Genomic DNA, 72,089 nt, shown 5'->3' with positions numbered 1-72,089 from the left:
GGAAAACAAAGCGCGCGAAGAGATGTGGGTGTTTGCCGCAGGGTGGAGAAGCACCTCCATCCAAATTGCTTGCGCTGTTCCTTGTTGACTGTTGACCTGCGGCTGACTCAGTGTTCAAATGTCTGTACGTTGGACGTGAACCACACGGTAAAAACACTTCCTGTAACAACTGAGCAATAAAACATTTTGTGAAGTGAACGCGCGGTGACACGGTGTACAGGTGGGGTAATATATCTCTGGCTTCATCGTAAAAAAAAACCCCACATTATCACTATTTGTTTGGCCCTTTACTGGCAACTCTCTGTGCGATAACTGTGCAGGTGTTTTATCAACCCGAGGGGACAAGACGTTTTGTTCTGCTTACACTGTAAACAGCAGCGGCGGATTTGCACGATTGCGTAATGCGCCTTTGAATTCCGGCGTTGCATTCCAACCGCGGCGTGGCCTGTGGTGCGTGTGAAAAAGGCGGCCGGAACGTCCCGGATAACGGTGGAGGCGAAACACGGAAGCGTCCGGCTTAAGGCCTTCTAAATAGGCGACACGCGAAGGACACGCGAAGGACACGCGAAGGACGCGCTCCGTCGTTCGTCGGGACCTTTCGGGATCCCGGGGCGTCGTACATCACTCGCGCCCGCGCACGGATTTCCCAGGATCCATTTAGGCTGGGCGGGGATGACGTCGCAGTGAACTCGGAGGGAGTTATATCTGCAGAGTCACGGCACAGGGACACCGTGCAGCATGATAAGGCTATTACACACAGCCTTGGCCTCCCGAAATGAGAGAGAGAGAGAGAGAGAGAGAGAGGGAGGGAGGGAGGGAGAGAGAGAGAGAGAGCAAGGGTGTTAAGATGGGTTGATTCAGAGAAAGAGAGAACATCCCAGCTGGAGCACAGTGTCCTGCTGAAGGGCTGACTCACCCTTTGCATGTGGGAAAATGTCCACGGAGATGATGCAACCAAAGCACAGCAGCCAAGTTACACGCAGGCACACGCACACACACACACACACACACACACACACACACACACACACACACACACACACACACACACACACACACACACTGTTTTGGACGAAAGACATTTTGTTGCTCTGGTACAGTGCTACCTTGTTTTTGATTTTGATTGTTGTTGTTTGCCGAGAGGAGCGCGACACCCGGTTTCGCGAAAGTGTGAGAGAAAAGGGCGCTCACGGGCGGCCGTCACGCCCGCTTCACACCGAATACGACAAACGACGAGGACAATCCGGTCCGCTCGTTTGGAAAAGGTACGCCGCGCCGTGGGGCGTGATTTCCGAGTCCGATTGAGGCTCCGGGGCGCGTTCAGAAGTTACGCCGGCCGATTTATTTATTCATTTATTTTTTTATTGGAACTGGTCTTAAAACAAAGTTAATAAGTCACAAAAATAGTGGTCAGAAAAGTCAGAAAATAATGACGTCGTTAACATTAACCTTGGATTACCATGTTCACCGTCACATTAGGCTTTCGTTTCCATACATGCACCGTTGCACTTGAAACTGTAATGGGCTATTAAGACGGTTCAGACTTATAATTTGAAGATGGATATTTTACTTATTTCCAATGGAATCATTAAACAGGCGGTATCGCTCTGCTGCCCACGGGTGAAGAGGCGAGTTCTGTCTTCCAGTTGCAATTCCTCCAACACACGACAACACGCGGCATCAAATATGGAAAAGGAGAGAATAACCCAGGCCCTCGTTCGGAGCTCTGGAGTCCTCTCATGCGGCCTTTTGCATGACTGTAAAAGAGCGAGAGACAATCACTGTCAATTGCACTGAAATTACAGTTTTACAAAAAACATACGTCGCTGCCTAATCCCATAAACGGGAGTCGCCGGGAGTCGCCATGTGAACCATAATGAAATTACAATCTGGAAAAAAAAAAGTTAAATGCAGATCAGCTGATAAGCTTGATCCTACATCGGCACACTGGCCAAACACAGGACACTGTGGCTGAACAATAACTTTCCTCATTCAACAATTTTTTTAAATTGTTCAATAAAAAGATCTTAAATTCACATTTACACAAGTATTACTTAGTGTTTGCTGATGATGTACTGTGAGTACAAGCCTCCTTCTCACTGTCCCCCAGACTTCCCCATGATGTCACTCAGCGAACAGTTCATCCGACACACACACACACACACATACAGACACACACGCACACACTGACACACACACACACACACACACACACACACACACACACACACACACACACACACACACACACACACGCACACGCACACACAAATTCTTCATTTGGTCAGTCCCTGCGGCCCCCCTCGCAAAAAAATACCACCACTTACATAATCCTTTCAGAAATGCGCATTTCATTGATTCACGCCGGTCGGGCAGAGACCAGACCCTGCGGGCCGCTCTGTGTGTGTTTGTCTTTTTGCCGACAATGTGAAGTCACCGTCTCATGGTCGGTTTTGACTCGGCCGGTGGATGGAAAAAAAGAGCGTCGCCTCCTCCCCTGGGAGCAGGGCCGTCAAAGAACCAACGACGTCTGGACAACTGAATCTCAGGGTCTCCCAAAACGGAAGGAGAAAAAGAGGGAGCGCCGAGGAAAGCGGTGGGGGCACAAGTGGTGAGATTTTTCTGAATGGAAGGATACGGTGTATTTCCACGGGCCCTTGTGGGTGGATTAATGCGCCTAATCTCCAACGGCCGATCCTCCGTCTTATACAAGTATAATTGATCGGAGTGACCTCGCTGCCATAAGCCAAATAAGATGCTGCAAAGTCTCTTTTCCGCTCACGTCAAAACCCCTTCAAAAACCACGTTTACTGGTTAGTCAGGCCGCGTGAAATGCTCTTGAGGGACGGGGCTGTAAATCGGGGCGCTCTCGGCGAGCCAGCCCCGGACCGTTTTGTGTCGACGTATCACACGGACGCCGTTCGAGACAAGACACAGACTTTTGTCGAGATGAATCACGGGACATGGTTTTTTTTAATTGGGTTATTCACAGAGATCGAATCAGGAAGCGTCCAGGGGAGAGCGCGGTCTGATAGCCGGACGCACACCGTACTTAGAGGACGCGGACGAAAAGAAAATGTGATTCGAGCAGGAACAGCTGTGTCATATTAGACAGGAAACAGCACAGTCTGAAAGTACACAGTGCCACACGGAAATATTGTCTCACATATACGCACATATCTTATTGTTTTTACGCAATGTTCAATCCCATCTGCCGGGGAAGAACTTCCATCCCAACCCCCAAACTGTGAACGAATGGTTCCTGAAAAATATTTAAGGACTGACAAAGGCTAAGAAAGTCCCGTATGAACAGGTGCTGTCCAGCCAGGCACTATAAAGGTAAACAGAAATTGATTTTGGTGGACTGGTGAGGGTGAAATCAGTGAAAGTTTACAGACTAAATACAATGGAACCCAGAGGTAAAGCTCAAACCCCATTGGTTCACAGAACTAAAGGCCTCAGCACCACCCAGTAAACAGAGCGTCATAGAGGCATGTTAGAATGGTTAGAATGCATAACTCCAGTGGTATTTTCAGCAAAACAAAATTCCAAAAACATGTTTTGGGGACCTCGGAGACCTGTATTAACTTGTCAAAAACGTATTTAAATTATTTCAATGACATGAATGTGAACTGTACCTGTTGTGAAGTTCACCCGGAAACAGTATTACATTCATTCTGGCATCGCTCACCTGAGAGGATCGGTTTATGTTTCTTATGGCAAATAATATTTTTACGTAAATGCCAATCTATAAAAAAAATACACCTTCATTTTTACTTGTACCTGAATATTACTACTAAACTGTATTACCCTAGATGGTTGTGTATTGTTATTTTTCCGCCCCTAATAAACAAAACACAACACAACACAACACAACACAATACAATACAATACAATACAACACAATACAATACAATACAATACAATACAATACAATACAATACAACACAACACAACACAACACAATACAATACCATACAACACAACACAACATAATACAACACAACACAACACAATACAATACAATACAACACAACACAACACAACATAATACAACACAACACAACACAACACAACACAATACAACATAATACAACATAATACAACATAATACACACAACACAATACAACATAATACAACATAATACAACACAACACAATACAATACAATACAATACAATACAACACAACACAACACAACATAATACAACACAACACAACACAACACAACATAATACAACATAATACAACATAATACACACAACACAACACAACACAACACAACACAACACAATACAACATAATACAACATAATACATACAACACAACACAACACAATACAAAACAACACAACACAACACAACACAACACAACACAAAACAACACAACACAACACAACATAATACAACACAACACAACACAACACAACACAATACAAAAAAACACAACACAACACAAAACAAAACAACACAACACAACACAACACAATACAACACAATACAACATAATACAACATAATACAACACAACACAACACAACACAACACAACACAACACAAAACAAAACTAAACAACACAACACAACACAACACAACACAACACAACACAACACAAAACAAAACAAAACAAAACAAAACAAAACAAAACTAAACTAAACAAAAGGGTAACACTTACTTACGCGTAAAAGCGGTCGGCAGTGCCTTACTGCCCCCTGGTGGTCGATACGCTGTACGGCAATGACTACGTCATTTCCGGACAACGGCACTGAAAATATACTGACATCCGGTGCGCCTCTAGCGCGTCGTGGCTCCGGACGGAGTGGTGAGCGTAGCATCCAATGCCATCCAACCTCACTTATTTACATTGAATATGTTTGAACAACCGCGGGCGGCAGTGGTGTAAATTTTCTCTTTGGAAAACGAGTAATTTCTCGATGCCGTTCCGGTACTCCATCTAAATGGGTAATGATGGGTATAATTCCGTCTTCGTTTACCACTCGTCCGTCACACGTGGAAAACGCCCGTTCTCGGGGTGGGAAGGTAAGCGCTTCACCGCTTCACCGCTTGTCTTTGTTTGTTTCATAGTTTTGTTGTTACCGGTTTATATTCATTTTCTTTATGGTGAGACGGTGCACGTGTTGAGCACGGGCAACGGAGAATGCCTTAAACGCCAGCGTCGGGTTCAAAACGACCTCCTTGTCGGCTCTGTACTCGGTTTATCAGCCCGTGGGCTCCAAAGAAGCCGTATTTGGGCCAGACTTTTGGGCGCAGGCCGTTTCCAGCGAGGCTCAGCCTGCGGTGGCTCTGACCTTTCCTACCGTGTCTGCTAGAGAGAGCTGAGGGCGTTTGAGGCCTTGCTGTGTCCTGTGCCATGCAGCCGGGTTATAGGTAACCCTCAGACAAACAGTCCCTCTTTAATCAGAATGGGCTCTATTCGCCGAGTATGTTCACATACGAACAAGGAATTTGACTCATTTTCATTACTCTCAATGTACATACATGGGCTAGACATCCAGCTGAAACAGGCAATATAAACATTCAACTACTATTCATACATACGCACATACACACGTTAAAAAAAAAATGCACTAAATGATCTGTGTCAAACTTGGCCATCTCTAGTCCAATGCCTCATAAAGACCATAACCTTATACCTAAGCATCAACCATTTGTGAGGATTGTCTAAAACACCAGTAGGTCGTAACATTGAATTATGACCAGGATGTATTCTGTCAAACGTACGACAGCGTTAAAGTGAAGCGTTTTCCTTTCCCCAGAACCCTGGATGAGGAGGTTCCGCACCCTGACAGATCTCCTGACTGACTTGTTTTTCCAGCCCTGAGGAGGAAACCAACCATGTCCAGCACCATGTAAGTTCAAAACAATACTGAATATTGTATCAAATACCCAATGTTTAACATTTGCTCCCATACGGTGGCGCTACATCATCAATGTGTCTTACCAAGCTTTTATGGACAGGACATGCGTGCCTGCGTGTGTGTCAATTGTATTTATTTATTTTAAATTACACTAACATGTTCTTCAATGCCGGACGGCTCCTTGTTGAAAAGGTCGTCCTAGTGTGTTTAAACATGGTGACGTATGGATGCACCGTATCCGTATTGGTGCAGGCCGTTTCCAGCGAGGCTCAGCCTGCGGTGGCTCTGACCTTTCCTACCGTGTCTGCTAGAGAGAGCTGAGGGCGTTTGAGGCCTTGCTGTGTCCTGTCCCATGCAGCCGGGTTATAGGTAACCCTCAGACAAACAGTCCCTCTTTAATCAGAATGGGCTCTATTCGCCGAGTATGTTCACATACGAACAAGGAATTTGACTCATTTTCATTACTCTCAATGTACATACATGGGCTAGACATCCAGCTGAAACAGGCAATATAAACATTCAACTACTATTCATACATACGCACATACACACGTTAAAAAAAAAAAATGCACTAAATGATCTGTGTCAAACTTGGCCATCTCTAGTCCAATGCCTCATAAAGACCATAACCTTATACCTAAGCATCAACCATTTGTGAGGATTGTCTAAAACACCAGTAGGTCGTAACATTGAATTATGACCAGGATGTATTCTGTCAAACGTACGACAGCGTTAAAGTGAAGCGTTTTCCTTTCCCCAGAACCCTGGATGAGGAGGTTCCGCACCCTGACAGATCTCCTGACTGACTTGTTTTTCCAGCCCTGAGGAGGAAACCAACCATGTCCAGCACCATGTAAGTTCAAAACAATACTGAATATTGTATCAAATACCCAATGTTTAACATTTGCTCCCATACGGTGGTGCTACATCATCAATGTGTCTTACCAAGCTTTTATGGACAGGACATGCGTGCCTGTGCGTGTGTGTCAATTGTATTTATTTATTTTAAACTACACTAACATGTTCTTCAATGCCGGACGGCTCCTTGTTGAAAAGGTCGTCCTAGTGTGTTTAAACATGGTGACGTGTGGATGCACCGTATCCGTATTGGTGCAGGCCGTTTCCAGCGAGGCTCAGCCTGCGGTGGCTCTGACCTTTCCTACCGTGTCTGCTAGAGAGAGCTGAGGGCGTTTGAGGCCTTGCTGTGTCTGTCCCATGCAGCCGGGTTATAGGTAACCCTCAGACAAACAGTCCCTCTTTAATCAGAATGGGCTCTATTCGCCGAGTATGTTCACATACGAACAAGGAATTTGACTCATTTTCATTACTCTCAATGTACATACATGGGCTAGACATCCAGCTGAAACAAAGGCAAGATAAACAATACATAGGTACATACACACATAAAAAAAACTGCACTAATTTATCTGTCAAACTTGGCCATCTCTAGTCCAATGCCTCATAAAGACCTTAACCTTATACCTAAGCATCAACCATTTGTGAGGATTGTCTAAAACACCAGTAGGTCGTAACATTGAATTATGACCAGGGTGTATTCTGTCAAACATACGACAGCGTTAAAGTGAAGCGTTTTCCTTTCCCCAGAACCCTGGATGAGGAGGTTCCGCACCCTGACGGCGTTCCTGACTGACTTGTCTTTCCAGCCCTGAGGAGGAAACCAACCATGTCCAGCACCATGTAAGTTCAAAACAATACTGAATACTGTATCAAATACCCAGTGTTCAACATTTTGCTCCCACACGGTGGTGCTACATCATCAATGTGTCTTACCAAGCTTTTATGGACAGGACATGCGTGCGTGTGTGTCAATTGTATTTATTTATTTTAAACTACACTACCATGTTCTTCAATGGCGGACGGCTCCTTGTTGAAAAGGTCGTCCTAGTGTGTTTAAACATGGTGACGTATGGATGCACCGTATCCGTATTGGTGCAGGCCGTTTCCAGCGAGGCTCAGCCTGCGGTGGCTCTGACCTTTCCTACCGTGTCTGCTAGAGAGAGCTGAGGGCGTTTGAGGCCTTGCTGTGTCTGTCCCATGCAGCCGGGTTATAGGTAACCCTCAGACAAACAGTCCCTCTTTAATCAGAATGGGCTCTATTCGCCGAGTATGTTCACATACGAACAAGGAATTTGACTCATTTTCATTACTCTCAATGTACATACATGGGCTAGACATCCAGCTGAAACAGGCAATATAAACATTCAACTACTATTCATACATACGCACATACACGTTAAAAAAAAAATGCACTAAATGATCTGTGTCAAACTTGGCCATCTCTAGTCCAATGCCTCATAAAGACCTTAACCTTATACCTAAGCATCAACCATTTGTGAGGATTGTCTAAAGCACCTGTAGGTCATAACATTGAATTATGACCAGGATGTATTCTGTCAAACATACGACCGCATTAAGGTGAAGCGTTTTCCTTTCCCCAGAACCCTGGATGAGGAGGTTCCGCACCCTGACAGCGCTCCTGACTGACTTGTTTTTCCAGCCCTGAGGAGGAAACCAACCATGTCCAGCACCATGTAAGTTCAAAACAATACTGAATAATGTATCAAATACCCAGTGTTTAACATTTTGCTCCCACACGGTGGCGCTACATCATCAATGTGTCTTAGCAAGCTTTTATGGACAGGACTTGCATGCGTCTGTGTCAATTCTATTTATTTTAAACAACACTACCATGTCCTTCAATGCTGGACAGCTCCTTGTTGAAAAGGTCGTCCTAGTGTGTTTAAACATGGTGACGTATGGATGCACCGTATCCGTATTGGTGCAGGCCGTTTCCAGCGAGGCTCAGCCTGCGGTGGCTCTGACCTTTCCTACAGTGTCTGCTAGAGAGAGCTGAGGGTGTTTGAGGCCTTGCTGTGTTTGTCAAATGCAGCCGGGTTATAGGTAACCCTCAGACAAACAGTCCCTCTTTAATCAGAATGGGCTTTATTCGCTGAGTATGTTCAGATACAAACAAGGAATTTACTCTGTTTTTTTCATTACTCCCAATGTACATACTGTAATTTCCGGACTATTAAGCGCACCTGAATATAAGCCGCACCCACTGAATTTAAAAAAAACAATTATTTTGAACATACATAAGCCGCACATGTCTATGCGCTGCAGGTGCCTGCCGGTACATTGAAACAAATGAACTTTACACAGGCTTTAACGAAACACGGCTTGTAACAAAAATAAATTGGCTTTAACGAAACACAGCTTGTAACAAAAATAAAAAATGAGCAGCAAACAGTAGCCTACCAAGAAAGTCATTGGTCACTATCTTCCTCCTCCTGCGCACTGAAACCACTGACGTCATCTCCTTCGGTGTCGGAGTTGAATAGCCTCAGAATTGCTTCATCCGATGTTGGGTTGTTTTCACTGTCGCTCTCGTCACTTTCATCCGGAGGCAAATTCCCTGCTGAGCTCATCCAGCAGTCCAGCCTTTCCAAACCCGTTGATGATAGTGGATTTTTTGACAATGCTCCACGCTGTCAGGACCCACTGGCAGACCCCACGATGGTCCACCTCTAAAATCCTCAAACTTCATTGTGGTGGCGATTGTTTTGGCTTTCAGTCGGATCTGCACAGTTGAAACACCTCGGCCGTCTGCTTTCTGTGTGTTGACCTAGTCTTCGAGCTCATTTTCTAGTTCGGGCCATCTTCTTTTCTTCCCTCTGAAAGCTTTTGTTGTCTTTTTGCGCAGAGTCAGTTCCTCACGCTGCTGTTTCCAACGTCGTATCATCGACTCATTAAGGCCAAGCTACCGTGCAGCAGCTCTATTTCCTTCTCCCTCAGCCAGATCGATCGCCTTCAACTTGAAAGCTGCATCATATGCATTTCTTTGTGTCTTTGCCATGATGAGGGTGACAAAATGACTACCGTAAATGATGGGAAGTTTGAGCGCGGTCCATTTAATCTAAACAGTAAACTAAACAGTTACATTGTTTCACCTTAACCCGTTCGGCAATTTCATTGGTCTAATGAAAGCTTCATGCAGCCAAAAAACTGAGCACAGTCACATAATGTGTTTTTTGCTCAGTTTTTTAGCGGCATGAAGGTTGTGAAAGTGGGGGAAAATCCATAAAATAGCCGCGTCATTGTTTAAGCCGCGAGGATCAAAGCGTGGGGGGGAAAAGTAGCCGCTTATAGTCCGGAAATTACGGTACATGGACTAGACATCCAGCCGAAACAAAGGCAAGATAAACATTTAACTACTATTCATACGTACGTACATACACACATTAAAAAAAAATGCACTGAATTATCCGTGTCAAACTTGGCCATCGCTAATCCAATGCCTCATAACGACCTTAACCTTATACCTAAGCATCAACCATTTGTGAGGATTGTCTAAAACACCAGTAGGTCGTAACATTGAATTTTGACCAGGATGTATTCTGTCAAACATACAACAGCATTAAAGTGAAGCGTTTTCCTTTCCCCAGAACCCTGGATGAGGAGGTTCCGCACCCTGACAGCGCTCCTGACTGACTTGTTTTTCCAGCCCTGAGGAAGAAACCAACCATGTCCAGCACCATGTAAGTTCAAAACAATACTGAATATTGTATCAAATACCCAATGTTTAACATTTTGCTCCCACACAGTGGCGCTACAGCATCAATGTGTCTTACCAAGCTTTCATGGACAGGACTTGCATGCGTGTGTGTCAATTGTATTTATTTATTTTAAACAACACTACCATGTTCTTCAATGCCGGACGGCTCCTTGTTGAAAAGGTCGTCCTAGTGTGTTTAAACATGGTGACTATGGATGCACCGTATCCGTATTGGTGCAGGCCGTTTCCAGCGAGGCTCAGCCTGCGGTGGCTCTGACCTTTCCTACCGTGTCTGCTAGAGAGAGCTGAGGGCGTTTGAGGCCTTGCTGTGTCTGTCACATGCAGCCGGGTTATAGGTAACCCTCAGACAAAGGTTTGAAGAAAACAATGTGTTCACATGTTTAAGTGCAAAATGATGATGATTTTGTTTTGATTTCAGATTCTGAGGACGGTGCTGCCACTATGCGGTGTAGTAGCACGGTGGTGTGTTGCTCGACTGCTGCTATAAGCAGAAACGTCCCATCAGAAGTCTGAATCCATGAGGTAAGATTGGGTTGCACTGTGTAATAATAGAAGTAGTAAAAAAAAAATTCATAGCACTTTTCGAAACAAAGTGAAGTGTTTCAGTCAAAATCTAGCAGAGAGATCACTATAAGAGCAACAAACTGAAGTTAGAGTAAATTACTTTAAAAAATAAAATTGTGATGCAAGATTGTTAAAGCTATTTATATAGGACTTAATTGTAGAACGGAAGTTTGTATTTTGTGTTGCACAGACAAATTGAAACAATTAAACTGTTTAGGCAGTGAAGATGCCACTAGATTGGACCTCAACGTTAGAAAATGCTTGGCTGCAAAAGGCCGTTTCAACTGACTTTTTCTTGGGTCTGGCTTAGTTTCATTTGAACCATGGACTCATTTTATTCCTGTATTTTTCCTCTTCAGGTGTCTGTTTTGCTTGGAGAAATGGGGAAGGCCTGTGAATAATTTCCACGGTCTGCGCTTACAAAGTTGCGTTGGTGCCAAACCACTGCTCACCCTGTGGGTGAACTGCATTCTACCCCGATGCAAAGCACAAAGTTGTGATTTCCCATCAGCACTGTTGCTGTTTCTAAGCAAAAAGAAGATGATTCATCATCATGCTTAAGCTGCATGCAGAAGAAATGTGACTTCTGCGTTTTTCGCATCCTTGCTGTCCTTCCTCCAGGAGCAGTAGTGCTGACCAATAAATCGTACTTTTGTCATGATCGCGAGACAAACATGCCTGACAAGCACGTAGCGAAAGACTACCTGAAACGTGACGAATAAGAAATCATTTTGTTAACGAGCACCTGCATTCGCATTCAGCAGCGTCCTCTTAATTATTTTCAACTAAAAGGTTTATTTAAAGACTAGGTGTGTACCGATGTGATATCTATCTGCTGACGAATGTCCCCCGCCCTGCTGCAGCATAGCGTGACTTACTGTAAAGAGAAGCCACGTGGTCACCAGGACAACGGCATGGAGTGAGCACGGCGTGTCTGCGGTGTAGAATTTTTGTATAGCACAGTGTGATGTAATATGCATTTCTATTTAAGTTGTTTTCCCCCAGAATTTTTTCTTTCGCAATGCTTCTTGTTGAGTTCAGAAGAAAACGTTTTAACGGAGCAGGGGAAGTGCTACTTCGTTTTTTTTTTTTATATCTATGTCTTACTTCAATGAATGTTGTTTAATTTTTTGGGTTTCGTTTGCAATTTGTTCAATAAAAGCATGTTCAAAACCATTTTCGTTAATTAATTCAGTGGCCGTAGGCTATTCGATGTTTGGGGTCTGTCAGCCGTGTACCTGTTGAACCAGAAAGACAGGATCTGGAGAGCTAATGCACACTTCATTATTGTTGATCATTGCAATATTGAACAAAGTGACCGTGGATTTTCCTCGTCGTGCAGGCCTCGTGGGCACACCGTTTCTCATCGGCGCCCAATTTTTTATTTATTTTTTGTCAATTTTTTTGACGTTGGATGAGCATCAGGAGAACATGGGAACTCCACATAGAAAGGCCTCTCATCGGGAGATAACCCACCCAAACGCAGCGCCGCAGGCGGGAACCGAACCCGGCACCACCTCGCTGTGAGGCAGCGGTGCAAGCGCTGTGCCGCAAAACTACCTCAACCCCTTCTCAATAAAAAATAAAATCTTCAACACTGACGTGTAATCGTTGCTGAAGACTCCCCGTGCGGGAACGGTCGCTTTGCAACATTTAAACTGATAAGGGAGAGGACTCTACGGATGCCCGAAAGGTGTTTCGTTTTATTTTCTACAGACTCCCACGTGGGAAGAATGGAGCTGATGGTGAGAATCTGCCGTCACCGTGAGACGCCACTGCCTCCACATCCCAGAGTTCAGGAGTGAACGCTACCGAGCCGCGAAGAGGGTCCCGGGGCCTCGGACCGAACGAGGTGTGTCGGTGCGATCCGCGCCCCCCCCCCCCCCCCCCCCCGGGGGCTGTCTGTCGTGCGCCGTACGCCCAAAATATTAAAACAAATATTTCCAAAACTTAAAACATTGTTGACCCAAAGTGACATTTTATTTATATTATTATTTTTTTTTAATAATTGATGCTTCTATGTGATCCGACCGACATTTTTTTTTTTTTTTTTTCTAACGTTCACTTTCGTTTTCCGCTTCTTCCTGGACCGAGCGCCGCCGCCGACGGCACGACCGCGAACTATGTCACAGGACAAAAAAGGGAGCGGAGTCGAAGTTTGGGGAATCCCGTCGCACATCCCCGACGATCGGATGGCGGATAAACTAGAAATCCACTTCCTGAGACCTCGGAACGGGGGCGGGGAGGTGCGGAGGGTTCTCTACCCGCTGTCCCACGAACCCGGACGGGCCCTGGTGCTGTTCCAGGAGCCCGACGGTGGGTCACGTTCATGTCTCCACCTGTCCGCCTCGGGGTGACCCCAGCGGCGCGGTGGCACTTTGGTGGCCGGTTGCTCTGTGTGTACGAACCGCTGTGTTGTGCTGTGTTCCCAGTCGCTGCTCGTGTGTTGCAACAGCGCCCCCACTTGTTGGAGGTGGATGACGGACGATTCCTCCTGAAGGTGAAGGCTGCAGACCGGCCCGAGGTACTGGAGCGGTGTTCATTCATTCATTCATTTAATCCTTCGGTCATCCATTCTTTTATTCATTCTTCCATTCCTTCATTCATCCATTCATTCCTTCATCCATTTATTCATCCATTAATTGCGTCATTCATTCATTCATCCACCCATTCCTTCATCCATGCATTCCCTCGCTCATACATTCTGTAGAACAGGGATCTCAACACTTCTTCTGCGCCACGCATGAGTGGATTCCCTAATAATACGTCCTCTAAAAATACATATGTAGTTCTAATAAAAACCTTTACTTTATTCTGTTTCATATTCTGAAAACATTAAGTATAATTGTGTTGATTAGACTCCATCCCTGCAGTGGTTAGAGATTTCAAACTCGGCGTGTGTGTGTGTGTGTGTGTGTGTATGTACCGTCTTACCTGGTTGATGCCTGCGCAGCTCGAGGTTGATATGTTTGATATGATTGATATGTTTTCCTCCTTTGGTCTTTTTGTAAATGAAGACATTGTATTCCGATACGACCCCCGCGTTAGATGCGGTCCTCCTTACTTGGCAGGATTTACGAAAAAACACAAAAAAAACATGAATCCACGCAAACTCCGTCACCACGTCGAGTCCACCCGACTGGGGACGAATGATGCGTTCACGTACTAGGACAGAGTCGGAAAACTAGACCCCCGTGAAATTAGAATTACTCACAGAAAGACGTCAGCGTTTTTCGGATTTCATGGAAACGTAACACTATCGGAAATTTAGGTCCACAGAAAGGTGTCATTGCTTAAATTACCTAAGTTTGAGTAAGCCTCCATGAATACGTCATTATTGCCCCACACGACACCAAACGTCAACTTCCGTCACTGATAGATAGATAGATAGATACATTGTGATTGTGTAAAATAGATTTTCAGGACAGAATGAACTATATATGATAAACATGCTGCAGGCCACATTATATTTGTCTCCTGGCAGCGTGCTGAAGTGTCCTTGAGCAAGACGAGTCAAGTCTCCTTGAACTGGTGTGTGCCTTGCACGGCTGCCGTCGTCATCAGTGTATGAATGTGTTTATGAATGGGTGAATGTGAGGTATGCACTTCGAGTCATATGACTAGAAAAGCATTCTATACACGGGAATGCACCACGTTTAGCAATTTTAAGTTATTTTTATTATTTTAATTTTTTTGCATTTCTTTCACGTTACTTGTCTTATCTCTCTGATTGTGTAGAACAATGCACCGACCAATACCAAGATGTATTCCTCGTCCATGTCCAATGTTCTTCCAGTCAGTCAGGGCGGTACTCGCTCAACGTGTCCCTTTCTGTCCTTTTATTTTCCGACGATAAGGTTGACCTACCAGTGGAGTTCCTCCTGGACGTGAGCGTGTTCCCTGACGTGGCGGCATTGCAGCGGCTCCTCGACTCTCACGGCTTCGAGGTCACCGAGCGGCACGCCCGTCAGGTGCGCGTCAAGGGCTCCTTCATGATGCTGAGGGCTCTCAAGGCCCAGGCGGAGCGGCTGTTGGAGACACAGACCCTGAACCGGAGCGCCCTCCCCTCCTCCCCTCCCATTCTCAAAGACCACGAGGCCGCATTCGGGGCCATTTCCAAGAGTTACAGCGGCGATGGCGGTACAGTGCAATCTAAAATGAGCCCCGGCACACCGAGGGACTCGCCCTCGCATGCGCCTCGTTCTCCTCCCACCAGCCCCTCCTACGGAGCGCCAGGTTCTCAGAACAGCCGAGTCCGCGGAGCATCTCCAGTACGAGAACGGCGGCCCTCGTCGAGGGAACCAGTTGGGTCCTTTGGGCTGGACACGGAGGTTCCGGATTATTCCCAGCGCCCCAGGAAAAGTGACGACGCCGTCGTCCCGGAGGGCCGCAAGGGGAAACCGCCCGCGGCTGCCGTGCGGTCCGGCACGTTGTCCGGGAGGATGGCAAACGCCGGCCTGCGCAACCACATCCCGAATAAAGAGAGCACCGAAAATATTCTCCTCGCCGACCTTGATCACGAGAGTCAGCTGAGCCTCGCCATGCGAGTGCTGGAGCTCAAAGGGGCCGATCCGTTGGTCCTCATCCACCAGGTGAGCGACACGGTTTACCTCCTGGGACCACCGGCGAACACCCGCGCCTTGAAGCAGAGGCTTTTGGGGAAGGCCGCAGAGCAGCCGCCTCAGGCGCGGCCGGGCAGGGCCCAGGAAAGGGTCCCGGGCCGCCGGAGCAGCTCCCTGCCCAGGATCCGACCGCACGCGCCCAGAGAGGGAAGAGAAGTCGAGCGCCTCCGTGGTTCTCCCGCGGTGCACGGGGCCGGAGAAGGGGAGCGCAGGGCTCAGCGAGTCGACGGTCCTTCATCCACCACCTGAGGACGAGGACAGAGAAAACCACCCAGCACTAGAAAGGATGGATTTAATTTCTGTCATTTCTTCTGTTCCTGCGTGTCAATATTTCCCCGTTCTTTACTCCAATAAATTATTTGGTTTGGTTTGCCTGATAAACGTGCTATATATAATACATTTTTATTTTGGTGGATTTTGAATCAACTCGCAGGCGGTCGTCGCCGTACGGCCACATTCTTTCATCGGTGTGTACGCGAGTACGTGGTTTCCTCGAGACGCACACGGAGACGCATCCTAATGGCGGGGGCGGACAGAGGTACTTAGAGCTGTCCACTTGCGATCGGATCACCCAAGACGCGTAAACAGGGCCAAAGACATGAGACCGGTCATGAGATCATCGAGTTCCTGCTCAGGAAGGGTGTTCAAGTTGTGACAGATTTTGTTTTATTTGGAAAGAGGAAGTTATGTTCAGTGATTAGATATGTTCAGAATAATAAATAACCTTGGAAGTCAATACCTGATGCAGTGAGAGCCGCAAAGTCCACGTTGGACTCAGCACATGTTTTAAAAAGGGTTAGGAGCACTCGTATGTTCAGACACGTCGCAGAGAAGATGTCGTAAAAGTGAGATTGATCTAAAATGCACGACTACGGCTTTGGCTTCCATGACTTTAAACCTCGAGTTGAGTCCACAACGTCATGCAGAGGAATGCCTGATCCCGAGTCCAGACAGGAAGTGCAGCACCACGTCGATCCTTCCCAGGAGATAAGGGCATTTTAAATGGCCCAACCTTCGCATGGCTCATTTGCCCTGAGTTTGGCAGTTTGCCGACCCTGCCTCCCGCCATCGATTGGCCGAGCGGGATCTGAAATCTTCGGGAGGGGAGACGTGCGCTGGGGAAGACGTAGCCGGGAAGTAAAGACCGGGGCAATGAGTCTCTTAGTTAGATGGGAGGCTCCGCCTTCTTTCAGCGCCGCGGCAGGAACAAGAGAAACAAGGAAGATGAAGTGGCGGTGTATCTTGTAATGATATGTGTGCAATGGCACACACCACAAACACACACACACACACACACGCGCAGACGCGCGCACACACATGCATAGACGGACTGACAGGTGCAGCCTATGCAGACCACAGCTCTCGCTGCCACTTGACTACGCACACCCTAAGACTCCACAAAAGGCAAAGTTACACCACACCCACAGCACTCATACTCACACACACACACACACACACACCGCCTCAACTAGCGGGCCCCGGAATCTCTCACACTTCTCGTTCTTCTGCCTCGAGCTGCTTTCGTCGTTCCAAATCTGCCTGTACCTTGCGTTTGTGTGTGTGTGTGTGTGTGCGCGCGTGCTTGCGTGCGTGTGGACATTTCTGCGGATGCGCGCCGGCGTCGTTCTGTGAGAATGGCGGAGCTGGAAGGCCTGGAGTTTGGGAAGTCGGACTTTGTTCTCCTGGACGACGTGAGCATGGAGCAGTTCATGGAGAACCTCAAGTTGAGGTAAGGGGGTGAGACAGCAACGGATCCATCAGAAAGCGCCTCCATGTTCTCTGGGTAAAGGTGGAATCCTGGAGAGGGACGGTAGGGCGTTTGGGGACACACACACACACACACACACACACACACACACACACACACACCTGTCCTTCATAAATAAAATGTTCACGGGTGGAAAAGGAGTTGGATTTACTGCTGCTTACGGCTGGCACGGCTCTTTTCGCCTCCGCCGCGAGGCTGAAACGTACGACTGATGCACCCACCGCCCGGCCAGGAATAAGTGAACCAGGAAGGGAGCCTTTGTGCTCGACTGCGAGCGTAAGAGTGTGAGTCCAAGGATGTGAAGCGGAGCATCACACGTAGTTCAGTACATCGGGGACGTTACGCCATCAGCTCCCCCTTTTTCCGACGGTTGTTCCCACGGGCGACTTTGTGTTTTCACGATTCCTGACGGTTTCGGCCTCGCGGCGCAGCGAGGGGAGTCGGACTCAGAAGTGGAAGACGGCGCCGAGCGGGGAAGAAGCGGGAGGGGGGTCGCTTCTGCTTTGACTTCCCGCCCTCGGCGTCATGGTTTCGCTTTGAATTTCGTGCGCTGATCGTGGGGGTAGATGCTTGGGCGTCGCCGGTACAAGATTTAGCAAATTGAGACAGATCATCAGAGTGCCGGTTACGGATCGGTTATCAGTGTCTTCTCGCTGTTCCTTCCGTTTCTTTTCTGTGTGTTCTCCAGGATGTGTGGCAGCGGGTCTTCAGTGAATGGTGTGACCACTTGGTACTATTTCGGGCCTGGTGTGTGTGTGTGTGTCGGTGTGTGTGTATGTGTGTGTGTGTGTGTACGCGCATGCAAAACGAGTGCAGAGATGTGGCATTTCCACAGTATCTCTCATTGCCAGATGTTCCTTTTCCTCCTACGTTCTCACTTCCTCCAAGTCACTTTGTGATCACTTTGCACGGGTGATAAACTCTGGAAAAAAAACAAAAAATGAACCAACATTGAACAAGCAAAGTTAAACATATTTCTACATTTAGAAATGTTCTATCTTTAGAGTGCCTTTGAGACAGACCTGCCCAGCAAACGGCACGAAACCATTAACAATAACTTTCCTGTGGCATTTTTCCACATAACTGACGAGGTTGATGACATGTAAATACATTGCTTTTATGTAGTGTGTGTGTGTGTGTGTTATCCCACAAAGCCTCATCAGACGTGTCTGCTGTCAAAGTTTAGACAGGAAGATATTTCAGTTTGCACAATACCATCAAAAAAAAACCCCTAAACTTATCATCTCTACCAGTGATTCTCGTCCTTTTTCGAATAAACTTGATTCGATTTTTATCAATCAATCAATTTGGTACGCATCGGGGCCACGGACCCTGATATAACTTTCATTAGGGAGTTAACTGGAACATGATGACCAACAATTGTATAATTTCAATAATATTAATGAATACATTCAACTGCTATATTGATCATTTTTTTGGGTAACCCCGGATACCTCTCGAAGGACCCCTGGGAGGTCCCCGGGCCCCAAGTTGAGAACCACTGATATATATCATTCAAAATTCCTTCGAGCGCTTTCCCCACAGGTGTCAAATGTGTCAAATGTTGTTTCTCATTTTAACTGGTTTTCGCCAAACTTGAATTCAACCCAAACGTAAAAAAAAAAAAACACCCGAGCAACCACAAAATTGCACTTCCTGCTTTCGCTCGAGACTTGTGTCACTTCCTGTCCTACTCGGCGTGCGAGAGGGCGCGCTGGAAAAAGACACGAGGCGCTTTGACTTTAAAAAGCTAATTTCCCCTTCTGACAACCTACTTTATCACATTTCACACTTTGCTCACTGCTACATTTTGCCAGTCATCAGCAGAGACATCGAGCTGTGTTTTCCAAAGTAAAAATATTGAGTCGGTAAAAAAAGCAAAATCCAGAGCGGGCTTGTTCAAGGTCAACCAATTTATTGACAAAACTTCGTAAAAAAAAAAAAAAAAATTTTGTGACAATAATATAAAACTCCCGTTCATATACTGTACTTATACCAATTTAAAGACAATGTCCATTCTTTTACGGCGTAGCGTAGGGTTTGCATGCAGTAAACGCTACTTAGAGGATGATTCTACAGGATACATCACTTCAGAGGTCAACTTTTTTGGGTTTTATTTACATTACATTTTCGATCCTCACCTTTCTTTTTTTTTGGCATTCAATTCTTTGTTCGGTCCATAATAATCGGCGAAGACTTGATGGAGCACAGAGCGTTCAGAGCGTCCAAAAGGCCCGCCAATGAGAACATTTATTAAAGACAAACAAATGAAAAATGAATACAACATATACTGTATATACAAGTTCAAGTTCAAGTTCAAGAGATTATTTGTCACATACATACACATACGGTCGTACATATATGCAGTGAAATGTCATGCCACTCGGTGATTACGCACAAGCTCTATAAGCTCGAAAAATACTCAAATGTGTGTAATCGACACAGTACATGTAATTGCTACTCCCTTTGCTCCCATTGCACACTGGATTTCCCTGCGTCTGAATGTCTTTGAAAAATGTTGTTTTACTTGACGTCACAAGCAGCACAGCCTACCGCGTGTGCACACCCGGAAAAAAAAAAACAACCCAAAAAAACAAAACAAATAAACCCACGCCCTCTGCTCTCGTCCCCGGGCAGGTTCGAGAAGGGTCGTATCTACACCTTCATCGGGGAGGTGGTGGTCTCCGTCAACCCCTACACCCACATGGACATCTACGGGAAAGACGCCATCGACGCGTACCGGGGTCGGGAGCTCTACGAGAACCCGCCGCACCTCTACGCCGTGGCCGACGCCGCATACAAGGCCATGAAGAGGCGGGCCAAGGACACCTGCATCGTCATATCAGGTCCGACCGCCGCCTCCGTCCTCATCTTACCTCCAGCTCGTCGCCTCTGTCTCCTCGCTTGTCTTGATAAACAGGGTGTAAAGGCTCCCCTTGGCCTCTCAGCTGCCGCGGATATTGTACTACACCGGGTATTCTCGACCGTCTTCTCCCGTGATCAACTTCTGAAATATTGCCGTGAAACTTCCCGAGCTGACCGCTGGTCGATAAACAGAGTGTGTTTTAAAGAGCAGAACTGTTTCTGCGGTTTGGATTTCATCTGACACCACTTGAAAGAGCGATGAATGAACAATGACATAATTGGAGTTCCTTCTGTCAGAATTCAATATTTCAGAATATATCTTTTTTACTTAATAGGGTAAGGGTTACAGTACATATATAGCAACCGGTATATACACCGATCAGCCACAACATTAAAACACTGACAGGTGAAGTGAATAACATTGATCATCTGGTTCCAATGTCACTGTCAAGGGGTGGGATGTATTAGGCAGCAAGTGAACAGTCAGTTCTTGAAGTTGATGTGTTGGAAGCAGGAAAAATGGTCAAGCGTAAGGATCTGAGCCACTTTGACAAGGACCAAATTATGATGACTAGACGACTGGGTCAGAACATCTCCAAAACGACAGGTCTTGTGGGATGTTCCAGGTGTGCAGTGGTTAGTACCTACCAAAAGTGGGCCAAGGAAGGTCAACCGGTGAACTGGCGACAGGGTCATGGGCGCCCAAGGCTCATTGAGGCACGTAGGGAGTGAAGTCTAACCCGTCTGGTCTGATCCAAAAGAAGAACTACTGAAGCACAAATTGGTGAAAAAGTTGATGCTGCTGTGATAGGAAGGTGTCAGAACACACAGTGCATCACAGCTTGCTGTGTATGGGGCTGTGTAGCTGCAGAGCGGTCAGAGTGTCCATGTTGACCCCTGTCCACCACTGAAAGCTCCTACAATGGACACGTGAGCATCAGAGGTGGTGGCCTGGTCTGATGAATCACATTTTCTTCCACATCATGTGGATGGGGGGGGTTAGGGTCCGATCCGATGGAGCATCTGTGGGATGTGCTGGAACAACAAGCCCGATCCATGGGAGCCCCACCTCACAACTTCCAGGACTTAAAGGATCTGCTGCTAACGTCTTGGTGCCAGATACCACAGGACACCTTCAGAGCTCTTGTGGAGTCCATGCCTCCACGGGTCACAGCTGTTTTGGCGGCACGAGGGGCAGCTACACAATATGAATGGTTATTAGTGGTGGCTTTAATGTTGTGGCCGATCGGTGTACTTGTTGTACAGGTTGTCTGAGGTTGTATGTGGAGTATTCCTCCTATAGGCAACAACCTTCATAAATCTTCACAGAATGAGCTGGAGTTTGTGTTATAAAGCTTTTTTTTTTTTTTTAGCATGGTTACTACTTAGTAGACATGGTTACTACTTAGTAGACATGGTTACTGCTTAGTAGACTTTTCATCAGCAAAGCCTTTATTCGGAACAAATGACATTGGTTAAGTCTGTGTTTTTTTCCTTCCTTTTGTAACGTTATGTTAACATTAAAGAGGTGATTTCTTAAAGCATCTTAGTTTCCTTACTTCTCTGCTCTGGTTTGGTTTTGTCTCTTCAGGGGAGAGCGGGGCGGGGAAGACGGAGGCCAGCAAGTACATCATGCAGTACATCGCGGCCATCACCAACCCCAGCCAGAGGGCGGAGGTGGAGAGGTGAGCGGTGACGGAGGGGATGACGGTCTTTCATTCCGTTCTACAGACAGGTTTTTCATTTTGTGAGACACACGAAGGGAGGGGCAGCAAACGCATCCGCTCTGGGTCTGTCGGCGGTCTTCAGTGCACTTTCAACACTTCCCGGGCACTTCCCCTCTACTTTCCTGTCGTCCGTAGAAAGGTTTTTTTTAATCCTTGGAGGGACGACGTGACTTCATTCCATGCCATTTTTCGCAGATTAACAGATGTTGATTCTCCCGTCGATCTGTTTTCACGTCTCTCCCTCTACACCGACTACACCCGCCACAATTATTCCACCGACCTCCTCCATGCAATCCCTCCGTGCAATCCCAGATGTGCAATGTGTCAGGATATGTGCAATTCACTTACTACTCTGGTTACTATTGATGGTGACTAATAGGACTAATAAAGGTTTATCTTATCTTATCTCTTATCCTATCACCCTCCCCACCCCTCCCACCCCCGAACCGATTAGCGTGAAGAATGTGCTGCTCAAGTCCAACTGCGTGCTGGAGGCTTTCGGCAACGCCAAGACCAACCGCAACGACAACTCCAGCCGCTTCGGGAAGTACATGGACATCAACTTCAACTTCAACGGGGACCCCACGGGGGGCCACATCAACAACTACCTGCTGGAGAAGGTACCACCACGCTGCCAGGAACGCAGGGCAACCCCTGTTTTTTTGGGGGGGCGGGGTAAAAAATGGGGGGTTACCTACCCTCATCATGTACTAGTACGCACATTTTAAGGGATTGATATGACAGGAAGGGTCTGGGCCAGGTTTTCCCAGGGCAAACTCAGGACCAAACTTGTAACACAGCAGGTTCCACAACACACCAGGTTGCACAGTAATGTTAGTTGCAAATGTGTTTTTTCCTCCATTCTGTCGTTATAGAAAATTACACATGTAAATTTTTTTTATAGTACAACGTTTTTAATATGTTCTTCTTATGAGTACAATGTTCCGATGTTCTTAAACTACATTGTAAACAATGAAATTCTGAATACAAAAAAAGTTTAAGAAAAAAAACAAAAATCCTATGTAGAAGGTGTCAAACCTGGAGTAAGTACCCGCAGGGCGGATCTGGACAGAACCCCTGTGATGGAGTTAAATCACCGCATGTGTCGTCCAACTTTAGAAAATGACTCCCGTTTTAATTCTGATGCTGTAGAACTGGATGGATTCACACAAGTACTCAAAATAACTCCGCTTCAGTTGTGGCTCATTTCATGCTGACATGAATAATTAAGCACTTGTCCAAAAAAAACCCCAAAAAACAAAAATAAATATATCGGAGTGCCTGAAGTCGTTGCATGAATAGACGTGTGTGTGAACTCCTGTGGGTGTTAATGAATTACTCACACTTTGGGGGTGAGGCAGCTGTATTGAGCTCTCCTCCCAGTCTGGACATCACAGCCGGCTCTGGGAACGATGTGTGAACGATGGTGCTGAGCAGAAAATATCTCCCTGTCTCCACTCCGTCTTTAGGACATTTGGTTGTGTTTCCTCGTGGACGTCTTAAAGCTGCGTGTGAAGACTGTTTCTGCGGTGAAATACTTTCCTCTATGGCTCAACGACCTGATGCTCTTTTTTTATGCCAGAATCAATTTTCATAAAAATAAACTAGATATGAAGACACATGAAAAATAGAAAAATCTCTATAATATCTCTATCTCTATAACGTACAGTATGCTCAATTTTAACCCACTTTAACAAATTAAAAATTATGTAAAAAATCTCAAGAACTAAGTCTTTTAACTAAATGGACATACATGAATAAATAAAATACATATTTTTACAAAGTACACTATAAATGCATGTCTCAATATTTTTTTTTGCTCTCCTTTAAAAAACATGTTTGTCCTTTACCCTAGTATTGTATTTGGCCTTGAAACCATACATGACACTGTACAAAACCACATGTTAATGCATAGTATACCAGCATTAAATATAGTATTACTATTATAGAAAGTAGTTAAACATGTTGACATTTGTATGGTAATTGAGGTAAAAAATATACAGAGGACATACAAGGCACCGTCAACATGCGATTTTATCCAGTTTAAATAACGTGTTTTAAATAAGCGCTAAATAACGTGATCTGTTTTCCCTTTCCAGTCCAGGGTGGTTCAGCAGCATGAGGGCGAGAGGAACTTCCATTCATTCTATCAGGTCATTTGCATTTTGCACTTATTCATTTAGCATTTGGACGTTTTTGTCCAAAGAGACTTACATGAGATGCAATATGATAAGTACTCATATGTTGTCAGTGCATTATGTCAATACAAAAACGTGAAACGGATTGAGTCAGCGTCAACAATACTAATAAGTCATGGCTAAGAGAGGATCAGGTATTCGGGTGTTCCTGAAAGATCAGGGTCTTCAGGTGTTTCTCGAAGGTTGTGTCCGCGGAACGTAAGGAGCTGTGGAGCCTCCCTCCACCACTTGGGCACCACGCTTGAAGAGAGTCTGGGTGGAGAACTCCTTCCACGCAGCGGAGGCTCCGCGTATATCCAGACCTCAGAGTAGCGGGTTGGGGGCGTATGGCCTGATGCGTGATGCAGCGTGTTTGGGTGCAGATCCAGTGGCTGCTCTGAAGGCCAGCACCAAGGATTTGAACTTGACGCGGACAGCTACGGGGAGCTGGCGGAGAAAAGATGAAGAGAGGCGTGACACGTGCAGGCTTTGGCTGCTTGAAAACCAGGCGCGCTGCTGCATTCTGAATCATCCGCAGTGGCTTGACGGCGCGCGCTGGTAGAGCAGCCGGTAGAGCGTTGCAGTCGTCCGGTCGTGAGAGAGTATTAGCAAGACACTTAACCCCCTAACTGCTCCCCGGGCAGCTCACTGCTCCTAGACATGTCAGATACTAGGATGGGTAAATGCAGAGAAATTGCAAATTTCCCCATTGTGGGACTGATAAGGGTGTATACTGTATATATATATAAAAAAAAATACATACAGAATCTTTCAAAGGTAATATTGCATTTCATCACAATATATGCGACATATTGTGATTTCTGCTTTCAAATTCAAAATCCTACATTATAGAATGATATTAAACATATATACTGTAATGTAATGATACCAGACTGATCTACCTGTGGTTAATGCACAGCTGCAGCAGTGCCTGTTCTTACCAACTGACAGTATACATATACTGTATATATATATATATTTTTTTTTATATATATTTTTTTCTTTTTTTATAGTTGTTGCGTGGAGGCTCCAATGAAATGTTGGAGTCGTTTCACCTGGGGAACGATCCCGCTCTGTACGTCTACACTAAAGAGGGAGCTGAGACGAGCGTGAGTCATTTCAACTTTCCTCCACACTCCTAAACCCCACGGCGCACCCTGGCATTTTTATACGCAATCATTGATTTCAGTGAAATAAAACATCCTCCTTTGGTTCAGACGTCCGACAGCGATCGCTCCAAGCACAAAGCGGTGCTGAGCGCCCTGCGAGTCATCGGCTTCTCCGACCAGGAGGTTGAGTCCATCTATAGGATCCTGGCGGCCATTCTTCTTCTGGTAGGGACGGTTACTGCAACGACAAGCTTCCCATCATTTGTAACGGTTCACAGCGCGACGTCGCCGAACATTTTACTGTTGAGAAAACGTACCACTCTGCTGCAGCTTCTCACTGCGTTTACAGTGGAAGAAACATTGAACCATAAAGCATTGAAGAGACGTTAAATCTCCTCCCCCTACACAGCAGGGTCACCACATTAAGGTATCAAGGTCACCATGTTAATCTCAATATCAGAACACAATACATCAATTATAAGTTTTGAGTTTTTACAACAGTCCCTACTGAGTCTGGCAGGCCTGACAAACAGGCATCTCAGTTTTATCAGAGTTAAAAGGCAAGAAGAAAGCAGATGAGATCCATACCGTTACGAGCGACGAGTAGTCAGAAGGTGGGTTGTCCAGGGGCAGCGGCGCGCTGTCATTCCTGACGTGTCGTTTGATGAGGCCGGGCCGATCCCTCAGGGAAACCTCCAGTTTGAGGACGACGGCGAGAGCGTCCGGGTGGTGGGGCAGGAAGCCGTGGAGCACATCGCGGAGCTGACGACCGCCGAGCCGGGGGACGTCAGCAAGAGCCTGCTGTTCCGCACGGTGGCCACCGGGGGCGGCGAGGTCATCGAGAAGGGTCACAGCGAGCAGGACGCCTGCTTCGGGAGGGACGCCTTCGCCAAGGTGCGGCTGCTCCTCCTCGCCGGACATTGGCGGGGGTCCCAGCCCCACCCGTGTGGGCGGAGACCCTGTTGTCATTGCTCCGTTTATTCTTCTTCCCATTCTTCTTCAGCAATTTTGAATCTGCCTTTTGGGGGCCTTCAGGCACTCGTGCATGGGCGTCACCTTGTGTCGATTAAGCATTTGAGTATTTTTGGAATTTTTAGAGCTTATTGTGCGTAATCACCGGGCGTCATAACATTTCACTGCATATATGTATGACCGTATGTATATGTATGTGACAAATAATCTCTTCAACATGAACTTGAACAAAATGGCTCGCGATCGCCCGCTAGGAGATTTTAAAAAATGTAAAAAAAACACCCCAAAAACCTATTCATTTATTTTCACGAAAATTCGGTACACATCTGTTACATCACGAGACTAAAAAACACCATATTGGGGCCATGACCAAAACCCAGCAGGTAGTCGGCCATATGTAATTAAAGGCGCCATTTCAGTCACTTTTTGGTCATTTTTATGCTTTGCACTTTCTCCAAATCCTCCTCGGCGATTTATCGGATCGACTTCAAACTTGGCGAGTGTCTACAGGACTCCTTCACGGTTAAAAAGCGGTAAAAGATTGAGTTTTCGTTTTTCGGCAAAGCGTTGAATTACATGTTTCGAAGAAATGTCAGTGTTTAACATGATATTTTTGTCGCCTTTTGGTCATTTTCACGCTCCGTACTTTCGCGGACTCCTCCTCCTCGGCGATTTATCCGATCGACTTCAAACTTGCGTCCCACCGGCACCTGCACGTCGAGGACCCGCCCGTCGCCGCTCGCAGCTTTAATGTTAATTATATCTCTGTTTTCACGCGACAGGCTCTCTACGAACGACTTTTCGGCTGGATTGTGCAACGCATCAACGGCGTCATCGAGGTGAAAGACTACGACCCGGTGCTCCATGGGAAGAACACGGTCATCGGCGTGCTGGACATCTACGGCTTTGAGATCTTCGACAAAAACAGGTGAGCCGCTCCCGCTCTCAGTCATCGCGGGACTCGGGGAAGCCACGGTTTTCGGTCGGCGTGGACGGTGTTTCTCACTGAGCTGTCTGACGTCCTGTGTCGGGGGGCAGTTTCGAACAGTTCTGCATCAACTACTGCAACGAGAAGCTGCAGCAGCTCTTCATCGAGCTGATCCTCTGTCAGGAGCAGGACGAGTACCAGAGAGAGGGCATCGCCTGGCAGCATGTGAGGATCCGCAAACACGCAACACACGGGACCCCCTGTTCCCTAAATAGACCCTACTCGACACGTAAACGAACACGTCCGTCGGAGCGCTCGAGCAAACCGCTGTCACACGCGTTCACCGACGCCGCGTGACCGCATGTTGCGTTTCCCCCCTCCCTCGCTCCCAGATCGACTACTTCAACAACCAGATCATCGTGGACCTGGTGGACCAGCCCCACCGAGGCATCATCTCCGTCCTGGACGAGGCCTGCCTGAGTGCGGGCAGGGTCACCGACACCGTCTGCCTGGAGAGCCTGGACTCCAAGCTGGCCCAGCACCCCCATTACACCTCCAGAAAGGTCCCGGCACCCGCCGTCGCTCCGTCACGTATCTCAATGTCTTTTTTAAAATCCTAGCGAAGGCCTCACCGTCTTGTGACAGCATTTAGTGATCACACCAGTCACAGGTCAGGGTGGATGATTAATTGGTAATTAATGTATATCCAATTAAACCTTCAGCCAGAAATTACCATTTGACAAAATGGTTCTTTCTTTCAGTAAATATTATTTTACTCAGCGCTCAGTACTTTCTACGCATGCTTTTATTACCATATTTTTTTATTTCTTTGTTCATTGTCCTACAATGTTGTGGCTGGCTCTATGTACACGGTATAATCATTTATTTCATAAGCAGAAATCGCTGCTTCCATGCTGTTCTGTTGTGCAAATGGCACAAAAACAAAACTTGTTTTTGTCTAAGCCACCCCCTTTGGACCGTAGAATATGAAAGAATCTGAGTTCAACTTTCTGAGTGTATTGCTTTGGATCGCTCGTGTTCACTAGTGTTGCAGCCCCCCCCCCCCCCCCCCCCCCGTGGCCAGTGGAGGGCGCTAGTGTGTTTTCATCCGCCATCATCTAAGTTTTGATGGACGCTTAAGATACAGTGGCTTTATTGTCCTCGCAGTGACACGTGACTTGCACTTTCGCTCATCTCGTCCTGTAAAAGATGTCGGTCACAAGCCGCAGATGTAGGTCAAGTTGATTACATCTCCCCAGTGTCCTAGGGACTCAAAAGGTTGTTTGTCTCCAGCTCAGCCCCACAGACAAGAGCATGGAGTTTCAGAAACACTTCCGCATACGTCACTACGCCGGAGATGTCACGTGAGTCACCTCAACGTTTACCTTTTTTTTTTTTTTTTTTTTTTTTAATCATTGTTTTGAATGTCATTGTCATCTCTATTATCAGACTCAGTGCTCATTTTAATGTATTTTTTATTGTATTTTTATTCTTTATAATCACTGAACAAAATCCCATTGAGATCAAGGATCTCTCAGACTAGTGTGCAGTTTGTAGTGTATTTATTATATTTGATTATTTATGTATTTATTTTAAAAATATATGTTCCTTTATCGTTCTTTATTTAACCAGTAAAGTCAAATTAAGGATAATAAGCTCTCTTTCAAGGGAGGCCAATAGGCAGCGGAAACAAAATCAAAAACGGTGGCTTTACACAACGACACAAAACAAAAAAAACCCAAAATGCGGGGACAAGTTTCCAGCACTCAATAAGTAAACGAATGAAACACAGCGGCATCCTCGTGACTTAGCCCCCCATTGGGGATTGCACAAACATTTAACTGAATCAATTCAGTAAGTTTCCATTGATGTATGACAGCGCACAAGTGATTTGTAATCCTATTATGAAAGGTCAATCTGAGACATTTGCTGTGGCTTTTGACCAGCTGACATCGGGAATGGAGGCTCCGGCTCCGTCCATTGTCGCAGATCTCTCCGATGCCCCCACGGGACTCGGGTTAATCTTCGACGAGGAAAAAGACCCTATAAATACCCCAGAGCTGAAGTTTGTCGTCTGTAGTTTCTCATTAGCCGTCAAAATATGTTTAGCTCGGGAGTGTCTGGGGGAAAAACAAAGCACGCTCGCACCAAAGATCACACGTCTGTCATCCCCCACACACACACGCACACACACACACACACACACGGCGCGCTTGTGTACTGACAATCCGACGGAACCTTGGAGTCCGAAAATCCGAAATCTGAAAGGCATTCGTTGAATAGACTCGTGTTCTCTGTGGAGTTTTGAAAACAAGGCGTAGTTCTGCAGTGCGTTGGCGTCGAACACGGTGAGGTTGTCAGTGACCAGAGGTTGAAGCATTTCTATTGGTGTTTGCCAGTTCATGGTAAATTAAAATGCATCTGGTGAACGGGTTCTAATATATGGACAGAAAACTATTGAGTGGGTCACACGCAAACACCTCTAGTTGTCACACACTCTGTATTACATCTCTGGTTGTACAACACTCACACTGGCCACGTGTGCTGCCCTTAATCTAGAGTGTGTCAGTGTGTGTGTTGGTGTGTGGGTGGGTGGGTTTGTGGGTATGTGTGTCTCTGTGTGGGTGTGTGGGTCTCTGTGTGTGTGTGTGTGTGTGTGTGTGTGTGTGTGTGTGTGTATTTGTGTGTGCGTGAAGGGGATGGTGTTGGGCTGGGGAGGGGGCATTACAGTATCAAGGGGAGCTAGAGGAGGAGAGATGAGGGACGGTGCGGCACCAGGGGCCAGCCCCTCCACTCTGTCGGCACACGGTGCGGCCCCCGTATGACAGCGGGAGCGGCAGCGATGAAGCGGAGGTGGGGCAGGGCTTCACACGTGGCCTCCGATTCGGGGAAGTCCAGGCCCTTACGATGCCGGACACGCCCTCAAAGAGTCTGCAATGTCTCATCTGCAGTCGGATCATCTTTGACCCTCAAGAAGGATCACTTTTACCGGAGTGTATTACCTACCTTGATGTTTTCATGAACTTCTAAGACTAAGATTAAGACACACCCGAATGTTTTATAGCAAGGCCCTCCTTGGAAGAACAAGCTCTTGCTGAGAGCCCCCCTCCCAAAAAAATTAAAAATAAAATAAAAGTTGTATATAAATTATCTGCCGATAATAAACTTTCATGTGGTTTAAGGTTAAACTTAAACTTCAAAAAAGTGTACTCCACTAAACTAATAATGGTGGGTACATATCTATTAAAGTTTTTATGTTTATGTATATCTTATTAAAGTTTAAAAAAATATATAATATATTTTCACAGAATATAATTACCCTCTATAACTGATACTCTGAATCACAATATCTTTAATATATTTTGTGAAGAAAATGTATGTAAAAACAAAAAAACCCCAAAAACAAATAACTATTGCTGCAGACCCCCTGCAATTTCTTCGAGGACCCCTAGGGGGCTACGGACTGTAGGTTGGGACCCCCTGATCTGAGATACAAAGAGTACCTTTGTATACTATTTTATCGATATTATGTCCTGGCATTGGGGGAACGACTCCGTAAAACAAATAGGATTATCCCGGTTTCTTTTATCTCCAGTCCGTCGATCTGGAGCACCTGGGTGGCATCGGCGCCGCGGCGTCCACAGTGATGTGTGGCGGTGGGGGCTCGTGCCGCTGGTGCGGTGCAGCGGTTGCCATGACAGATGGCTGTCCGCTGTCACCGAGGTCACGCTCGTCCCCACATCACGGACACCTCCACCCCCTCCATCCTACCTGGTCCCGCCCTGTCCCATCTAGCGTCCCGTCCCGTCCTCTCCCTCTCCATCCGATTCTGTCCGTACTCTGTCTAAATATACCCCGCCACCGCCCCCGCCCCCGCCACCGCCACCGCCCCCGCCCCCACTCCACAATCTTCCATGCTCATACGCTTTGACCCACTTTGCTCCTGTGTTCCTTTCTCTTTCTCTCTCTCTCTCTCTCTCTCTCTCTCTCCCTCTCTCTCTTCCCCTCTCTCTCTCTCTCTCTCTCCCTCCCTTCCTTCGCTACCTTTTATCTCTCAGCCCCCCGTTCTCCTTCTCTCGCACACCTGCCTCCCGTTCCCATCTGGCTCCCAAATCCCCGCGGTATCGCCGCCTGCACACGCTGCACTTTTACCGTCCGCGCCCGTTTGTATGACCTACTGCGAGGCGCGCCGAAGCCTCCCGTATGCACAACCTTGTACCGGGAGAAGCGGCCGCCGCAGACTCCACTTTTCACCTGGCGCGGCACGTCTCTGTGCCTTGGCGGCCGGCCTTGTTGCCTAAATGTGCCTTCCTCGAAATCGCTTTTCTGCGCCACGCGTCCCCCTTCCGTGTGTGTTTTTTTTTTTCTGTCTGTCTGCCTGTCTGTCTATCTATTTATCCCTCCCCTTGCTCTCGTTCTTTCGTTCAAGCTCAGGCTGGCTTTCTCGGGTGAGGTTCCCGAGAAATGTGGTCGGGTGGTGTTGGCACCGCTGGGCTGGGGGGGGGGGGGGGTGCACATCTGTCTGAGACAGCTTCCTCCGCTTAGCCTCCAGATGTGACATCTGAGGACACAGTCGCAGAAGGCACGTGACCGGCTGTTTGTTTGCAGGCGCCTTGTGTTTTTGTGTATTTAAAGAAATGTGTGTGTGTTTGTGTGTGTGTGTGTGTGTGTGTGTGTGTTTTGGAGCTATGTGTGAGAAATGCTAATGTGGGCATCGTTCTTCTGCATAATTGTATGTGTTATATAAAAAGGATGCGCTTCCACGGGTTTGTGCGTGTGTTTGTGTGCAGGAGAGGGAGGAGAGCAGAGCGAGCGAGAAGGGGGGGGGGGGGTCTCGCTTTGAGAGGGCGAGAGCGACGGCTATGGGGGGTGTGAAAAAGGGGGAGAGTTAAATTCAAAAGGGAAGGTTTATCTGAGGCAACGCTCATTCAAGAGCGTCTCTCCTGCAGGCTCGCACCTCATCAGGCCCCCTTCCAGCCCATCGGGTCCAATATCTTACATAACCCTGCACTGCACAGTTTTTAGCGCCCCACCAGCTCCCAGTTTGAGGTATATTAAAATTTTGATATTCAGCTAAATCAGTGTTGTCGTTATCTGTTTCATTTGTATGGGTTGTATAGTGTCATCACAAAATAAGACAATGGCCCATCATGATGTGCAATTTTGCAGTCGGTTTCTTTAAAGTGGCACTTAACGATAATTGCCTCCCGCCCCTTTTGTTTTCCTTCGCACGTGTGCCCCGGGAGATTTGTCCATGTGCCTAATTTGTAAATACTAAGCAGCGTGACCATAACTCTAATCCCCCCGCCGGAGGACTGTTTCACTTTGTTGCTCGTGTGGAAGGCAAGTATTTGGGCGGAGGTGCGGCGGTGGTGAGGAGCGACCCGCTGTGGCGACCTGGTAACCCATTGGAACCGAATGACGACCCAGTGGCGACAGACACACTGTGTTCCTTATAATCCCGGGGGCCAGGGACTTTATTTTAACTTTGTTTGGTCACAACACCCACCCTTTCCTTACCGCACTCTGTCACATGGGCTCATTTCCCGTCTGTCCCTCTCCGTCTATTTCAGATATTCTGTCGAGGGGTTCTTGGACAAGAACAAGGACCTGCTTTTCCAAGATTTCAAGCGTCTCATGTATAACAGGTGCCAAGTACACTCCTCCCCGTTTATTATTCCGACGCGATGAGGTTCACGACGGTGAACCCAGGCAGAAAGTGTGTGGGGCGTCAAAACGTGGGTCTCCGTGACGCCCCTCTGACGAAAGACCCCCTGACTCGCTGGCCTATATTTTCCGCTATTAATCTGTGTCGTCTCCCGTTCCCTCGCTCACCCCTGCTTCACCCCGTTCTCTCCCTCCCTTCACCCCTCTCTCTCCCCCTCCCTCTCATGTAGCGCCAACCCGGTCCTAAAGGAGATGTGGCCAGATGGCCAGCTGAGCATCACGGAAGTCACCAAGCGTCCCCTGACCGCCGCCACCCTCTTTAAAAACTCCATCGTGGCCCTGGTGGATAAACTGGCCTGCAAGGTCGGTGGCGGTCGCTCGCCGGCGAACTTGCTGGTTTCTTTCATCTTTCGTTCCCTGGGCCAACAAACTCCAAACTATGGTCCGCAGCCCACATGGAATGGTGGAAGTAGTGAAAATAAATGGTCAATTTGCAATATGTAGTTGATTTTAGTTTGAAGAAATAATACAATGTTGAATATAAACAGAACAGAAAACCGTGGTAGTCCTAGGTATGGGTTCAGGGTCTTTCGAGTCTTTTTGGCAGTGGGGCGCCAAAAACTGAGGTTTTTTTTGAATAATTATAAACAGAAAGGCTGTCTGGCCAACATGGGAACATAATATCACGGCGCATTAATCAGCGTCCTGTTTCTGCTCGGTCGCAATCTGGTCCGCAGGCTCCCAGCGTCCCCCACCGCGCGACCCCCCCCCCCCCCCCCCCCCGCAAGACACAACAACACATAAGAGGATTCCAGCAGGGTCCGACCAATCGGTGCAAATGGGGCTGATTAGGCGGAACAGCTGTGCCAGGGTGGGAAGGACAAGCCAGCGCCGTCACCTGCAGCCTGTGGCCTGACCACGCCCTCTTGTCTGCCGCAAAACCTTTTCGCTCGTTTTGCTCGATTGTTGGGTCTCAAAATGTGATGGCGTACGAGTATGTGGGTCGTGGCAGAAACAATTTTGGAACCTATGACCCATTTTCAGTCATGATCTATTACAGGTACTCCTCACTTAACGACCGAGTTCCGTTCCTAGGACCAGGTCGTTAAGTGAATTGGTCGATAAGCGAGGACCCGTGTTATTTCACGGTAAGGGGGCGTGTATATAGCATATATAGTATATATAGTGTATATAGTGTTATTTCACGGTAAGGGGGCGTGTATATAGCATATATAGTATATATAGTGTATATAGTGTTATTTCACGGTAAGGGGGCGTGGCCATTGCGAACGCTTGTGTAGTGAATACTGACAGACTGCGGGAACTAGACTGAGACTGAGAACGGTGTTGAGATGAGATGTAAATACAGTGTATATAGTGTATAAAGAGTGATGCGTGATGAGATGCTTGATGCTGAGACGCGCCGCACGCCGCGGTATTGTACGCAGCGCACAAGATAGACTGGTCAGTGAGCTGGTCGTAAGTCCGAACGATTGTTAAGCAAGTAGGTCGTTAAGTGAGAAGTACCTGTATTTAAAAATATGGTGCTCGTGAAAAAAAAAAAAAAAAAAAAGCACAACAAAACAATGAAAAACATTTGTGTGGTTTGGTTTAAGCAGCCACACCTGCCTTGGGTCTATGTAACGGGGCCCGGGAGCAGGGTGGCTGTACGCCTGTTGCTCGTCAGAGTAACCAACGGGCAACAGGTAAATTACCCATCCCCACACACACTGGGGGAGCCTCTGTCATGACATGTGTCCATCTGCTCCCGGCTTGTTCCATCTTTCCGCCATCTCCAATCAACTGGTGTGTTTGCAACATCTCTGCCTGTGTCTCTGTGTCAGAGGGCCCTGAAAACATCACTCGGATGTTGCACACGCTGGCATGTGGCAGGCGGAACTGGCACAATTGGGGAACTAAAAGTTGAGTCGTCACATTTTGTTGTCTTTGTTTACCCCCTTCAAACGTTGCAATTAATGCATAAACCCTTGTTGCTTGGCAACAACCGTCAAATCAAGGATACTGCAGGCACTGTTTTTATTTACTTTTTTTGTCTGACAGTGTCACTGCTCAGCGTTGACCTAGATCCAGACTCTTTTTGAGTTTTTGCGTTCGCCGTCCGGAAGACACTGCTCCTCCTGCTTCTCTAATGGCTCTCTGAGTCACAGCCTATTCTGAGAGGACTGGCGGGTCCCTGTGATCACTCTTTTGTGAGGCCAAGGTCGCCATGACGATGGCCCATAGCTGCGGATGATGACTGATGCTCAGTGAGGGTATGCGGTTCGGTCCAGCAGATGCATGCAAAGCGTACAGATGTGCACTTTTTTTTTTTTTTTGCATCGGAGGGAGCTTTGTAGGTTGCTAATCCTGTCTGGCTTTGTTTGGAGCCGGAGATGATGCACTCACCTCCCCTGATCTCGTCTCGCCGACTGAGCTCTGACATTTCCTGCTGTTATTTTGGGACGGGTTGGCTGTCAAGCTGTTGCATCGCTCTGATGTGGCTAAGGCGAAGTGAAGGGAGAGTCCCCTGGCGACGGTCCTTTGGTTCTTTTTTTGCGAGGCTGTTGTTGTTTCCAGGTCACAATGAAGGACACTTCACTTCCCCTACACGTCTCGTAGCACCTGTGCTCCGTCCGACCTCCTCGCCTGACCGACTCCCTCTTTCGAAAGGATCTGTTGAGCTGCAAAGTCAATGTGTTTGTACACTTCAGAGGTCAAGTCCAGTTTTTCCTTTTTGGCTCAGTTATATAGTCTTTACAGGCTGTTCTCTATACTACTGCATACTGCCAAAAATATCCAGCTCAACAAGCCAGTTCATGAAAAAACCCACTGTTCAGCAACACGTCTTTTAACACGGCCTTGAATTAGCCCAAGGAGAAGGGATGATTTATACGTAGCGCGTTCTGAATGTTTCTCTATGATCGGGGTGTTAAATGTGAGAAGGGCGTGTGACGATGACGCTTTCCCCAGCGCGACGACGGCAGCCAAGGACGGCGTCGGGGAGTTGGAGTGTTTCACCCCCTGCATCTGTCAGGGACAGTGAGTGCGTGGCTCTGAGAGAACAGCAGCCTCTGTTTTTTCATGGCACCCCCCCCCCGGTGAACCTTTCAGCCTCAAGGGAACCGGCAGCAGATACACACAACAACACTGAGGCTTCATCCTGCGAAGAGCTTGAAAGCAGCACTGTCACTTTCGGTGTTTGGGGTTTTGCACCCCTACAGTTTCTGAGCGCAATTGCTCTTCTACGCCACTGTCACAAGACTCGGTCCACGTCTGACAATTATTTATTTTACCGGACAAATTTGAACCTTATCGGTCACGCTTCAATAACAGACTATGTTATAAATGCAGATATAATGTACGCCTAGTTTACAGTACCCCCCTTGCACGGACTTCGCCGCTTCAGCGATGTTTGGCTCCGGTGATTACCACGCCCCCCGCCGCTCGCTGCTCCCAGCCGCTGTTGAGCAATGATCCGATTCTTTTGAACGCCTCAAAATACTTTTTTTTCCCCCCAAGTTTTACAGTTTTATTTTGTTTAAGTGGCCGTCTCCTCTTCTTTTTTTATTCCCAATCACACTGGAACCATGACACACCCCTTTTCCTGCATCCTCATGACGTCGAACGTGACTCACCGGAAGAAAACTGCATTTCTGCTGGCGATGGGAAAGGTGTCAATCGCCCATTTTAGCAGGGCTTAAAAAACCCTGGTCAACCTGCTCATTTTGGAGTGAAAACGGTCTAAGAGGCTCTGGAGGCGATACTCACGGCTCCGCAGCTCTGCAGCGTCGATCAGACCTATCTTTTCTCCAAGCAAAGCAAACAGAAACTTTAGGCACAGTCCGTGTGCCGGCGGTTGGGAACCTCTGCACTACAGGACATTCCGTCGATGCTGTTCGGATGAACTTGTATTGAACTTCAGCGCTCATCACATGTGAACGATGGCCGTTAACGTTAGCCAAAACATCTCTAATCAATTATTTATTCATAAAAAAAATACACAATTCAATGGCAATTTCAGCATTCGAATAGTGTCCATTTTTTGATATTTGATATTTTGTTCCTGCAGCCCAGAGCTGAATGGCAGCTGTGCAGTGATTGGCCAACTCCAACTGCCAGTTCCTATTCGCGCCTTGCTCTTTGCAGGGTAATCATTTGCTGAGTTGAATTTTCGAGCCAAACTATTCAATTAGCAAAATAATTGAATGGTCTGCCTCGGCGGGTTCATGGTCCAGCTCAAGCTATGGAATGGATTTTGGATCGGCACGTGGATTACATTGTCAGTCATATATCCGATGAGTGAATGACGTCAGTACCGGCAACCGATATGATATTGTAACAGATCGGTCCCATCTCTGAAAAATATAAGAAAGGGTTATTTATTAAAAAAGTAATCTCTTAAAACAAACAAAAAGCTAATGGCAGCTCAGTCTCTTTGTGTTAATAGATATGAATCCTTCATTGTTGGTCCTATCTATTAACAAGCACATTGACCTATTAAAGAATAATGTTAGTAGACAGTTATACTGTGTTATTTTTCAAATCATTATTATTATTACTATTGTTATTATTATTATTGTTATTATTATTATTATTATAAAACTATTATTTGTATGGCACCTTTCGTACCTAATCTGCAACTCAAAGTGGTTTACTTTAACAGAATGCAATAAAATAGAAATAATGACAAAAAACTGCATGTTTTAAAAATATATATATGCATCTTATATCAAATTCAGTTGTGGGCCATCAATTTCGACCTTGAAGGATCGGCGAATGATTTTCAGTCATTATATCTCTTAAATTATTGGTCTTGAATTATTAATCATGAATTACTCTGGGCAATTCTCAAATAATCCTCACAGTAGTTTATGGTGCTTGTCAACAGATTAAACAGAGCGTGTGAGACATTGAAGGATCACTATCGTAATGCACCTTATGTAAGTGCATAAGAACATGGGAGTTGTTTTTTTTATGTTGGGTGTTGAGTGCGGTTGGTCTAGAGATGATATTAACATTGTTGTAAAGCCAAGCTGTATTTATTAAAGTGCGAAAAAAAACAACCAAAAAACTAATATTTTTGTGATACAGAAAATTAAAATTTCTTTGTCTGCGCGCTCCATGGTCACTCGCGCCACCGTGGCTCCCAGTGAACAAGGTCACTTGCAAGGTCCCTTCCCATCAGGAGCTCATTTGTCTTGCATTGCAGGAGCCGTACTACGTGCGCTGCATAAAGCCCAACGAGATGAAGTCCCCGGTGCTGTTTGACGACGCTCGCTGCCAGCACCAGGTCGCCTACCTGGGTCTGCTGGAGAACGTCTGGGTCCGCCGCGCCGGCTTCGCCTACCGGCAGCCCTACGCCCGCTTCCTCCAAAGGTCAGAATGGAGCTACTGGTCAGAAGCAAAAGCCTTTCATTGTATTTCTGACACACGTATCTGACAATTACTTTCAAATTTCGCTTCATTCCACTTCTCATCACATGCACGGTTTGAGTACACATGGGCACACTTAGGGAGCTTCGAAATAAATATGGGATTTATGAGCTTGAACCCCCCCCCCATTGGATAGAGCTGGGTGGGTGCAGGGGAAGTCTGTCAGTTAAAGTTAATTTTTAGAGGTATTAAATCATTCGCTTCTGATATAACATAGAACAACATGGCACCTCTGAACTATAATGACCACAAAACAAAATGCTAAAACAAAACGCTCCAAAAGTCATTCAGCGCCATTTCACTGTCTATTGTAAATATGAAAGGGATTTTCTTAATTCTTGTGTCCAACGCGGGGCAAACATTTAAGCCTTCGAAAAAATAAAATCGCTTTTTCCAGCTTCAAGGTTTTATTGACTCTTTTGCACTTCTGCAAACCCTACTGTAGCCAATGCTACACTTTTTTACAAAAATGTTTCTAAAAATATGCAATATTACTTCTGTTCAAAACATTCAAAAACACGTTCGATTTTAATGTGAGTTTCCCAATTCCTAAAAGGAGTTTTAAAAACTTTTTTTAATGGATTAAACTGCTCCCAATCAACGTGCCATGAGATTGACGATGTACTAATGTTTGACAAACTGGCTGCCTGCCCTGCTGAGGCCAATAAAAAGTTCTATTTTCATCTGTTTCTAAATCTGTCTGGTAACGCCGGGTGGTGATGTGTGATGGTATCTAAGAGACAGTTTTCGCTCTCCTTTTGGGAGTGGTAGGGTATTGGTTAAAATGTTTGTCATACCTCCGACTTTTATGCCCATTTCTAAACAAATTTTGGGTGGCAATTTCCTTTTTTGGTCCAGGAATATATATTAAAGGTCTTATAGTGCTTGAAAAATAAATACATTTCGGTGCCTACCACTAAAAAAAAAAAAATCCCCCTAATGAAATGAAAATTGCATGACACATTTTGGCCTTTATTTATAAAACCAATGAAGAGATTAAAGTATGCACCGCCACCATTTCTCAACCCAGACCTTATAACATGTTGGTTCTTAACACATATTTTAACCTTTTTTTGCCCCATTGGACTGAATTGAAACACAGTAAGAAGCTGCAGCAGTACGTTTCTCAATGGCGGGCCAATCTCCTGAATTGAAGACACCATTATGAGCCGAAGCTTCTGATTAGCTTCAGCTTCGGACCTGACGCCCCCCTCTCTCCTCTTCAGGTATAAAATGACGTGCGAGTACACGTGGCCGAACCACCTCATGGCCTCGGACAGGGATGCCGTGGAGGCCATCGTCATTCAGCACGGTTTCCAGGACAACGTGGCGTACGGGCTCAGCAAGCTGTTTGTCCGGACGCCGCGCTCCCTCTTCACCCTGGAGCAGGAACGGACAGCCCTCATCCCCATCCTGGTGCTGTTCCTGCAGAAGGTACGAGAGGAGCCGACACCCAGGAGGGGACCGCCCGTTGTTCCGATGGCCCATTGTTTCGAAACCCCTCTAGTCCAAAAAAATGTCCCATTGGTCCGAAAGCCCATTTGTCAGACAGCCCATTATCCCGGAAACAAATGGCCATTGCTCCGAAGGCCCATTTCTCGGGGGGGGGGGCGTCTGCTGAGCCACTCAGTGAAGTGAGGAGATCACGTCCCGGTGGCAAATGCCCCGGCACCGGCCAGCCGCTGGGGGTTGGGAACCTCTGCTCTACGGAGCCTGACATGGGGCGCACAGGGCTTCAGTGGAGTGGTTAGGGTTAGGGTTAAGGTAGCAACTTACCGGGTTTCGGAGCAATGGGCCTTTGGAGCAATGGCTGTTTGTTTTCGGGATAATGGGCTGTCGGACAAATGGGCTTTCAGTCCAATGGGACATTTTTCTGGACTATTGGGGTTTCGGAATAATGGGCCCTCGGAACAATGGCATGGCCCCACCAAGGACACCTTCATATCGTTCACAGACTTAAAGTGTCAAGTTTCAAAGTTTTATCGGTCAAATGTGTGAAAGTGTCACGGTGCCTGCAATGCAGAATAGATAAAAAGAATCATATAAGGTGAAAGCGTATAGTATGTAGGTGAAAGAAAGATATTTGTAAAGAAAAGTGAGCATATTCCAAAAATTAAATGAAGTTAAAGTTAAAATATTTGAGTGCAGTTAAATGTAAGTATGCAAGCGAAGAACGTGTTAGTCTTAATAGCAAAGTCCAATGTAAAGTCATTAGGTGATAGTTCAGTAAATGTCCTTAAAAGTCAGTTTTTTTTCCTTCAAATAAATCACTAATATTTGAATTAAAAAATACATTTTAAATTGGCATTTTTTTTTTAAATCTTTTTAACTTTCAAAAATCTCCTCCCAATTGTGATTGATGGGTATGCATTATGTCGCTGTTTTGGACAAGACATTCAACAACACGGCATTCATAGAGTTCTATTGATCTCTGGATGTAGTGAAACGACCCAGAAACCGAATTAAGCGCCGCTTGGACTTCAGCCCTGGGATCGAAATAACACACAGTAAATTCTCTGGTCGTGACCCACTTGGACTGGGACTCTGAGTCGCAGCAAACGCTCCTCATTTGTGCTCCTATCGTCAGGAAGCCTGATGTAAATCCTTCTGCCGCCTAGAGTCGCAGATCGTAACTCGCTCTCGTACTGATCTCCAGCTCTCGTACTGATTGGGATAATTAATTTCATTGCTGCGTATAAGTTGCATTAGAATCAATCACTTTGAACCACGAAATTCCCCGGTTCCATCCAGGCCCTGGCCCACTTTCCATCACGCTGCAGGGATCCTGTGACTGGAGCGACTTTGACTCCCAACTTTTTCTCTACATCCGTCACTTTCAATGCTCGCTCTCTCTCTCTCTCTCTCACTCTCTCTGTCAGTTTCCAATTTCAGATGATCAGCTTGGGAGACATGCATTTACATTGCCGAAGTAAATGGAAAACAAAACAGGAAACCGTAGATTACATTCAACTAATTGTCATTGCACAGAGTACAAGTACTGAGGCAACAAAATGCATTTCTCCTTCATTTTGTCATCCTAGTAGCTGATGTATCCGGGAGCAGTGAGCTGCCATATAGCGGCGCAGTTAGGGGGTTAAATGTCTCGCTCAAGGACACATCAGCACGCTACCAGGAGGAGCCAGGGATTGAACCCGGCAATCTTCTGATTACTAGACGATCTGCTCTACCCCCTGAGCCACTGCCCCCTTGTGTATGTTGCAGTTAATAAAAAAGAAATAATAATAAATAAATAAAATATATATATAAATATATATATATATAAAAAAAATTATATATATATATCTATAAATACAGTATAGTATATTCAGATAAGTAAAGCTAACCTGAAATAGAAAAATGTAGAGCCATGGCAATTAAAAATATATGTATATCTATAAATAAAGTACAAATGAGGATATAGACTAAAATGTAAAAATCTTGAAAGTAAATCTTGAAAATGCAGACAGAAATGTGTTAACATTGCAGTTAAAAATGTGAATATAGCTAGGTAAAGATAACAAAAACAAAAACAAAAAAATTGTTTGTATATACAGTGTATATATGTTCAAGAGATTATTGTGAGTGTGTATGTACTGCATGTTTGTATGTATATATGTATGTATGTGTATGTATGTATGGAGATATAGATATATATATATATATATATATATATATTTATATATATATATATATATATATATATATATACATATGTATGGAGATGTGTATAAACTGTATATATACAGTAAATATGTATGGAAATGTGATGCAAGAGGTTATTTGTCACATACATACTGTCATACATATATGCAGTGAATTGTCCACTGAACTAGTTTTACATACTGTATACTGTATATATTACATATACTCTCTCTCCCTCTAGGTGTGGCGTGGGGCTTTGGCTCGCATGCGCTGCAGGAAGCTCAGGGCCATCTACGCCATCATGGGCTGCTACAAGCGTTACAAGGTGAAGGCCCACTTCTGGGAGGTGGAGCGCAGGTTCTCCAGCGTGCGCACCATGGGCGACTACGGCAGGAGCGTGGAGTGGCCGCACGCGCCCGCAGCGCTGGCCCAGTTCCAAAACATCACGGTGCTACTGCACCGCAGGTCAGAGGTCACGCAGCTAGAATGTGCAGATCAAATGTTGTGTGTTCGAGGAGTTTATATAACAACCAAAAGCAGAGAATCTACCGGAGGAAGTGAGTTGGGTTATGGGTAGAATTGGTGTGTGTGTGTGTGTGTGTGTGTGTGTGTGTGTGTGTGTGTTACTAACAATTAAATAAAAATCGACTGATAAAATATACAAAATGTCACCTGTAATGTCAAGTGGTTGGGTTTCTGAATTATTTTAAAATGTGTGTGTAGTGGATTCCTGTGTGTGTGTGTGTGTGTGTGTGTGTGTGTGTGTGTACGTCCATGTCTGTGTTTTCCGGTGGTCAAGCATGTGTGTGTGCTTGTTTGTGTGTATTTTAGGTGTGTGTGTCTGTGTGTGTGTGTGCGTGTGTGTGTGTGTGTGTGTGTGTGTGTGTGCGTGCATGTGTGCACGCATGTGTGTATGTGTGCGCATGTGTGTGTGTGTGTTTTTGAGGGTGGTCAAGCTTGTCTGTGTGTGCTCCTTTGTGTGTATTTGAGCATTCAAGTGTCTGGTTGTGTGTGAGAATCAGTGTGTATGGATCTGTGTGCTTGTTGTTGCTGTTGCCGCGGTTGTGTGTGTGTATGTGCGTGCGTGCATGCGTGCGTGAGCGCGTGTATGTGTGTGTGTGTGTGTGTGTGTGTTCGCGTGTGTCTGTGTGTGCATGCGTGCACGCGAGTGTTTCAGCGTGTGCTCTGCGGCCTGTTCTAACCCTCAGACGTTTCCCCGCTGCAGAGACACTCGCCGCCTCTCGTTATCTCCTCCTGTGGCAGCCCTGATGTTTTGTTCCCCCCTCCCTCTCTCGCTTCCTCTCCCCGGTGTCAGGTGGTGGGCGAGGCAGATTGTGAAGAACATTCCTCCGTCCAACATGGCGGAGGTGCGGGCCAAAGTGGCGGCGCTCGGGGCGTTGAGCGGCGAGAGGAAGCGCTGGGGGGTCGGCCGAGCCTGGGAGAGGGACTACCTGGCCAACGTAAGCGAGGAGCACCGAGCCCGGTTTACAAGTCCTGCATTCCGGTGGGATCTATTTTACACGGCAATTAATTGCGTTTGAGGGACGTGGCCGCGTACGAGGCATGCCGTCAGCGCTGCTGCACGGTTTAACAGCGGCGGCGTCCCGTCGGCCTTTGGTCTCAAACCACCACCAACTACCATGTGGCCCCGCCGCTTGGCGATGATGTGTTGATAAATCTCGCCCGCAAATAACCTTTTGTTAAAACGACAGTGCTTGATTAATATTCAAATTTCCAATTTTGAAATTGAGAACACGCGCAGTGTTCTCAAATAAACGGGCAGTTTTTTCCCCGCCCCCTCTGGTGGAAGACAACCTGGCCGGTGGGGCCCCCGGGGGGGTCGTTGGAGTTCAACGCCGCTGCCTCTGGTTCACCGAGTAGGCAGGCTGTGTACGCTTCCTCCAGAAATCCTTGATCAACAACAACAAAGGTTTCTGTCGGCGAAATAAATAACGGGAGCAGATTCCGTTTAAAGTGTTGTTCAGCTCAACGGATGACCTTCCACTACCCCCCCGCCCCCGCGACCCTGCCATGCCAACCACGCCCTTCGCCGATTCACAGTTTAACGCCGCTTCCCTCTCATGTCACGTTGCTTAATTCCTGTTCATCTAAATGATAAAATGTCAACGTGTAAATCTCTCATAAATCTATCATAATCTGTTTTAAAAGCGTTGGATGCGTTTGCGCCAATCCAGCGCCAGCGCCGGCCGTCGTCCGTGCACTTCAGAGGAGCTTAAGTTGGGGTCTATATACACTGTACTGTACGTTCTATATTGGTGCCAGGTTTACAACACGGCTTAATAATATACAAGCACGAGTTCAATGTAAATTGAAAATATGGAACAAATGGAGGAATATTCAGATGAAAGAATATGGATGGATGGGGCCCAGCTGTTTTCCCTAGGGGGCGCTGAGGAGTGATGCCCCAAATCGAATGCCCACATTGGGAGGTGTGTATAACATGTTACCCCTGCCGTCGCCCTTGAGCGAGGCATCGGCTCCAGAACTACATTTGGTCCCTTGGGTGCCCACTGCTGTGAACGGTTAGAAAAAGGATAAAATACAGAGGACAAATGATGCTCGTTTGCGAGATGTCCTGGCCAGTGAAATTATTTTTCCTTCATTCGCTCTCATCCAGGGGTATGGAATGACCTGAAATAAAAATTGCGGGAAATAAAAATAGAGGGAAATAATCACTGTTCAGCCACTTTTTTCCGCTCACTGCTAGGAATAGGCTTCTGTCCTGTCCTCTTGGTGGCACAGTGCATTCCACTGCTGCCTCGCAGCCAGAAGGTCCTGGGTTCCATTCCCGCCTGGGCCGCTGTTGGCACCGCGCTCCGGAGGGTTATCTCCCGATGAGGGGCCTTTCTGTGTGGAGTTTGCATGTTCTCCCCGTGCTCACATGGGGTTTCCTCCATGTAACATATAAGAACCCCCACCAAAAACATGCACAGCAAACATCGTCTGACCAGCGATGGACATTGAAGGTTGGTCCCCGGGCGCTGTACTGTCAGCTGCCCACCTCTCACTAAAATAAATTTCACGGCCTCCGTCTGCGTGTGTGTGTGTGTCGGCCATAACTGCGCGTAATGCATGTGTTGCGGCGTGTGTGTGACAATAAAGATGAGCTAAGCTTGTCCTGTTTAATCTTTAATCAAGACGTAGACGCCGCCCAACGCTGCCAGGGCTGCTTCTCACAGCAAGAAAAGGTTCTGAGGTTGATGCGTTGTCCCAGGGGGGCCAAGGCATCAATAGGAAAGATCAAGTGAACAGCTTGTGTGCTGAACACTTCCTGGTCCGAGGGCTGATAAGACGAGGAACACGGTTGTGTGTGTGTGTGTGTGTGTGTGTGTGTGTGTGTGTGTGTGTGTGTGTGTGTGTGTGTGTGTGTGTGTGTGTGTGTGCGCTTAAAACAGTGCGTGTCGAAAGGGCATGTCATCTCGCTGTTAAACGGCGCACAGACAGGCCTTGAAGGTACTTGAGGTGCTTGAAATCTAGTTTGATAAAAAAATCCAAGTAGCCCGAACCCGAACCTGAATTCGGGGACAGATTTCTTTCTTTCTTTCATGTGATGACCTGTCTGAAACCTTCAACACAAATAGGCTGACAGTATCAATGTGGTCAAATAGACTTTGAATCGTGTTTTATTTAGGATAATACGTTTTGCCGAAACCGCATTCTGGACTACAATCGCCATGTGACGGGGAGATCCTGCGTAGTGCCGGAGAACTTCATAACCTGCAATTCCATATCGAATACTAATACCAATCCCATAATTCTGTATGGCTTTCTCCACTCGTGTCAAAACAAGCGCCAAACAACAGACGTGCATTCTGGTTCTGCATGTGATGTAGGTCATGGTAAACAGCAATATGACTCACAGCTGCCGGCCGGTGAATACAGCCCTTCTGTAATGACTCTCACAATCTGCTCATTTAGGGGCTAATCTGGGCTTGTTTGGTCGCTGGAAGCGTGAAATGTGCCTTGAGGGGACGGCGTACAACGTGCAACGTGCAACGTGCCGCTGTAAACCTTGAGCCGCACCCACACTTCATTTGTTATGAGGCACGTGACGCACGCGGCTCCTTTAACCCCTCCTAGACCCCGCCGAGAGGTAATTACGCTCAAGGCAGCAAAGACCCGCGGATTCATTCGTTCGCTGTGGAATTGAGCCGCCCCGAGTCACGATTTGAGTTTTTATTGACTCGTTAGTGACTCGTTTTGTATTTAAAATTCGTACATACGGTTACAATACAATGCGTCTACTGTATATATATGGATTGAACATTAGAATGCCGAAGGGGGGCTCTGATCAAACAGACCAGTCGTTGTGCCTCGGGAACGCCTCAACGGCCCCGCTTTATCTGACTCCGACACTGTTTTTGCCTTGATCCCACTCTGTCTTTGACTCGTGTGGCACAGAATCACACGTTTTACCGCGGTGTTTCAAATTTCACAATAATCTAAGAAATTGGGCCAGGGCTGCCGCCATGGCACGCGACTGCTAACTCGCAGCCGCGCTTGGGCAGTACTGCGGAAAGATGATTTACTTCCCTGCCTTATGAGCCCGACAAAACAGATAGTTGTAACTAGGACTGGATATCAAGGTTTTACCGATGGCGTTTTAAGATTCTTCTTTTTGATCGTCATCTCGATCGATTCTACTTTTGATTCCTATTGTGTATGTTTCCGAGGGCAACAATACAACTTACAGCCGGTGGAGTGAAGTCATCCTCATTAAATATAGGTGTGTAATATACGTTCAAGTTCAAGAGGTTATTTGTCAGTAAGCTCTATAAGCTCTTCAAATACAAAAAATACTAAAATGTGCGTAACCGAGACGAGGTGCTCGCGCAGGCGGCCGCAAGGGGCGGTGCCACAATCGGGATTCTGGCTTCTATAATTATATGATAGAATAAATTGTCTGTGTTGTATTAAATATACATTTAAATCCTCCTAAATGAAACTTTCCTTAATTTACCTCCAGAACTTACCTCACAGAGTACAAGTCCTGGTGTGTGTGTGTGTGTGTGTGTGTGTGTGTGTGTGTGTGTGTGTGTGTGTGTGTGTGTATGTGTGTGTGATTATAAAACTTTAGTTGGACATTTAATCTTCATAGGTAAAATGCAAGATTATGTTGTTAAAGAATGCCGCCTTTTCCCGGCAAGAATGCAGATATCGGGCATGTGCAACAAGTAACAGCCGGCTGCGGTGAATTTGATAATACCGGCATAAACCGACAAAGGCTGTGTAATCCACCCAAACAAAGACAATCGTATTGATTTTCCAACCCAATGACCAAAGAGAAAAGCTGCACCCGTGCAGTTCAATGCCGTGATAAGTTGACAAATGTTTTAAACAGTTTTTTGATTATCTCAAGGGGGAGCTTTCACTTCATCTATTTTTTTCCACAATTTATTTATTTATTTATTTCCATTTTTGGTTGCGATTGACAGCGCACAAAAAGGGACGTCATAGACGCGAGGAATCGTTCGTCTCGGAACAAGGCGATTCGGGTGAAGCCGGCAACAAGATGGTTTCCCGTCGTCGTCAAAATCGACACTCGTGCCCGGTTCAGGAGTGCACGGGTCGGCGTTCTTCCCCGACACGGTTTCAGCTTTCGGCAGCAACTCACAGCTTTTCATCGAGCGCTTCATCTCCAATAACCAGCAACTGTTCTAACCGCTGCGCGAAGGCATCAGAGAGCCGGGGCGTCGGGGAGCGTGTCTGGTAACGGCAGCCGGAGGCTAAGGGCTTTGATCTGCTGCTTATAGAATCAGAGCGATACGAGGCTTGAAAGAGCCTGGGAGAGGTTATGGAAAATTTTCGGACTCATGGGGGAGCGATCCTCTGCTTCTCGGTCTGTTGTGGGTGGCGTTAGTCCCCTTAGTGTGATATGAATTGTTTGATCTCCACAGGTGAGGGACTGTCCTCAGACCAGCTCGGGCTTCATCAGGGCGGCCAAGGAGCTGAAGAGCAAAGACCAGTACGGCCATGTTCTCTTCTCCAGCTTCTGCAGGAAGGTACATGCGGAACGCACCGGAACAGAAATAAGTGACCAGGAGTTTCCTCCGTTCTGTGTTTAAGGCTGTTAGACTCCATCTCTTCCTCTTGTCTTCTTGTCTAATTACAAATCGCCCACTCATCTAAAAATGGAACCGGCTCGAAACGTGAGGATTACCCACAGTACACCGATCAGCCACAACATTAAAACCACTGACAGGTGAAGTGAACAACATTGTTCATCTTGTTAAAATGGCACCTGTCAAGGGGTGGGATGTATTAGGCAGCAAGTGAACAGCCAGTTCTTGAAGTTGATGCGTTGGAAGCAGGAAAAATGGTCAAGCGTAAGGATCTGAGCCACTTTGACAAGGACCAAATTGTGATGTCTAGAGGACTGGGTCAGAGCATCTCCAAAACGACAGGTCCAAAAGTGGTCCAAGGAAAGGCAACCCGGGGACAGAGTCATGGGCACCCAAGTCTCACCTGATGCCCCTGGGGAGAGAAGTCCAGCCCGTCTGGTCCGATCCCACAGAAGAGCTACTGTCGCACAAATTGGTGAAAAAGTTGATGCTGCTGTGATAGGAAGGTGTCAGAACACACAGTGCATCACAGCTTGCTGTGTGTGAGGCTGTGTAGCTGCAGAGCGGTCAGAGTGTCCATGTTGACCCCTGTCCACCACTGAAAGCTCCTACAATGGACACGTGAGCATCAGAACTGGAGCATGGAGCAATGGAAGAAGGTGGCCTGGTCTGATGAATCACATTTTCTTCCACATCATGTGGATGGGTGGGGTTAGGGTCCGATCCGATGGAGCATCTGTGGGATGTGCTGGAACAACAAGCCCGATTCATGGGGGCCCCACCTCACAACTTCCAGGACTTAAAGGATCTGCTGCTAACGTCTTGGTGCCAGATACCACAGGACACCTTCAGAGCTCTTGTGGAGTCCATGCCTCCATGGGTCACAGCTGTTTTGGCGGCACGAGGGGGAGCCGCACAATATTTGTGGTTATTTGTGAGGGTTTTAATGTTGTGGCTGATCAGTGTATGTGAAAACTACTAAACTACCACAGAAGTCTATTTAACTTTTAAGATTTTGGTTTTCAGTTTGGGCCTGTTTCGAATCCATTGGAAAAATCGAGGCGATCTGCACACTGAGCGTTATCGTACCTTGCGTTGGACTTGGTCTTATCAGTTTCCTGCAGCAGTGGATAATCATGGCTATTTTGTCCCTTATCAGGGATTTTAGTAAGAAGGCTTCCAACTTAAGGGGATGTGCAATCTGGCGGCCGTGAACAGAGTGCAACACAACAGAAATGTCGACCTTAATGCATCAATTTGAAACATTGGCCTGGTATTCCTCCTCTGGATATACGACCGCTTTGGCCTTTTTTTGTCCCGGCATCTCACCCCTCGGCTCGCTCCCCTCCCAATCTTCCAGGTGAACAGGTTCAACAGGAGCACGGACCGCGGCCTCCTCGTCACGGACAAACACGTCTACAAGCTGGAGCCGAAGAAACAGCACAAGGTTCTGAAGAAGCTCCCGCTGGACGTGGTAAGTAGCACACGCCGACTGGAACGCCGCCACTCTGGGTGTTTACATCAGAGCACGCGGAGAAATATACACACGCTCGCTGGCGAATACCCTCTCAGGTCCTCGCCGAGGCACGTGTGAATACACTGCTACAAACACACGCTCGCACGCTTCTAAAATCGACAAAGGTCTCATGAGGGATCCAGGATCCTCTGAACGGCAGGACCCGCATGAAATGAACAGAGACTTAAAAGAGAAACAAACACGCGGCCTGCCGGGGCAACGCACACACACACACACACACACACACACGCACACGCGCACGCGCACACACACACACACACACACACACACACACACACACACACACACACACACACACACACACACACACACACACACACACACACACACACACACACACACACAGACCCAAACACACATATATACACAAATCTGTGAATACGCTCACATACACACACACACACACACACACACACACACACACACGCACATATGCACACACACATGCACACATGGGTGATTACACTCAAACACACACACAAAGTCACTTACACACAAACATGGACTTATACAATAAAATCACAAACACACACAATTTCAAACCCACATGCATACACAATTACACGTACACACACACACACACACACACACAGGGGTGGGAAACGGGGGCACGGCGTGTTCCAGAACACGGTGACACCAGATGAACGTGTGCACGTTGAGTGGCAGATGGCGCTGTCCCGGGTCAAAGAGGAGGGCGGGGCCCAGGCGGCTGGACAGGTACGGAGTGAGAAATAATGGGGCTGGATGGAGGGAAGAGAGGAAGGGGGGGGTGGAGGAAGAGGTGTCTGACCTACATTCAGACCTACATGGTGGTGTAGGGGTGGGGCTGGGGGAAGCAGCGGTACAGTGCACACTGCTGCAGTCGAGGTGTGTGTGTGTGTGTGTGTGTGTGTGTGTGTGTGTGTGTGTGTGTGTGTGTGTGTTGTGTGTGTGTGTGTTTGTGTGTGTGTGTGTGTGTGTGTGTGTGTGTGTGTGTGTGTGTTTTGCTATACTTGTGAGGACCGGTTTCCGAATTGACTATTTTGTTTTGTTTAGAAGCGCACCACAACCATGGGTCCTCACTTACCAGGAATATTTAGTCAGACCTCACTTTGATTCCAGTACAAAAATGTGTGTGTGTGTGTGTGTGTGGGTGTGTTCTGTGGCAATAAGTGTGTGCATAATAAGTGTGCATGCATGCAGATATGTGTTAGATTGTGTATGGGTGATTGCATATATGCACATGTCTGTGTGTGTGTGTGTGTGTGTGTGTGTGTGTGTGTGTGTGTGTTTTAATCTAAATAGATAAGTGTCTTTGTGTGTGTGTGTGTGTGTAAGTGATTTAGCAAAAAGTGTGTTTATGCACATGTTTTTGCATGTTTGTAAAGGTGTGTATGCATATCTATCTGTGTGTGTTTGTGTGTGCGTGGGTGAGTGCATATCCAAATGTGTGTGTGTGTGTGTGTTTTAAATTAACTATGCACTTGTTTGTGGGCATGTGTGTCTGTGTGTATGTGGGTTTGCAATAAATGTGTTAGTGTGTGCACCATGGATGAGCGTGTGTGTGTGTGTGTGTGTGTGTGTGTGTGTGCGCGTGTGTGTGTGTTTCATTTAAATGTATAATGAGAATCTAGATCTGTTTATTCGGCCAAGTACATTTTCATATCCAAGGAATTTATCTTGGTGAGGGGTTGGTGCATTGCTATATAGACATTAGCGTAAAAAAAGTGTAACAGTCTAAAACAGAGAAAAAAAAAATACAAAAATATACAGAAGTCTATTTGTGTGTACTGTATGTGTGTCTGTTGGTGCATGTGTGTAAAGGTGTGGACACGTGTCTATGTTCTTGTTCATGGTTGACTGCATAATGTGCAGGGTGTGTGTTTTAAATTAAATGCGTGTGTTTGTGTTAATTTATTAGTGTATGTGTGTGTGGTTCATTGTGTGTATGCGTGCTTGAGCCCATCTGTCTGTGTGTAACTTTAGTGTGTGGAAATGTGTGTGTGTGTGTGTGTGTGTGTGTGTGTGTGTGTGTTTGTGTGTGGTCCTGCAATCGTACCATATGTGGTCTGACCTGTGTGGGTTTGTGTATATGCACGTGTGTGTTTGGGTGAATCTCAATGCGCACGTTTCCGTGTGTGTGTGTGTGTGTGTGTGTGTGTGTGTGTGTGTGTGTGCGCTGTGCCACACTGCGACACCACCAGCACCTCAGCGCTGGGTTCTGCAGTCTGGGACGGACCCGACTCATTTCACGCCCTGATCTGTGGAATTGGATCAGGGATCTCAGTGGAGCGCAGGGAGATAACCACAGGGAGCAGAGCCCAAATTTAGGAAGTGGAAAGCTCCACGTGTGTGTGGTCACACAGGTCGGCACGACGCTGGTGGTCCACCGGCTGAGGTGGCACGGACTCATCCAAAATAATAATACTCAAGTTAGAACTGTCACAAGTTTTACATAATCTCATCATCACAATTATTATTATTTTTTATTTTTTTGCAAAATGGTTTCATTCCAAATTCGGAAATAGAAATGTTGTAATAAACAGAATGTGAATTAGGTGCGTTTTCATCAGTTGGGTTGAGACAAATTAAAGGTCAAATATTTACTCTAGCACGATGTTCAACGCCTTCCCGATCCGCATCTTGGTGTTTGGAGAATCCCCTTTCATGACATTATTATTATTATTATTATTATTATTATTATTGTTATTATTATTATTATTATTATTATTATTATTACTATTATTATTATTGTTATTATTATTATTATTATTATTATTATTATTATTATTATTATTATTATTATTATTATTATTATTATTATTATTATTTTGAGTTTAGAGTAAATGTAGATTGTTGTGGTTAATGTTTATTTTTTTACACAGTTCCTTAAGAAAATGTTCGGCCATTCTGCCCTGAGAGCAGAGCTTCGTTGACAAAAACAGTGATCGACCTATGATGTCAATACATCAGGTCTCCTAACTAATGAAATTGCGGCTGTGCTCCGCATCATCGCTATGGAGCCTCTACTTTACAGTACCTCCGTCTCAGCACTGTTCCCAGCGTGGAAGGACAGGTTGTTCTCCAATTGAACCCCCCGCCCCCTCCACACACACTGGATTAACCTGCGTTTTCCGACTGGTGTGTGTGTGTGTGTGTGTGTGTGTGTGTGTGTGTGTGTGTGTGTGTTTGTGTGTGTGTGTGCGCGCATGTGCGTGTGTGTTCATCCACCAGCTGTAAGAGGCTTAACATCATGCCCGCTCTCGCTTCCTCTCCTCCCTCCATCCACTACGCTGTGTCCCATTCACTCCACCTGTCGTCTCGCCGTTCTCCTTCTCTCCGTCCATCCCTCCATCCGTTTGTCCCTCATTCTTTATTTCATGTCCTCTATTTCTCATCCCCTCTGTAACAACTCTCCTCTGTCTCTCTCTCCCACTCTCTCTCTCCCCCTCCCTCTCTGTATCTCTCTCTCCCTCTCCCCTCTCTCTCGCTCTCTCTCTCTCTCTCTCTCTCTCTCTCTACTCTGTATCTCTCTCTCTCCCTCTCCCTCTCTCTCTCTTTCTCCCTCTCTCTCCCTAAAACACACACACTTTCTCTCACACACTCCCTCTCTTCCTCCCCTCTCTCTCTCTCCACTTCCTCTCAGCCACAACAAATCAGTGTGTGGAATTCCAACTGGGTCAAACCCTGCATCGCCCCTCACCCTCAGCCATGTACACTCAGGACTGAAATAATCCACTAATGTCACTGGTCCACATTTTTTTTTTTTTTTGCCATGATTCCACAGGTTATATTCACCAAGGATAATGTCAACTGTAAGTAGGTTACATTCCAAAGCACTGCAAGAGAGGTTTTTTTCTTCGCTTGTGATATGGTCGTTATAGTTATTTTACTGTTCTTTTCGAGAGATGGATAGCAAATAGACAAAATAGGATTATGCAATAAACCTTAAAAATAAACAATAAAGCAAAATTATTTTTTTATTTAACATTACTGATTATTACTCCAGCGAACAATATTAGTTTAGTAGTGATGTGATATGCTGTTATGTTATTCAGTGTGTACTTTCATTGGGTTGGAGTCACTGGATCAACTTAAAGAAGTGCTTTCATTTTTTAACACTAGACGCAGGCACAGGCAGAGATGTTGCAAACACACCACTTTATTGTAGAGAGCGGCAAGCTGGAACAAGCCGGGAGCAGGTGGACGGATGTCATGACAGAGGCTCTCTCCGTGTGTGTGTGTGTTGGGGATGGGTGATTTACCTGTTGCTTGTTGATTGCTCTGACGAGCAACGGGCGTACAGCCACCCTCATCCCGGGCCCAATCACCCGAGACAGGTGTGGCTGCTTAAACCGCACCACCCCCACACCACAAAAGGTTTCCTTCAAAATGTGCAACTCGGTTTCTCGATTTCAAGTAGTGAACACACTAAATATATTTGCTTCACTAATTGTTGAGACAATAAAGTTGAAGTTGATCCAATATTTTCAGTGTATTTTGTCAATAGATCCAGTTAAGATTTTTTAATCATTGTCGCACACTGACTGTCAATATGCATTGCTCTGTTATTTTATGACCTTGGACCTGCTTCAAGATCAAAACTGATCAAAAAGAATAATTTTCTTTTCATTTTTCTTTTTCCGAAATAAGCTCCTCGCAACACATCTTGATCACCTTTACCTTTTCTTTATGAATCACTGCACACGCACAGACACACACACACACACACACACACACACCATATCCACGTCCTGCTGTCTGGAGACTAACGGGGGCCTCGCGATGCGTTTCGTTGCCCTCAGCTGACGGGTGTGAGCGTGACCAGCGGAGTCGACCAGATGGTGGCGCTGCACACGTCCTCCCAGGACGACCTCCTGCTGTGCCTGCAGCGAGGGGAGCTGTGCCCCAACCAGGACCGGGTGGGGGAGCTGGTGGGGGCCCTGGTGGACCACTTCACACGGTCAGTGCTGCACCTGAACGAGGCGTAACGTGGCTGATATAAATACATCGTTAAGAATTTTCCTTTTTTATATTTTTATTTGAGATGTCTCTAATGTCTCATGAAAAATGAATTATTTGTATTATACTTCCGTGAATCTATAGCTGTCTATAGTGATGAAAGTCCATAGTTTTCCGTAAAAAGTAATGGTTGGTTTTGGTGGTCTGTGTTGGCCAAAAAAAGCGATATTCAGTACATTGACACGCACACTTATCAGAATAAGGTGTAAAATCAGAGTAACCATGTATAAATTATGAATAAAGTTTTTTTTGCATTATTTTGATTCCTTCACCCAGCCCAGTTTACATGGCCCATCCGCCAAAATATCAAATTGTGCTGTGTGCGTTCTTTTTGCGGCGCACCTTTCGGTGGAGACCTTCCTGAAAACATCGAGGAATTTCAAAATCCATCATCACCACTAATACTGTGGCATACTGCTACCGTTCACCACGTAAACAAACTCAGTTCGGGAGAAGTTCTGGTCTTTTGATGTCTCTGCATTGAGCTGGAATTGTTCTGGACATCTGACTTATTTATTTATTTAAGATTCCTAAGTTATTATTTGAAAAAGGTTTTGAGTACTCCTGCTGTAGATGCATGGAAACAATATGAAAGACGGTAAATAATCGAAACCCGCTCGTAGTGCCTTAGATAATGTGGTGTTTGGTTGGAGTAAAATTTGGAATAAACACTCTGGTCCTCTATGGAAAATGTTTTGGAACTATGCTGTTGACGTTTCATTCGTATCACACCAGACGAAGAGCAGGAGTAACATACATCCCTGACAGCTGTGTGTGCGTGTGTGTGTGCGTGTATGTGTGTGTGTGTGCGTGTGTGTGTGCGTGCGTACGCGCGCGCACGCGCGTGTATGTGTGTGTGTGCGCGCGCGCGACGATGATGTCACAGCATGAATAACTGGCGTGAAATGAATGAGGCGCGGTGACATTTATCACTGACAAGTAGGAACCGGTTGCGTTGCCGCCACCGTTCATAGTTCAGAATCACGGCGTCGGGCAACATCCGTCTCTGCCAGACGGATTTGAACGGCACGACCCACATGGATCATTGTTGTGCGTGCATCCACCCATGTGTTCGTGGATGTTGTCCACTTTGTTTGTTTTTCATCGGGGGGGCTGCTCGGATCATTCTGGACCCCCAATGTAGATTGGAGATCGGGGGGTATCGGGTTTTGGTGTTTTAGGGTCTGCATGTCAGTGTGGACCTTGTGGCAGCTGCGCAGTTTCAAGCGCCGGAATAACAGGCGGCGGCCATTGGTTGAGATCAGGGCTCCACCAGGGGTGTGTGTGTGCCGCTCCCGTCTGCCTCCACCCGCCTTTGTGCCACCATCTGGGGGGGGGCGAGGGGTCGCGACCTCTGCAGGACCCCCTTCAAAAAGAGACTTAAGTGACAAAGTCAGTGGTGAGCCGTGGAAGTGTGGCGTGGGAAGTGTGTGTGTGAGCGTGTGTGAGTATTGTCATCATCCCTCCTCCTCCTCCATACACACACACGCACACACACACACACACACACAGAATTAACTTCCCTTCTGCCAGGAAGTGAATTCCATGACTTTGGGAGTCATGTGTGAGTCATTTTGTATCTCGCATCAAGGTTTCGGCATCTGCTGATGCAGGGAAGACGGAGTCAATGGACCCATTGTGGTCTTAGGTCTCTCTCTCTCTCTCTCTCTGATTCTCTCTCGCTCTCTCTCGCTCTCTCTCTCTCTCTCTGCGTTTCCCTGTCATCCCCAATTCAGACATTAAATAGGGATCTGAGGGTCCTGGGAGTGTTTTCTAGTTGAGCCAGTGAATTGGGAGCGTTGCAGCGATCTGGGTCAGACGAGGAGACTGGCTGGTAGCGGGACGAGGTGGAATCCAACTTCAAAGTTGACGCTCGGCGGCGGCAGCGGCTGGTGCAGACAAGCTGTCTCGCTCGCTGTGATCTCACATCCGACGCTCCATCCCTCCGCAGAATGCATTCCTCCACTCCCATCCCTCCATCCGCACCACTCCTTTATCTCTCTGACTCTCTGTCCCTAGGTTTCTCTTCCTTTCACTGGGCTCTCAGCTGTCAGCATGATTGACTTAAAATAAGTTATGTTTTTACTACTATGTATAGTATTATATATTTATTATAATAACTTATGATAACGTGTGTGCGTATGTTTGTGTATGTTGTTTTGTGGGTGTGTGTGTGTGTGTGTGTGTGTGTTTACAGAGGGTGGAAGAGGGGGTTACACACTCAGGCCATCTGGTGGGACAGCTGGGAGAGTGACTGGGCTAAAGACAGGATTTGGGATATGATCCACCCAGTATTAAAAGATTGGGAAGGATCCCACACTTTAAAAGGCAATTCAGGTTTTTTTTTAGCTTATTTTATATATAGTAGTGTAGTAGTATAGTTTATAGCATAAAAAAGAATCTTTAATTGTCAGGCTACAACACATGCACATGCTTTGGATGGTGGCCGGTGAAATGCGGCCTCTGCATTTGACCCATCCTGGCTTGTCCTTCCTCCGTGGGGTCAGCCAGGAGCAGTGGGCAGCATTTGTCAACGTGCCCAGGGACCTTATACCAAGTGTCCATGGCTGGTCAGACGATGATGTGTGCATGTTTTTGGTGGGGGTCCTTACGGATGGTAGGTGGAGGAAACCCCATGTGAGCACAGGGAGAACATGCAAACTCCACACAGAAAGGCTCCTATTTGGGAGAAAACCCGCCGGAGCACGGTGCCAACAGTGCCCCAGGCGGGAATCGAACGCAGGACTTTCTTGCTGTGAGCCACCGTGCCACTGTAGGTTAAACTATACACACACACACACTGATATACCCACCAGTCAGCCACAACATTAAAACCAGTGACAGGTGAAATGAATAACATTAATCATCTTGTTCCAATGGCACCTGTCAAGGGGTGGGATATATTAGGCAGCAAGTGAACAGTCAGTTCTTGAAGTTGATGTGTTGGAAGCAGGAAAAATGGGCAACGTAAGGATCTGAGCCACTTTGACAAGGACCAAATTGGTGAAAAAGATGATGCTGCTGTGATAGGAAGGTGTCAGAACACACAGTGCATCACAGCTTGCTGTGTATGGGGCTGTGTAGCGGCAGAGCGGTCAGAGTGTCCATGTTGACCCTTGTCCACCACTGAAAGCTCCTACAATGGATACGTGAGCGTCAGAACTGGAGCACGGAGCAATGGAAGAAGGTGGCCTGGTCTGATTTTCTTCTACATCATGTGGAGGGTCGGGTGCATTCACCGAGGGAAGAGATGGCACCAGGATGCACTGTGGGAAGAAGCTGGTGGAGGCACTGTGACGCTCTGGGCAATGTTCTGCTGGGAAACCTTGGGTCCTGGCTTTCATGTGGATGTTATTTTGACACGTACCACCTACCTCAACATTGTTACAGACCAAGTACACCTTCATAGCAATGGTATTCCCTGATGGCAGTGGCCTCTTTCAGCAGGATAATGCAGCTTCCACACTGCAAAAAACTGTCCTGAAATGGTTTGAGGAACATGACAAAGAGTTGAAGGTGTTGACTTTGCCTCCAGATCTCAATCGATGGAGCATCCATGGGATGTGCTGGAACAACAAGCCCGATCCATGGGGGCTCCAACTCGCAACCTCCAGGTTGCGAGTGCTGCTAACGTCTCGGTGCCAGATACCACAGGACACCTTCAGAGGTCTTGTGGAGTGCATGCCTCTATGGGTCACAGCTGTTTTGGTGGCACGAGTGGGAGCTACACAATGTGAGTGATTATTAGTGGTGGTTTTAATGTTATGGCTGATCGGTGTATTTGAAAACTACAAGTGTTAGTTGTTGTTGTTATGTTGTGGCTATATACTGTGTGTGTGTGTGTGTGTGTGTGTGTGTGTGTGTGTGTGTGTGTGTGTGTGTGTGTGTGTGTGTGTGTGTGTGTGTGTATGTATGTATATATATATATATATATAAAATGACAGTAAAACGGAGACTTAATTAGCTTATTTTCTTAATTACTGGTTAACACTGCTGGTCCGCAACAGTGTGTCCAAATTCAAACTAAATCTTTGTTCTTAACATTCTTAACATTCATTCAGTTCAATTTTAATTCAAGGAGTTAGATTCAGAAAACAACCATTCAGATGTCTTTTTTTGTACTTTCATTTAAGTGAAAGAAATGTGTAAATGTTACATAACAAGCCTGAGGGCTTGGGAAACTACTTTTTATCAAACAGCTACACTCAAAAAAACGCTTATTGTTTTTCATCTTTCTCGTGTTCATTTCCTTTATAACACCAAATGAATGTGACGCATTGATCTTCTCCAAAACTGAACTTTACAAAACCTACACCGAAAAGACTCCAGGCTTGGTGTTAATGTGTTTCTCTATTATTTAAAACATCTTACTGTCTGCTCCGTAGTCTCTAAAGTCCTTGTACTTCTTCTGTCATCATTTCAATTATTTTATTAAATTCTCTGTCTCTTTGCCGTCCCGTGTTCATCGCTAACATCCGCCCTCTTCTTCGGAATTGGATTTAATTTTCTCTCGGCTTTCATTTTCTCCATCTTTTCATCGGACTCGTCCCCCGGCCCCCCTGCGTCGCTGTCTGCTCTTTTTCACATCAGCACTTTCATTTATGAATGTGGAAAAACCCACGATCGTGGCACATTAATAGATGTCTTAAAGCTAGGTCACCCCTCCCATCCCAGTGCAGCCCCGAAAAACTCAAAGCTGATAGACAGACAGACAGACAGACGGATAGATAGATAGATAGATATACAGACGGATAGATAGATAGATAGATAGATAGATATACAGACAGATAGAGACAGATGGGAGGGAAATTGCAGTGCTTTAACAGTACACATCAAAACAATACTGATGATAATAATAATAATAATAATAATACAATTTTGAATAATGGCAATATGCTATAAAATAAATAAAAAATGTTTTTTTATTGCCAATAGGATAAATCCCCCCAAAATAGAAAAATAAGGGAAAACTGCCAATATGCAATAGACCTAGTAACGAACTTAAATATAGAAAAGTCTTCATAAAAATAAAAAAAATTAAAAATATATATATATATTAAAAATAAAGCAAAAAAAAACATAAAAAAATATATATTGGCAATATGTAATGAACCTAAAAGAAAATCACAATAAATGTCTTTAGTTATATACAGTGAAGTTATAGATGTATACAGTATACATATACATATACATAGACAGTACATGATGTGTCTGGTACACACACACACACACTGTGCCCAGTCACTGGCGTTAGAGGACTTGACTTTCTCTTCGCCCCCGTTGGACACCACACTCAATAGTTGTGGGCTCCTGCAAATGGCTTCTCTCTGTTCTAAACTCAGCTTTTTAGGTCGTACTTGGCGTCATCTTTGCCTGAAATAGCCTCCTCTGTTCCTCTTTCTCCCCTCCACTCCCTCCCTCGCTCCCTCGGAGGCTTGTCCTCAATGTGCTCATCTCTGAGATGGCCCTGGACCAGTCGGTCCCCTCGCGCCGTCCCTCGTTCCCACACTTTCCATGGTCATCGTGTCCCTCTTTTATTCACTCTTTGACTTTGTCTACTTTGGCGCTATCATTTATCACCTCTCGGGGGTGTCAAATTGTCCTGAAATTAAGACGTTGACCAATGTGTGACAATATGTAACCCGGAAACTTTTGACCACATGAGACCATTTGAATTGCAAGTCACTCTTGAGTTTTCAGAGACACGGTTACTACGCAGGGCTCAAGGCTCAGTCCTTGATTTATTTTGTGGACTTTCTGAATTAGTGATACTGGAGTCACTGGCGTCTCACTCTCAAACATACCTTTGTGGGTGACAGCGTGCAGGCAGTCCTCTGATTCACCACAATGATGTCAGAATACTTGACATGAGGCGTTTTCGCACCGAACAGTTCTGGGGACTCGCTGAGTGGAACTAAGAACTGGGGAGGTCCCCCGACAACTAGAAACCCTCGAGGGCTTTTTTCTTCATGGTTGCGTTCGCACTGCGCTGGAACTCTGAAGTGACGTCCTCCAACGGGGTTTTCAGCGTGAGTTCCGGGTTGTATTTACTCTGTAATTTTCACTGATTTCATCTCGTCAGTTCACCAAAATCAGTATCCGAACAAATTTGAGGCGAGACATAAACGACCCAGCCGCTGGATCTTCACTCATATTAGATCCGCAAGACGTCGTTTAAAAGTTAGTTCTGACTGTCGTAAGGCACGGGCTTGCATCGGGACAGCGCACAGGGTTTTTGTTTTTGCTTCATTCAAAAAACATCGGAAAATAAAATAAGTTAAATAAATACATCTATCATAAAAATACTGTTTTCATTGTTTTTTATTTTTATTGGTTATTTTTTATTAGCGCTGAGAGTACGTGGGCTGGTTTGCAGCCAGGACAAATGGGAGAGATTCCGGTCAAATATTATCTGTGTTTATTGAGCTTAAAAATAATTGATGGGCAGGCTATATAGAGAATGACATCATCAAGGCATGTAGATATATAATATTTTTTTAATCAATATTAAAAATAATATAAGTCAGTTAACGCCATTTTAAAAATAAATAAATAAAAATTAGGACTTGAAAAAATGACTACTTGAAATCAAATAATTTTCGTTTGTGAACAATAAGTTACAAGTGCAGCTGCTTTTATAAACATTTCACTAAAATAACATTTTGATCAAATCAAAAACAAAATACATATGGCAGGTAGATCAAATTAAATAATAAAGTTTGCGGTGTTGTCCGTCTTCGTTGGGACGTCCCGACGACATATTTTACAAAATGAATATTTACAATCTGCTTTAGGTCGGACTTATATATCCAAAAAAAACACCAAAATGTGGATGTATGTGTCCTAATCACACATCATCTTTCTGTTTCTCCTCAGAGTTCTAGACGCTGGAGCTCCGTGTCTACTGTGTTTACAAGCGCCACCTGTCCACGAGGGAGGGGGCGGGGCTTAGTTCTATATCGACAAACGTGATTGGTCAGTGAAGCTCTCAGATCAGCTTTGGATTGTCCAAACCGATTGACTTCCCGTGGCAACTTGCCGAACGGAAACTCTGCTTGCGATATGTGTCTGCGAGTGCAATATGAGTCTTTAGTGTGCAAGAGGCTCACCTCGTCCCATTTTGGTTCTGAAATTCAATTTCTTTCACCTCAAATAGTCTTATTCAGTCTCCGCTGCCCTGAATTGGACCCAATGACACTCTATTATCTGTCTATTGACAATCAATTTGACGTGTCACGCCGTTCCCCGCTCTCCTGTTGACTGGGGGGGGCTAAGCGGATTTCCTCTTATCTCGGCGATGTGGGGATTGCTTTTAGAATCAATCAATGCGGGCGAACGCGACGGAGGCTCGGTGACGCACGTTTGTTATTCGAGACGCGTAGGCCTCGCATAAGAGCATCGCCGAGCGCAGGACGTGGCCGCTGGCATTCTTGTAAGAGCCACAGCGGATCCAGCGGCACACACTGCCCCTGTTCCATGATTGAGATCTATAATGGCTCGACATGTGTTCCCTTTGCTGTTGTTCCGGTGTGACTCATCGTTCTTTTCAGTCTCAGGATCCATCCCCCCAGCCTCCCCTCAGGTTGTGGAGTGCTGATGGTCGAGATGGGCACCGCGTGTTGGATGACGACCACGGTGATAATTATAACGTGAGGATGGGGTTTGATGAATTTAATGACCACAATAGCTCCCTCGCGCTACCTGCTGGCCGGGGCCACCAAGTCCGCAGGTAGCCTCAGATAGACGGGCTGTGCAGTGCCCCCACTGACCCCCTGTGGCCAGGAGGATGCGGATTCGGCTGTCGTTCCGGTGACAGTTGTCAGGCAGCCGAGAAAGCGGTAATTAAGATTGCAGAGAAAATTGCAGGCCCGGCTTGAATGCCGTACGTGGGTTGGAAGGGTTGTACAGAACATTGGGACTGTTGGATTGATGGAAAAGGGGTTAGGCACAGGGGTTTTTGGGAGGGAGGGAGGGAGGGAGGGGGCGTGCGAGGATGGAGTGACTGTATCACCAAAGTCCGTTTGTGAAAATGAACGTGCGTCTCAACCCGATGAAGCGCCCCCCCCCCAGCTGGTTTTGACTGCTTGACTCGAAATCAACGGGCAAAAAGCGGGAGCGACGTCAGTGCGAGCCAGTAAACGGCTTTGAACAAGAGCGCCTACCTCGAATGGAGGCCAGATCCGTTCTTGTAGGTTTCTAGTAGTAAACTGCCCATTTGCCTTCGACATTTGATGAGGTACTGAGGTTAGGGTTGCCATCGGTATGGTATGGAAGTAGTAGTTTAGAAGGATCGTTTCTGTCACCCGCTCTGTGACCCGGACAGTTTTTTTTTGTTTTTTTTTACCCCCCCCCCCTCAGAGTCATGGCGAGATAAGCGCCTCCTAACCGCAGCATCCGATTAACTTTCCTACACTCTGCTGGAAAAAAAAAAGAGCATCTTCTCTGCTGAAGAAGCACGGTAACTTTTGAACCGTCGTGCCTCTTTATGCATTACTTATGATCACTGGAAAAACTATGTGTTATTGAAGAATTATATGATAATTATAATTATATTATAATTATCATATCATATCATTATTAATTATATTATTATATTATTATTATTATTAATTATAATATGCAGCGTCAAGCCAGTCATCATTTCAGCGACAGTTGGGGCTACGGTGGCGGAGGAGGCAGAGCGAGTCCTCCAGTAATCAGAGGGTTCCTGGTTTGATCCCCGACTCCTACTGGCAGCACGTCGAAGTGACCTCAATAGGTGAATGTGAGGCATGCACTGTAAAGCCCATTTACCTCTTTCCGCTGTAATAATTGTTTGCCGTGTTCGCGTCAACCACTTCCGCCGTTTTTCATCCTCCGGCCCATCACCGCTCTCGCGGTTTGTGCCGGTGTCTGTGGTTTTGTTCTGCTTTGTCAGTCTTTGGACGTCGCTCCGTCTTGTCCTCCGCCGAGACCCAATTACACCTGAATCCGAAGACAAATTATGCAGAGTGGCACGCCGAGGCGGATGTGGTGGGTGGGTGAACACATTGGAGGAGGAGGCTGCATGCCAAGGAAGCACTTGCGGAAGAGATGAGAGATTGTGGAAGGGAGGAAGGAAGGAAAGGAGGAAAGGATGGTGGAAAGAAGTGGGGAAGGAAAGGAGGACGGGGTGCTGGATGATAGGAGGGACAAGAGGGTGGGAGGAGAGATGGACTGATGGACAGGAAGGAGGGTGGTAGGGAGGGAAAGGAAGGAGGCAAGGAGGGTAGAGAGACGGAAGGAAAGGGAGGCACAAGGGTGGAAAAAGGGAAGGAAAGGGGGACATGAGGGTGGAAGGAAGGAAAGAAAAGGGGAGGGTGGAATGGAGAATGGAGGGAGAGAGCGGTGCGGAGGGATGGGATGAGAGATTGTGGTTGGAAGGAAAGAAGGAAGAAAGGAGCGACGGACGGGTGGACTGGAGCGAGGGAGGAGGGAATGGAGTCACCGACACTGATGGAAACGTGAAGCTGGAAATGTGAAGTTCTTTTTGGGCCGCTCTCTCTCTCGCTCTCTCTCTCTCTCTGTCTCGCGCTCAATTTAACTTACTCGACCTTTCTCGCTTCCCAACAACTTTTCAAACTCCCTTCCTCTCGCTCATTAAGGCGGTGTTTGATTTGCGGAAGGCGTGATGGTGTGACTAACACACCGTTAGATGCAGAGCTCGCCCCCGAGACGCTGCCTTGCTATTCATAGCTGCGTCTTTCAAGCCGCGGAGTGTTCTCTGGGAGGGAAGGTGTGCGAGCGCCGATGTGTCCGTATAGACGTAGGTCCTGTTTGTCGGCTGCTCACGCGGGGGCGCACGCGGGACCGTTCACACCTGTGGCCCGAGGACCGTCGCCTCATCCGACATCGCTGTGATTGGAAGTCACAAATAATTATAGATACCAAACACATTCCGGCCACGGCCGATGACCGGCCGGCTCCGCGTCAGTCGGGGAAGTCTATTTCCCTCTGGAAATCTATTTTCTTCATTAGAAACTCAATTATTCAAATTATTGTCCTAGAGAAATGGTTTTTAATTATGCCTTTCCACTATTGCCACAGTGAATGACGCCTGCTGTCTGTGGGGCTCGGTACCGAGGGAGGATTGTGTAAAAGGTCTCCGTATACACCATTTATCTTACATGGTTGTTGGCCATCTGGGAATGGTGTGAATGGGACTTGTGTTAATGGACAGGCTGCTTTTGGTCGGTGTTGATAACACCCTTAAATAGAAAAACGAAGACACAGGCGTGCGCGCGCGCACACACACACACACACACACACACACAATGGGACAGAGGTACAAAATCCTAAATCGGTTTATCAAAGGACTGTGACTGTATCGTTCTAAAGGGAGAAACAAAGTCGCTCACAAACCGACAACGGCACACAAACATCTTTTATCTGCAAAGACACATTATTCCTCCGGGAGCCGCTCAGCGCCGGCTCCGTGTTCATTTGATTTCCGTGCACACAATGGGACCGCGCCCCCGGGAGCCTAACGGCCTCAGTGACACACCGGCACAGCCTCGCCGGCCGCCCCAGCTTCTGCTGCACATAAAACAGATCATAATTCTTCATAATGGTGGGACAGAGGCATGTGTTCACATTGGATTCGCACCGGCCAGCCCTACATAGGAGCCAGAGGGGAGGAGGGCAAAGAGAAAGGAGAAGAGGAAAGAGCTGAGGAGGGCAGAACGAGGGATGGTGGTAGAGGTGGAGCCGCAGAGGAACGGCTGCTGCTGCCGGTCCGTCACAATAACTACTTTTTTTGGATGCTTTATTGTCCTCGAAATAATTGTGATAAACGATATTGTCATTTTAAGAACATTTTTTGCCACTGATATAATTCAAGATTCAAGATTCACGATGGTCACTGTGAAAACTCCGAAAGACAAGGAGTAGATCACGATTTTGCAGGATTCTTCTGTCACCGAGGTACTGTTTAGGTTTTGTCGTGTTGATACTTGGAGTAGCGGCGTCGTTCCCCACGCTGTGAAAAAACGCTTTAAAGCCGCTGCACCCAAGTCTTATAATGATAGGGAATACCCTGTTTATTCTGGCATCATGTTGGCTATAATTTTGGTGATATTCTTATGTAAACAAACAGGCATGGAAACACAACGGGCAATAATTGTGGTCAGAAAAATGTACTGTAGGTTATGTCCATAAATCGTAAGTTAAGTCAGTATATTATTTCTCGTGACAGGCCTCGCTGTGGCCCAGTTCTGTCTGTGGGTTCAATCTTAGCATAGATGAATTGTTTGTAAGTCCAACTCTGATTGAACCTTCATCTGTTAAAACGCTGTGAAACCTTTTAATGTACACTTAAACGCTCTCTGTGCCCAAGCACAGCGTACTTTCATCATCACAACTTAACCAATATCAGCAGCGGATGTGAACCCATGAGCACGACACAAAAAACAGTCAGGTAAGAAGTCAAAGTCCACAGGGTTTATTAAAAAAAAATGAAAACGGGCAGGGGTCAAAACCAGGAGATCAGTCAGAGAAGGAAAACATATCTGGCAAGGAATAGGCAGAGAATCATGGTCCAGGGAATGAGGCAGAGAATCAGGATCCAGGAAATCCGATAGAGAATCAGAGCTCAGGGAATCAGGCAGAGAATCAGGGTCCAGGGAATCAGGCAGAGAATCAGAGTCCAGGAAATCAGGCGGAAAATAAGAGTTCAGGGAATCAGGCAGAGAATCAGAGTTCAGGGAATGAGGCAGAGAACCGGAGTCCAGGGAATCAGGCAGAGGATCAGAGTCCAGGGAATTAGGCAGAGAATCAGGGTCCTGGGAAACAGGCAGAGAAGCAGGGTCCAGGGAAACAGGGCGAGAATCAGAGTCCAGTGAATCAGGCAGATGTTCGGACGGAAGGTACAGGAAACAGGTAGTAGTGCAGGAAAGCTCAGCGTAATGCAAAAGACAATCTGGCAGAGAACAAAGGGAAGTGGACCGGTATTTATACTAAGGGACTAACAAGGGAATGAGCTGCAAGCAGGCAAAACCAGGTAAAAGGAAGGGAGTTACAGCAAAGCAAAAGGGAGTGGGCTGATCTGAAATGACATGGAGGCTAGTGACATGGCATGAGGAAATGATGAAAACAAAACATGAAAACAAATATAAATACCGGGAGATCAGGGAGATTTCATGTCAGACACAAATCTATAGAAACCCATCTCGCCACTAAAAGGTTACACATATTTTTGTGTGTGCTTGTTGAACCATCAGTGAAACATGGCCTCGGTGCACGTTGAGTACAAGTTAATCCTCTCACCATAGCCCTGTGTTGGATCTCGATCACACTGGGCCCAAAGCTTTTTTACGTCTCAAAAGGATCACTATTCAAATGGACTGGAACCCCAAATATCCGGCAGTCATCTCACACTTGGACGAACGGAACCAAACACCATCGGCGTAAAGTCCCCCCGTAACTCCGCCGCAGCAAATCAGTGTGTTTGAGACTTGCATAGAGCGCCTCACCCCGAACCCCAACCTTCTCACAGTTTGAGGCTTTACACCCACTGCGGTGGAAAAGAAAACGCACCATCTTGATACGCCCCCCCCCGCGCGCACCACCACAGCCCCCCCACTGGCTCAGCGTGGAGGTTCAGAGCCCCCCCCCCCAGTGTCGAGTTTCACCGGGACCTCCCCCTGTTGAGTCAGTGAAATCACTGCCTCACAGTATCACTGTCGGTCCCCAATCGAGGCCCGGGGAAGGTCGGTGAGTTCTGGGTCGGGCGTGTGTGTGTGTGTGTGTGTGTGTTGGGGTGGGGGGGTGGGTTGGGTTTGGTGAGGGGCAGGGTTGCTGACAGCTGGTTGAGGGAGTTTTTCTTTTTTTGGGGAGGGCAGCGTAGGAGTCGGACGGGGGAGAACAAGCGTGTCTTTGGAGAACGATACGCCAAGGCTGCACCTGTTTGAGCAGCTTATGAAGACCAACCACCAAAGCTCTGAGCGCCTCGGGGAAGGGCTGCGTGTAGGTCCGGCCGAAACGCTCCGGTGATGAAAGGCCCGGCTCTCTTCGGAGACTCGGCTCTCGACGAGTGACTCGTGTGAGAAGATTTGGTCAATTTTCCAGCCCTTCGCTTCGCAGGGCAGCGGTTGTTTTGTTTGTAGCTTTGTGTTTTTAGATGAGGAGTCCTTTTTGGTAGAAACCGGCCTTGGGTAAATTAAGGAAAATTCCTCAAATTTTTTAGATTAGAATGTGCACAAAATGTATTCAGCGCCGAGAAATAGTCCTCCGCTACTGTGGATGCTCTGTGCTTCCCAAATTTGCCCCTTCCTGTGCCAGATTTATTTGCCTTAAGCATTCATCACATGATCCATAACATACTGTTGCTATGCGATGGAAATTCCCCCTCAGTTTACTTACACGCGCTCAATCATTTCGCTGCCTTTTCGCCGTCTTTCAGTTATGATTTCCCGTGAAACCTTTTTCAGTAATGTGGAGGTTAAGTGTGAACAGCAGATAGGAACCATGCAAACAGTGACTCATATGGATCTGTACTCGCGTGAGAACATCGGCGGTGATCTCACAGTCCCCCGCGGGTCCGTGACGTAGGTTCCACACGAGCTGCGGTTTTTTCTCCCTGAGCCATGTGAGCGTGCTGGGTGGAGGCTGGTTCTGCGCGCCGGGGCCGCCCTGGGGTCGCCGGGGTCGCTGGGAGCCCCAAGGCGGAGGTCATCTTCAGCTCACTGTGCAGTGGGCGGGCGCTCCACCAGTCCGCCCTCCATCCTCCTCCTCCTCCTGCTCCTCGTCCTCCTTCTTCCTCTGCCTTCTCCTACTCGTTCCCCCTCTCTTCCTCCTCCTCCTTATGGTTCAGGCTCCTCTTCCTCCTCCTCCTCCTCCTCCTCTGCCCCCTCCTCCTCCTTCTCTTCCTCCAACTCCTTCGCCTCATCCTCCTCTCCTTATTCCTTCGGCTCCTGCTACTCTCTTCCTCCTCTTCCCCCTTCTCCTTTTCTTCCTTCTCCTCCTCCACATCCTCCCTCTCCCCCTCATCCTGCTCTTCTTCCTTCTCATCTTCCCTCTTCTCCTCCTTGTCCTCCTCCTCCTCGTTCCCCTCCTCCTCCTTCTCTGCGTCATGCTCCTCTTCCTCCTCCTCATCCTCTTCCCCCTCCTCCTCCTTCTCTTCCTCCAACTCCTTCTCCCCGTCCTCCTCCTGCTGCCCTTCCTCCCCCTTCCCCTCCGCCTCCTTGTCCTCATCTTCCTCCTCCCCTACAGACCTTCCCTTTGCAGCCAACCCAGTCAAGGACATCCCCTCTGTGTTAAATATTTGAGCCAGAGCTCATAATATGTGAGTGGGCAGAACTTACAAGAAAACATTCAAAGGAAGTAAAGTAGAATAGAAAGAGATAGAGATTGAGCATGACCTCGTCCAAATGGTGGGGATAAATAATGTTTTTCGATCAATTTTAAGTTGGAAAACAGATGTTCTTCAGCCAGAGTAGATAACACCACAAGAAAAATATTTCAGTCGGTGGAGAATTACGGGCTCAGAAAAATGCCCATTCAAATGCAAATACAGTACTACAGCAATAATACAAATCTACTCAGTCGCTGTAATGTCACTGTAATATGAATCACTCTTTTCGAGTATCGCGCTCTATAGAATCGCACACTTTGTGTCAACTTCTTTGTGCTCATGAATAATCCACAAGACGTCATTTTGTGTGTGTTTTCCAGCGTGAGGAAGGTGCCCTTCCCTGTGAAGGTTTGCCGGTCGGCCGTCCAGCTCCACATGCGGGGGAAGCCCAAGAACGTCACCGTGGAGACCAAGGCCGGCCAGATAACCTCCGACTTCAAGAAGAGCAAAGACGGCTTTGTCCTGCTGCTCCCCGCGAACTGAGTCCACGGGACGTTCAACACTTACCTCAGGGGCTTCCTCACCCTGTCCGGATCCTACTTTTTTTTTGGTACCTTTTTTTCAGCACCCACCGGCACACCATTGAAAATGGCGGCGCGACGAGCCCGTCTAGTCTAAATTAGCTTCTCGTACGCGCCAGGTAAGCCAGGCTGGACCTGTGCGTCTCGTCATCTACTGAAATTGCTGTGCACGCTTTTCTTACCTGGGAAAAAAAAAAAAAAAAAAAAGGAATCATTGATCTAATGATTTCAGAAATTGCATCAAATAACTATTGGCATCATCTGTTAACAGTATATCATCTACAGCCCTGGGAGTGTCTTGTACATTGAACAACCATCCAGGTGGCGGTCCTGCAGGACAACAGGGGTCATTTAATGTTGCCTGGGTTGAGGCGTCTGCTCGTCGAACTCAATATCCAATATTCCTAATACTGTGTGTGCTCCCTGCCTTTAAATCTGTGTACGACTATAGAACTGATCGAAAGAATATATCGGAGAGTTATTCCGGATTTGATGTCGATGTTTTTTTTTGAGAGCGTCACATTGTTTTTATTTGGCTGCCCCGAAAGGACATTTTAAAATGAGAAAGAAAGTGGATTTTTCTGTCATAAAGTAAGACATGAAGGAGGGTCTGAAGCCTCTCGGTGTGTTCGATCAAACGCTCTAATCGACGTGCGGGTCATTTCTGCTCAGAGTCGACGGAGCACAAGTTGAATCAATGAGTCAGTAAAAAGTTGAATCAACAAGTCAACAAACTGTTTAAACTGACGTTAAATTGGAGTGATAATAATAAAGATAATAATAATAATTATAATTATAATTATAATAATAATAATAACAGCTATACGATAACAAAGAAAAGATCAAAACAAAATATATTACAATTTGTAATTCAATTTAAAATAATTAATTGAAAAAAAAAATTATAAATTCAAAAATATTATATTATGATTCATTTTTGGGTCATCAATTTAGACAGAGGCACTGAAAATCTCGATCATTCTTAAGCACGTTATTTTCATCGTTATTTCTCCTGAATTATCAGGCTCAAATCATTAGTCCTGAGCTACTCCAAGGAATTCTCAAATAATTCTCAAAATAATCCTCGCAATAGTTCGGGGCCCTTTGCGAGAGATGACTCACTCAATGTTCAAACACTATGAAACCGTAAAAAAAAAAAAAAAGAGAGAGAGAGAGAGCTGCATTTCTCGCCACGGTGACTGATATGTCATTGTCGAGTGAAATTGCGCGCTGAGCTGGTTAAATCCTCCTCTTCCTCTCCGAATTCATCCCTCTCTCCACAGCGACCCGACAGAGCGACCGCATGACGTCTCGCCCTCGCTCTGCACCGAGCGCCGACATCCTCCCTGTTGATATTCCCCCCGTTTCACCGTCATCCAATCTGACTCTGTGTGTGTGTGTGTGTTGTGTGTGTGTGTGTGTGTGTGTTGTGTGTGTGTTGTGTGTGTTGTGTGTGTGTGTGTACTTGATACTCTATACAGCTCCTTCATCTATTCCGACAAGCTGCACTTTCAAAGATGGCTCGGAAAAGGGCACGGCAGCGGGGCAGTGCCCAGAATTACCCACAATGCCCTGTGGCTGTGTTAAACAGTTGACCCGGGAGGTTCTGTTGAGCCTTGTCAGTGATTTTGCATGGTTATTTTCGGATGTTCACAGAAAGCGTGATGTGAGAATAGTCTTGTTCTTGAAATTTGGGCTCAATTCTCCCTGCTCGCCCTCTTTTAAACTACAACAAAATAAACAGCTTCTCGTAGGAAGACTGTGGTACGTTTTTTAACCCCAAATCCTTGTTTTCCAGTTATTGGGAGTCAGCCCTGAGCTCCTTCGGTACCAGATCAATTTTAAAGATTCCGATGCTGATCATTCAGATTGACTCCCCCAATGACGGTAACACAAGGCTCACGTAAAAAAATAATAATAATACTGGAGTTTTCTTTTGAGCCGCAGACATTCACAGTTTTCCCGGTGGCCCTGACGACAGGAACAAATCTGGAGTCTGACATCGCCGCCGCTGCCGCCGCCGCTGCCGCCGCCGCCTTGGGAGAGCCTTGCAGAGGCATTTTGGGTAAAGCTGTGTTTACTCCGATGCCATGGACGTTGTCTCATCCTCGGCCCTCGGGGCCAACTTCCCGTTTACTTTGGAGGCTTTGTGCGGCTGAGCCGAGCGAGGTCGCCCAGATCCCTTAAGAAGTCTCTGTGCTAATCTGCAGCCCTCCTCCCCCTCCTCCCCCCTGCTGGGAGCGTCAGCTGCTGCTTGACAAACAGGAGCCGCCCCATCCCCTCCAATGGGCTCCTGCTTCCTGCGACGGCCCCTCCAATGAGGTTGACACGGCACAACTGACATCACGATTATTTCGTAACAGTCATCTCAATCGTCGTCGGCGCGGAAAAAATCGGGAAGTTCACCCGGTCGGGGGGCGGGGGACGCCCTCAACAGGGACGTCCGCGGTGGGCGGATAAACAACGGACGTTTTGCAAGCCCAGGGTCTTATTACCCGATGTGGCGATTACTCCAGCCTTTTCCATCTCTTTCGACTTTTTTTTTCCCCCCCTCGAGACGAAATGTTGGAACCTTTCAAACGGTTTCGGCACCGCTTGGACCCCCGCTCCCCTCGCCGTGACAGAACCTCA

General features: G+C 46.6%; 1 protein-coding gene and 1 long non-coding RNA gene across 2 annotated transcripts; both read left to right on the top strand.

The window, feature by feature from the left end:
* Positions 1-4,832: 4,832 nt before the first annotated feature.
* On the top strand, positions 4,833-12,215 carry LOC307240002. The gene is made up of 8 exons (XR_013844491.1): positions 4,833-5,038; positions 5,776-5,868; positions 6,638-6,730; positions 7,483-7,575; positions 8,337-8,429; positions 10,344-10,436; positions 10,893-10,996; positions 11,398-12,215. It is a non-coding gene; the product is annotated as an uncharacterized lncRNA (long non-coding RNA).
* Positions 12,216-20,219: 8,004 nt separating this feature from the next.
* Positions 20,220-69,505, top strand: myo1g (myosin IG). Its single transcript, XM_080009398.1, has 21 exons — positions 20,220-20,274; positions 21,885-21,978; positions 22,475-22,640; positions 24,120-24,173; positions 25,211-25,306; positions 25,415-25,531; positions 25,994-26,200; positions 27,061-27,206; positions 27,317-27,431; positions 27,599-27,769; positions 28,500-28,570; positions 32,780-32,854; positions 33,104-33,236; positions 38,083-38,249; positions 39,533-39,740; positions 42,190-42,413; positions 43,264-43,408; positions 47,867-47,971; positions 49,392-49,505; positions 54,353-54,510; positions 69,258-69,505. Exons 1-21 carry the CDS (start codon positions 20,235-20,237, stop codon positions 69,418-69,420), a joined length of 2,769 nt encoding a protein of 922 aa, XP_079865524.1. The 5' UTR covers positions 20,220-20,234; the 3' UTR covers positions 69,421-69,505.
* Positions 69,506-72,089: the final 2,584 nt, after the last annotated feature.

The sequence above is a fragment of the Zeus faber genome, assembly GCF_960531495.2.
Source record: "Zeus faber genome assembly, chromosome: 1".
NCBI classification, from domain to species: Eukaryota; Metazoa; Chordata; class Actinopteri; order Zeiformes; family Zeidae; genus Zeus; species Zeus faber.
Note: the sequence above shows the minus strand (reverse complement) of the source record. Positions and strands in the feature narration are given on the sequence as shown.

Excerpts from the sequence above, each read along its gene's own strand:
- myo1g (XM_080009398.1), top strand. The coding sequence starts at position 20,235 with ATGAAGAGGCGGGCCAAGGACACCTGCATCGTCATATCAG. Across the intron at positions 27,432-27,598 it reads AGGGCATCGCCTGGCAGCAT|ATCGACTACTTCAACAACCA; the intron begins GTGAGGATCCGC and ends CCTCGCTCCCAG. Across the intron at positions 49,506-54,352 it reads AGAAGCTCCCGCTGGACGTG|CTGACGGGTGTGAGCGTGAC; the intron begins GTAAGTAGCACA and ends CGTTGCCCTCAG.